At 35.9% G+C, this 72,089-nt stretch overlaps 1 long non-coding RNA gene across 5 annotated transcripts; it reads left to right on the top strand.

Moving 5' to 3' along the window:
- The first annotated feature begins 31,964 nt into the window (after positions 1-31,964).
- LOC107848620 lies at positions 31,965-66,815 on the top strand. Of its 5 annotated transcripts, XR_007046948.1 has the most exons (5): positions 31,965-32,247; positions 52,994-54,170; positions 64,006-64,104; positions 65,230-65,441; positions 66,338-66,815. It is a non-coding gene; the product is annotated as an uncharacterized LOC107848620 (long non-coding RNA). The 5 variants fall into 5 exon arrangements; XR_007046947.1 differs by lacking the exon at positions 52,994-54,170; XR_007046950.1 differs by lacking the exons at positions 31,965-32,247; positions 52,994-54,170 and adding an exon at positions 55,589-55,641.
- Positions 66,816-72,089: the final 5,274 nt, after the last annotated feature.

The raw sequence follows: 72,089 nt of genomic DNA, 5'->3' as shown, positions 1-72,089 counted from the left end.
GCAAAAGATGACTAACTTGTTGCAACTAAGTCATCTGTTAGAAAATAATTAAAATACTAGGAAACTCAAACATTTTTATGAGAACTTAAATGTTTGTCCCATTGTCTTAAAGATTTTTCTTTAATTTTAGTTAAATCAATTTAGTTTTTACTAATGCTTTCTTAATTTGAATCATTAGATGACTAACTTATTGCAAAAGATGATTCATTTGTTGGAAATTATCAAACAGAGAGAAAATCTTTTGCTACAGATATGTCATTTGTTAGAAAGCAGTTAAAATACTAAGGAACTTAGACATTTTTAGGAGCACTCAAATATTTTCCCCTTGATCATTTTGCATTTAATGTATGGTATATTATTTTTGTCTTCTTTACCTGTTTCATGAAATTTTTCATGTGTTTCACTTATTAGTTGTGCCCCTGTTGAAATTTTTGGAATTTTTAGGTCAACTTTTATTCGTATATCACTTGGACATTACTTTATAATTTATTTTGATAAGTAAAATTATGATTTTTGTTGAATTTCTTATTTTGTGTATTTGCGACTTCTACCATGGATAGAACCTGCAACATGAATCAAACATATGAGTCATCTATTGCAACAAGTGATTACTCTATTGCAATAGATGATTCACTTGTTGCAACAGATGACCTATATGTTGGATTCATGTTATAACACTATAATATGAATTAAACAAATGAATAATCTATTGCAACATGTGACCCATCTGTTGTAACAAATTATCCACATGTTATTGCAACATATGACTCATCTGTTGCAATAGATTACCTATGTGCTGCAACAGATGACTCATCCCTTGGATTCACATTACATGTTTTATCCATTGTTGAAAAAACAGTAGTAGAAGATATGCCCTGATGACAAATTCAACTAAAGATCATAATTTTACTTACTAAAATCACCTATGAAGTAATGCCCAAGTGATATAGAAATAAAAATCGACCTAAAGGTTTGACCTTAAATTTTACCCAACTGATAACTGTGGACTTGGGTATTGGTTTTTAGTACTTGTTTTTAGTTATTGGATTATTGAATTACCTTAGAGTGTTTTAAGCTCTTATATCCTATCTTGTTATATGTTCAGAATTCATCCACTGCTTGGTATATTTGGTTCTATTGGATTATGTAAAGGGGGTGGTCTTCGGTACATGAAGGACTTGAGATACTAGTCACAGCGAGGCCGTGGTTTGGGTCGTGACAAATGTGGTATGAGTACCAAAAGCATGGTACATATTGGGAAACTACCGACTGAGCTCCAAAGATAATGCAAATATAGATAGCACTACAGAAAGAGATACAGGAAGCTAACAAAATAAAACTAGGGAGGCAATAAGGATGTACTATCCTATTCTAGCCATACTCAAGCAGTAAGCCCTATATCGTATATCACTGGACAATATACTAGCAAAAGAGTAGAAAAGGGATATATAGCAGTATACATGGCCAAGTAATAGATATAAAACATGAACAAATGAAGGAAAAGAGGGATATACGGTAATAATATATATATATATATACATATATATATATATATACATACATATATATATATATATATATATATATATGACTAACTCAAAGGTAACAACCTAAGGTGGCAAACCTAACCCCTCAAGGGAATCCTAAACTAGTAGCAAAGCTAAAGCTAGAATGATCTGGGTCTATAGTCACAATATCTAACCATGAGATAACTACCTATAACATAAAACATCCTTAAAAGGAAAAGGATTAGAATCAGACCTCAAATATCTGTACCAGTCCATAACCAACCTTCCACGAACTAACCATAATAACAACAATACTTTAACCATCTAGGCTGAACCAAACATACCTAACCAGGACTTTTATAAACCCCCACAACCATTGTCCCATAAAATTCAATCAACACTCAGCAAACAACAATCATAGCCTATACTAATGCAACCCCTCATACGGATGATAGATACACACATCAAATAATATAGTACTGATGATAGGTAATGTCAATGCAAGAATGAATGCAAAGAAAATCCATAATACCATTATCGATATAAGATCCGTAACATAACCTAGTGTATATACCTCTTCTAGCACGATAGATCTTAAAGGCAGGACCTATGAGAACCTCTCTTATTTAGAATGATGGCTCACAAATAAAGGGGTCCCAAAGGGGTTTGAGAGAACCATCACACACTAACCTAGCTTCGTTCTAGGATTCCCAATCATCATTATTAACATCATTATCAACAGTCTATTTCATCCAGAACCAGAGAGATGTATTTATATAATAAATGCACAAACTCAAAAAGAGGCTAAAATAATGGAAGTATGTAAGTCTATTTCTCAAGATTAACTTTGAGAGTAAATCAGTATCAAAGAGTAGAAAGGGTCAGAATTTCTCCCGATCAAAGTACATAGTAGTAGTAAAATCACGGATGAGAATCTATCTCGATCAAATCTACAAAACATCATTTTTAGTTTCAAAAGCTCATAAATCATCCATTAAGGTGCTATGATTCCTATTATGGAAAAATCCATTTTAAAAGTGAAGAGTGGGAATAAATGTTTTTTTAGGAAACAGCAGTAAAACTAAGTTTTTAATGAGAATCATACCATTAAGTGAGAATTAATGTACGAATCTATACATGCAATCATTGGTATCAAAAAAATACAATCATAAGCATCTAAATGCCCACAGACAATAGCACAGTCCTTTACAAGGATAAATCACTCATCTAGATCCCGCTAATGTCCTAACCATGGCCTTAGGCCCAATATTATATAACCAGCATAACCATAATACCATAATTTGTCCAAGCATACAAATCCACCGAGTCAAGTAGTAAACCTTATACTAAAGTGTTCTTAGCCTCAACCATGTCTAACATGCTAGTAATCTAGGGTAATAGGATCATATAGTCATAACAAATATTTCATCTTAAGGGTTAATTCACCCTTCTATCAACCATGTCTAACATGCTAGTAATCTAGGGTAATAGGATCTTATATATATAACAAATATTATGGTAATATTTTTGCAATCATATCCTAACATCCCTAGCTAACATAAAATATATATTTATCATACACCATCTAGTGAAGAAGAGTAGATTGAAGCCTACCTTGATGCTGAACCGCAACTCCTTAAGTGGTCAAAAAATTATCCATCATTGCTCCATGATCTCAGGATGGTTCCACGCTATCAAAATAGTAACTTACACTTCATTAGGAGTTAAATGAGACCCATATTACTATATCAAGGATTGAGTCAAAATTTTGGTCAAGAATGGGCTCGAGGGCCTGCAAATAGAATGCAAAATTAAATTTGTCAATAGATCCCTCAAAAGACAATGAATGTGTTCTCCAAAGTTGAGCACAAATGGTGCATAAATTGATGACCAAATCATCTGCGAAGTTCTAAGTATTTTAAGACCTAATTTTTACAAATTTACCCTGAAGTAGGATGGAAATTAACATGAAAATTAATGATAAATGACCAAGGAGTATTAGGTTTGCTTATCTTAGCTTCAAAGGATGATTACCCAATTTTTCCTCTCTTCAACTTCTCAAATTGGAGTAAAAATGGTGAAGAAAATGATGGTAAATTATGTAAGGAAGGGTATTTATTAGTCCTCGAGTGTCGCATAAGTGGTCACCCAGTTGCTTAAGCGGCTTTTCAACCACTAAAATGGTCTTTCAGGGGAATGGTGACATGCCCCAAACTAGGGCCAAGTTATGTGGGGTGTCTTAACCCCAAATGGGATTAGAGACCACCCCTAATACCCAACTATAACCACCCTACACCGTTATCGGATGAATTTTTATTATATAACATAACAAAATGGAAAAATAATATATCAAATATAGTCAAACAATGTAATACCCAATATCAATACAAATACCAATACTGACATCGCCCATGCCAACCCAAAGTAGTCTCACAAAGACTCTAACTGAAATCAAGACAACATCCGATTGGGACATACCCCCGACCATAGCCAAAACCAAATTCTATGATAAAAAAAGTATGTAGAGAAGTCCATAACATGAAATAGAGTCTTCTGGAGTATGAAAGCTCACCATTTCAATCGAACACCAATCTGTCCTCGAGTCTAAGTCTTTGAGCAGGAATAGTATAGTTGATTCCTGCATCGCATGGGGATATAGCACCCGAAGATGGGTTAGCAAGTGAACGCTAGCATGTACACAGGAATAAGAATAAAATAATGTCATCATACAAAGCAAAAGTAAATAACCATATGAAACCATATACATATATGCCATGACGGAAAAGGGAATGTGGTTTAGTATGCATTTAAATCTTTAACCTGGGTTGTGTATCTTGACCATCCGAAAACCACCCACGGGCTATTTAGGTCCAGTGGTACCCCCTGAACGAGCTCCAGTGCATATAGCTACACAAACCATAGATATCATAAGGGTCGGTGATTCTCGTGTACCCTTCGTCCTCCATGATACATATATACAACTATAACTTAGGGGATTCCTGTGTATACTACAAGTATATGGTAACCATAACCAACCCTCATGTTGGAAAACATGAGTTTCCAATGTCAATCGATTCAACTCACATCTTCACAGTAAGCTATCGCAGCCTACCATTATTGCACAATTTGAAACTTTAGCACATAATAAAACCACCAATTCTGAAGTTAATTACCAAGGCATTATGAAGTGGTATCGTCATACCGACTATAGCTCGCAAGCAATGTCATTAACCAACACTTAGGGGATTCCCATGTACCCCATATGGTCTCCAATTTACCAAAACCATGGCCACTATGTCCTTAATAAATTATTTCAAACCATTTAAACCAATCTAGGTTCCATTACTGTATTATGCAAAGCAATAGTTTCAATAAAAGTCAAACTATGTGACATAACCATTCTTATAGGCATTTTAACAAACATGTTGAAGGCATACATATTCTTTCCAAAACCAAAACCAAGAACCTATGGAAAATTCCCATGATGACAGATGTTCAAACCACCATTATAATAAGAAAAACCATAAATAAAGCATGGGAAAACAATATCCAACCATTTACAACCAAAACCCCCAACATACAATTCAAAACCAAAAAATACCCAGAATTAAATCATGAAAACAATTCATTAAAACATGAATTTATTTGAACTACCAATGAGGGAGAAGTAACATGCCTTAGTTACCAAAGAGTACCAAAAAAACCAACTTTGTATGCACCAAATTGATTGTATTGGAGAAACCCTAGCCTTTCTTGAACCAAGAGCCTTGAGAGAGATTTGAGAGTGTTTTGAGAGATTTTGATTGAGAATAATAGGGTAAATAAAGTCCCAATAGTGTTTTAAGTTGTGGGATCAAAAAAAGTTAAGAGGGGAAATGTCTAGAATACCCTCAACTTGAACTGTAAAAATCACCGAGGATGGTACGACACTCCCCAACTCGTACACACAACATAAGAGTGGTACCCACTACTTTTACCCAAGACAGAATGTTTGACATCACATACTTTTGACCATATGACTCCCCTTGCCTAAGTCGTACTCACATTATATGACTAGTACCCTTCAATCATGTCCAAGACAGAATTAAATGGGATAGACACTGGACAACATACTAATTGGACTATACCAATCGTACCATCTCTATACGACCCTTATGATGTATTTTCATACCTTGGATTGTAAACAACAAAAACCACACTGAGTAATATATGACCAAGGACCCTAAACCATACCTACATCATAAGATAAGTAAGCTTAAGTTGTACGATGTCCAGAGAGTTCCAAACTTAGGAAATTTCTAAGGATCAAACACCAAAGTGTTTCAATTCTTCCCCACTTGGATCATTCATCCTCGAATGATGGAACAAGGTAGTACAAGCATGATTTATATCCCACCACTCCAACTCTCACCTTTAACTAAGTTAGAAAACAAAGATGCAGAGAAATCATTCTTTCCTTTAACTAAGTTAGAAAACAAAGTTGTGATGAAGATCATATACCTTGCGCACAAATTTCTAAAGCAGAAAACAGGAACAGATACTTAGACTTCATGTCCTCTTATGCTTCCCATGTAGCCTCTTTAACTTTGTGGTTTCACTATAGAACCTTATCGAGGCCACATCCTTGGTCCACAAACAACAAACCTGACTATCCAAGATCTAAACCGGAATCTCTTCATAAGATAGGGAATTTTAAATACAAATATCATTGATAGTCACAATTTACGACGAATCGCTAATACACTTTCTCAACATAGCATCATAGAACACTGGGTGAATGTACCTCAAACTAGAAGGCAACCCCAACTATTATGCAATATTACCAACCCTCCTCAAAACAAAGTATGAACCAATATACCGGGGACTGAGCTTCCCCTTCCTACTAAACTGTATCACCTCCTTCATAGGAGATACCTTTAATAACACCCTATCCACAACCTTAAACTCTAATTTTATTTGCCTTATATCCTTAAAGGACTTCTGGCGACTTTGGGAAGCCTTAAGTCTATACCAAATCACCTTAAAATTGTCTATATCTTGGTTAACTAAATCCATCCCAAACATATCTGCCTCACGAAGCTCGAACCACCCAATAGGAGACCTACACCTCCTACCATACAATACTTCAAATAAAGCCATCCCAATTCTAGAGTGGTAGCTATTGTTATAAGCAAACTCCAAAAGAGGTAAATGATCAACCCAAATATCACCATAATCTATCATGCAAGCACGAAGCATGTCTCCAGTGTCTAAATAGTATTTTCCATTTTCCAATCCGATTGTAGGTGAAAAGCAGTACTCAAACTGGCCTTAGTCTCCAGCCCTTTCTGAAACTACCACAATAAGTGAGATAAAAACTATGTACCACGATCTGAGATGATAGAAACAAGCACCCCGTGTAACTTCACAATCTCCTAATTATACAACCTTGCATAATTCTCCACCAAGAAGCTAGTCCTTACTTGAAAAAAGTAAAAAGACTTTGTCATCCTATCTATGGTGACCTAAATTAAATCAAATTGAATCTAAGACCGAGGAAGGCCTATAAGGAAATCTAGGTTGATCACTTCCCACATCAACTCTAGCAACTCATTTTCTTGATACAAACCTCCAAGCCTCATGTGCTTAACTTTCACTTATTGACACACCATACATATGGCCACAAAATTAGCCAGATCACTCTTCATATTGTTCTACCAATAAATCTGCTTGAGGTCATGATAAATTTTTGTCAAACCAAGATGAACAATATAGCGCTACTCATGTGCCTTAGCCAAGATCCTTTCTCTTAACCCATAGACTTCGTGAATAGATAATCTCCCTTGGTACCACAAAGTACCATTAACACTACTCTCAAAGGCCATTAATTTCTGCCCACCAATATCACTATTGAACCTTATCAAGATTGGATCAATCAGTTACTTCTCCTTGATTTTAGTACCCCAAAGACGACCACGCCACTTCCTAGACCAGCACACTACCATCCTCAGAGTCCAAGAGGAGAACTCCATGATTAGCCAAATAGTGAATGTTTTTCACCAACTGCAACTTCTCCTTATCCATATAAGTTATACTTTCTATAGATAACCTGCTAAAAGCAATAGAAACTATATTATCTTTATTTGGATGGTAGTGAAGACTCATGTCATAATCCTTGTGAAGCTCAAGCCATCTTTAATTCCTGAGGTTAAGCTCTTTCTAAGTAAATATATATTGAAGGCTTAAATAATCAAAAAAGTTATCCACATGCACTCCATACAAATAGTGATGCTAGATTTTCAACGTAAACACCACATCTAATAGTTTCAAGTCATCAGTCGGATAATTCCTTACATGCACCTTTAACCATCTAGAAGCATAAGCTATCACCTTGCCATGCTGCATCAAAACACAACCAAGTCCCACATAGGATGCATCACAGTAGAGACAAACCCATCAGTTCCTTTAGAAAAATTCAAAATTGAAGCTGAAGTTAGCTTATCCTTCAGCTTCTTAAAACTACCCCCATAAGCTTCAGACCACAAGAACTTTACCTTCTTATAAGTTAACTTCATCAAAGGGGTAGCCATAAAAGAAAAACTCTCTACAAACCTCGTGGAGTAGCCAATGAACCCCAAAAAGCTCAAATATCAATTGGAGTCGTAGGTCTAGGAGACTTTTTAACCATTGTAACCTTCTCCAGATCCACTGTAATCCCCTTACTAGAAATGATATGATGAAGAAAAGTGACAACATTCCACCAGAATCACAATTCAAGAACATAGCATACAACTGCTGCTCTTTCAGACTCTGCAACACTACACAAAGGTGATTTGAATGATCCACCTCGTTCTTAGAATACACTAGAATATTGTCTATGAAAATAATAATGAACAAGTCCAGAATTGATAAAAGACCCTATTCATAAAATCCATGAATTCCACTGGGCATAGATCAAATCAAATGACATCACCAAGAACTCAAAATGCCCATATCAAATTTTGAAGGCAGTCTTAGGGATATCCTCCTCCCTAATCTTTAAATGATGATACCTAGATCGAAGATCAATCATTGAGAAGACTTAGCACCCTGCAACTGATCAAACAAATCATCTATCCTTTGAAGAGGATTCTTTTTCTTCACAAACACCTTATTCAACTGTTGATAATCAATGCACATCCAAAGAGAACCATCCTTTTTATGCACGTATAACACCGGTGCACCCCATGGGAAAACACTAGGATGGATGAAACCCTTATCTAAGAGATCTTTTAATTGCTCCTTAAGCTCCTTCAGCTAAGCTAGCCATTTAATATGGAGGAATTAAAATTGGATGAACGGCCAGAACAAGATCAAACCTAAACTTAATCTCACTATCAGGAGGAACTCTAGGAAGGTCATCACGGAATACATCAGGAAATTCATTTACCACAGGGACAAAAAAATAGAAAAGGACCTTATGAGTTAGAATCTTTAACGCGGACTAGATGATAGAGACACCCCTTAGAGATCAACATATGATCTATAAGATATGATATAAATTGCCCCTTAGGAGCTCCCACTCAATAAATGGCTTATCATGGAATTTAAAGATAACCTTATGTATCCAACAGTCTAGAGAAGCATAGCACAAGTGCAACCAATCCATATCAAATATAACATCAAAATACATAATATATAATTTAAATAGATCTACCAAAGTTTCTTTACTATCAACAGATAATACACACACCCTATAGACTCTTCTAGCAACCACAGTCACCTATAGGTGTACAAATAGAAAAAGGGTCCAAAATACTATCCATACAAAAAATAAAATGCAAATCCATAAATAGGGTCACATAAGAGAGAGTGGACACTGGATTAATTAAACAGTACATGTCACAACAAAAGAGTTTCAGTAAACCAGACACCACATCAGGCAATTTCTCGCACTTTCATCAGGTAGTCAAAGTAAATAGATGGTTCCAACTAGTGCCAGAACTAGATAGTGCACCCTTTAGTGCTGAAGCTGAAGAAGAGGCAACAGGAACCTTTTTTCCTTCTGAAGCAACCTTACCAATAGGATAGTTCCTCATCATATGCCTGGCTGACCACTATTAAAGAACCTGTCCCTTTTTTCATAAAAAAAAACCCTAATACAATCTACCACAAAACTTGCAGGGAGGATATGATAAAACTGACTGTGACCCACTAGCCTAAGATTGGGCACCCCATGCCCTGAAGTTATCGCCACTATAGAAATGCCTATCACCCGATGGCTTTGGGTAGGGAGCACAAGCCATCAAGTACAACACAGAAATCCCTATTTTTTTCTTAGTCCAGTTTCCACCATCACTGCAACTCTACTATTTACCACCACCATGCTCAGAGAATATAAACTTTTTTACCTACTTATCACTTAATCAACCTGTTTCTTCTTCTCTTTCTCAACCTGCTGCATGTATACAACCAACCTAGAGATATCGATATCCTTGATCAACAAGGTTTCTTTACTTTCAAGGATTAACTCGAGACACAATCCCGAAGCAAACTTTCTCATCCTTGCCCTCATACCCGAAACCAACTCCAGATTATACCATGATAACTAGTAAAATTTCATCCACTCCCTGATGACGTCAAAGAAACACCTCCTATTAGATGATAGTATAGTCTTTGATAAGTTATAGTAACCCAACTGAGGTTAGGGTTAAATCCTAAAGGAACACGTGGTTTGTAGGTATCAGCAATTGTAGTCTATAAGAAGTACTGGAAAGTAAGTGGGGGGATTTATTTGTAGTAGTCTCGAGCAAGTGACAATATTAACTTTGGTTGAAATCATTTATGGGTGAACACTAGGATTGTGTTGCCCCTTGCATCTCAACTCCATAGGTTTATCGTGTGCTATTAATCCTACCCAATACCTTGCATGCAGAAGCAATAAGTTATGTACCTCCTACAGTATTTTGGATGAGTAGAAGGATTTCACCTTTTACCTATTATTTCTCAAGATGTCGCATTACTAACCCTTAGCTTGGTCCTATTTAACAAGCACGTTTTGAGTCTCAAGTTATTAGATGAAAACTAATAATCATTCAAATATACCATTATGCTGCTACAGATTCACTATTAACTCCCAAATTACTGTTGTCTTTATCTTTTCCTAGTAACTACCTCTTTTTTAGAGTAAGTAGCAATATCTAGGCGGGGTCCTAATGTTTGTAACCACTAAGACAACTATTATAATAAAGATAAAGCAATTAATAACATGGCTATTAGTTTCTATCAACAATCATACTTCCTCTACTTCATCTATTTACCAAGGTTTCCATAACCCTAGCTATGGGTTTTAGCCACTCATGATTATGAAGAAATCAATACTATTCATATTGGAAAGAAAATATAAAATCACAATGATAATATGAAAGAAACCCACAACCATAAACTGAATAATCAATCAAAGTCAATACAATGAAATCCGAATATCAAAGATGAATCTTGAAATCAAAATATGTTTCTAAGTGTTAAAAGTGTATTAACTTTACTAATATATACATAAAGGGTATTTATAGTACAAAAGAAAACCCTAAAAGCTAAGCTCAAATAAAATAAGAGAAAACAGGGTTAGTGGCTACTCGCTTCCTTCACCTGTGGTTTGGTCATGGCCGCAGGTTGTACCTGCGGTTTGCTCTGGGTACATATACAAACAACAGGTACCAGATTGGAACTGTTACCCATTTTTTGTACCTGCGGTCTGTGGGTCAACTTAGTAGGTGTTGGGAGTCAGTTTTTCAGCTCATCTTCAATTCTCTAACATGCTTTGATCACGATCAAGACCTAAAACATCCCAAATATCCATAATCGCTCCAAAAGTAGCCAAAACACCTTTTTTATCATTTTTATAAACTTATTATGCAAATCATGGTTTTATGTAAAACATACCTAAAATGGATCAAAACTAACAAAAAGGCCTCAGAAACTTGCATATTTTCCTCGTTTTAAGCATCAAAAGTGCTATATTTCTATAACACATCAATACCCTCAACTTAGAATATTTTAATGTTCTCAGGAAACAAAAATGATGCTTAACTAAGATAATCTAAGACATTCAAGACAGTCGGTCATCATATTTATTTTAAATCACAACATCCCCTCCTATATCTATTTCAACGCCAACTGTGCATGAACGTAAAGTACAATAATGTGACACAGTGGGATCAAGGTATGACAATTATATTAGCAATATACAACCACTTGTATGTACAAATTATACTATCTAAAATAGTCAAATAGTTAGCAACATAACTCATGTTCCCTCACAGCAAGGATGTCTCACTCACTCATATGAAATAACACATTTCAATGCAAGCATGGTGAAGACACTCACACTAAATAATTAAGTTTCAACCAATGCATGCCAGATAGCATAGGCTTGACCTTATTTTCTTTACATTAGCATTCAGATAGTCAAGTTAGGATCACTATCGGACTTTTCTTGGCTTATAATGTAGGCTTGGGGGTTGGTATGATATATATGGACATTTAAAGTGACTAAGCCTCCATGGCACTACACTAACCTTGGAATCATACTTACTAGCCAATTTTCTTCTTATTTCACCTTTATTTCTCCCTTTTTATTCTTTAATGCACATCCGGTTAGGTGTGGTCTTTTATAAATTCTTTTTCACTATTTTTTGTTCATGATTTTTCTTTTTTTCTTTTACTTTTATTTTTCGACCACACCTAGACCTACTAACTTTTTTTTTCTTTACCCTTCGTCATACCCATTTTACACTATGCACCCCAATGATAGCCACCCTCAACTTAGGCTTTTTGCCTGAGTTAAGGTGCATAATGTCCAAGGAAGACCAGGCCCAAAATAGGTTTATTATAATACAAATGGAAAGGTGAGTAGGTGAAATAAGAAAAATATTTCATAAGGCTCAAAATGAGGATCAAGGGATAAAATGCACACATGGAAGGGCATTTAGGCTAAAAGTGGACTAAAATAAAAAAGGGCCTATGATCCTTTCCTAACTCGACTATCCTTTAACCTAAGCAAGACTAACTAGGACAGTTCTGAATTTAACATACAAAAGGAACTAGGTAGTATCTCACACATACATGGCACAGAGTCAATATTACCGACTACTACTTATCCAATTCACGTAATTGTTAGAAAGTGATTATCATGTCCCTAATACTAATCCCTTAAAAATATTCATAATATTCACACATATATACATCCACACAGTTCTAAAACACAAAATTTTAGAGGGGTATCAAAAATTAATCAAAACATGACTACTTCCCTAAATGCTTAAAAATCTCCTAATTATAAAAAAATAACACAATATGACACAAAATTAACCTGGACATGTCAGTTTAACAACTATACCGCGGCCGATAAAAAAGAAGCACAACAATAAAAACCTGTGGTAGCATGGTATGCCCACCCCTAACTAAAAATTATGCATTATTCTCAATTCTCTAAAATAAAGTAAAATAGAGAAAAGTTAGAACATAGCTGGGATGCGCTAAGCATTTGTGTTATGATCTTCCCCAGATGAGGGTATATCAATAGGAGGAGGCCATGGTAGTGGTGGTGTACTATGATAAGATGCACCCACAGCTAGCTGGATAATCCTCCGCCTATCAATAAATATAGTCTTCATCAAATCATGGGTGGCCCTTTTTAGGGCTTGCTCAAATTGGCTGTCCGAATTCTGTAATTCCCCTACTTGGCCTCTCTTGGTCCCAACTATGAGGACCATCACATTATCCTTCGAGAATAAATAAAATTATTTGGGACCACACAAAGGTGATGGTTGAATACTTGGGTATAAAATGGGAGAGATGGCTAATATGTGTCTCTCCGTGAGAGAGAACATCTCTACTCATAAGATATCCACCTCCTCCTTCATATGTCCTAGATCCAGTGTCTTAATCTTTGTAAATTAATCTTACATATATCTCTCATAAAAATCCAGTGTATTTGGTACACTGGCCCCTATAACAACATCCTTATCAATAGTGTCTACTACAGACACCACTCGTATATCGTCTGGCTATTGTACAATCACACATCTATTAAACACTACTTGCTTATCATTAAATTTGAAGGTAATTTCCCCCAAGTCCATATCAATCAATACCCTACCAGTAGATAGGAAGGGTCCACCTAATATAATAGGGCTGAAGAATTCATCTCACAATCAAGAACCATAAAATCAATGAGGAACATAAAGGATGCAACCCTCACTTCCATGTCACACCAAAAACACATTGGTTTCTTCATAGATGAGTCAGCCATTAGAATCTTTATGGATGTAGGTTTGAGTTCCCCCATCCTCAATAGCTTTTACACAATAATTGGCATCATATTTACTCCTGATCCCCAGTCACATCAATTTTTCTTGACATTTAAAGGCCCAATAAAACACAGAATGGTGACTTCTTTAGGATCCTTCTTTCTTCTACTAACAGTAAGAAATGGGTTATACTACTAGGGTAAACATAATCATTGGGCTATACAACCCAATCCTCACCACTACCATACTCAAAGTCATCGCCACCCCATGTCGACTTCTTAGACTCTGCCTCAGGTGTCTCATCACTTTTAATGCTATCAATCTTCAACTCCTCAATAGTAGGTACAAGACGATCATCAGTAGTGGCACCATGATTAGTAGTGATACCTACATAATGACTTATAACAAGTGGACTCTAAACTTTTTCACTCGAAAGAGTAACAAGCTATTTCTATTTGATTGTGGTAGATATTTTCCTAAACTAGTGCTCCAACTGCTTGATAGTAGTAAAATAAGGCTCCACCTTCTGGGTCAACCCTAAAATTTTAGCCTTAATCTCCTTAAAGATGTTCTCCTAATTTTCTTGACCCTTCACTAGTTTGGTCAGCATTTCTTCCATTCTTGATATCGTATCTCATTTGCCAGGCGGAATGTACATGCCTTCCTTTTCCTTATAATCATCTCTCTATCTCCAGTCACCATCTCTATACCTATTGTAGTCTCTATATCTATCATAATAGTTCCAACATTGGTTCCCTTGTTGTTGGGCTCGAAAACATTCGAACTATTAATCTGAATACCAAGCCTCCTTTTATAATACAGACTCATAAGCTCTGGAAGTTACACCATATGCTTATATTGTATGAAATTTTTTGGAATTCACGGTCACAAACTACTTTGCGAATCCACCAATATCATTCTTCAGTATCACAATCTCTTGTGCTACTGAATCATCATCTTCTCTCTGGTCACTAATAGCTCTAATAGCATAAGTATCAGAACATCTCTCTTCCTTTTGAGTTTGGCACCCTTGGTTAGTGAGAGTGATATATACTAGAACTTTAGAAGCTACCTCTCAACGTAACCTAATAAAATCTCCTCCAGAGATAGTATCTACCATAGCTATAGAACTAATGGTCAAGGCTCTATAGAATAACTTTATGAAGTTCGTCTCTGAAAGTTGATGGTTAGGCACCATACTCATCTTCTTCCTAAACCTGAACCAAGCCTTATGCATGGGATCAAACTTTAGATGCCTAATATTATAGATCTCTTCCTTGAGATGCAACAGCCTAGATGGAGGAAATAACTTGTGCAAAAATAATCTATGCAACTCTTTCCACATAATAATAGATCTTCTTGGCAATTCCCCTAGCCATAAAGATATTTCTCTTATATGTGAGTAGGGGAACAACTTCAGTCTTAGTACCTCATGATCTACCCCTAGTAGGGTATATAAAGTGAATACTTTAATAAAATTTGCTAGGTGCATATTTGCGTCATCTGTCAATAATCCCGCAAACACTCCCTTCAAGTACAAGAGATGAATCATGGCACTAAAAATATTAAACTTGATATTAGGATATAAAGCAGGATAGATAATGGCTCATGTATCAGTCAGATTATTGTATCCCGAATCTTCTTTGTCATTAACATATGGTTGTACAAATTGATATACTGGGATCACTTAAGGTCAGCCTCTGTCCTACGTGGTGGTCTGATAGCTATCTCTCAACAGCATCCTGAACTCTGTCTTTAGGGAGATTGTCCCTCTTTGGCTCTCACATCCTGCTATGTAGTTGTAGGATATTCTCTATAGTTAATGGGAGTAAGGGATTTCCTCTACTCTATGAGCTAGGCATATCCCGGTGTATGCCCAACTAAGAACAAAAAACCCCAAAAATTGCAATAAATTCAATCCATAAATCAACACCATGCTCCCTAACAACAACACCAATTTCTTAATGACATCCAAGAAATACCTCCTTTTAGATTATGGTATAGTCACTATCAAGATATAGTAACACAACTAAGGTTGTGGGTCGAATCCCAAAGGAACACATGGTTTGTAGGTATCCGTAGTTGTAGTCAATAGAAAGTACTGTAAAGTAAATAGGGGATTTTCTTTTAGTAGTATTGAGCAAGTAAGAATATTAACTCTGGTTGAAATCGATTATGGGTGAAAACTAGGATTGTTTCCCCCTAGCATCACAACTTTGTTAGTTTATCGTATGTTGTTGAACCAACCCACTACCTTGCTTGCATAACTTCTAAGTTATGTACCTCTTATAGGATTTTTGATGTGTAGGAGGATTTTACCCTTTACCTATTAAGTCTCAGGATGTAACGTTACTTACCCATACCCTGGTCCTAGTTAACTATCACCTGTTGAGTCTCAAGTTATTACATGAAAACTAATATCATTCAAATTTACCATTGTGATAAAATGAATCAACTATTAACTCCCAAATTACTGTATTCTTTATCTTTTCCTAGTCACTGCCCTTTTTTTAGAGTAAGTGTAATGCCGCGCAAAATCCTCTTCCAGTCTAAGCCTTAGAGCGTATTTGGTAAAGCAAAAATCCGAGTCAAAATATTTTAGAAATATCCTCACAAGTATGAAATACTTTGAATCATGTGGGAATTTATTTGAGCTTTAATTAAGATCATAGAGGTCCCATAACTCATGGTCGAGTTGAAAGCTTTCCTATCGTTCAAGTTTTAGTGACCGTAAAAATTTGGGACAACTTCAATCGACCATAACTCATTATATATGAATAACTGGGTGGCTTTCTATATATCAAATGAAATATCTTTAAATTATCTTTCCAACGATACCAATTTCTCCTAAATTAGATATCGGAGCAAAGAGTTATCCCCATTTTATTCCAACATGTCAAGCTGGAAAATGGTGACGACGTTTCTGATGGGCTATCAAATTTCTGACGACCTTTTTGAGGACGTCGTAACATTCTAATGACATTTCTGATGATGTCGTCAGCCCTAGGCAGAAAATCAAGAATTCGGACCCCTTTTGTGACGACCATTCATGACGGCCTATCACGGACCAGATGGCCTGTCATGGATGGCGTCAAGTATATTTTTTTCAGCATTCAGGAGCATTTTTGTAAGGGTATTTTGGTCATTTCCCACTTTTTTTTATCCTCTATAAATATGAGAATCTACTTCTAAAACCCTAATTTCATTATTTTTCTCTTCCAATTCTCTCAAGAATATCTAATTAGGGTTTCATTCAAGAACCCTAATCTTTCAAAATTCATCCATAAATTCTTCAAGGTTTCTTCAAGAATCAAGTTCCTCATTGTGTGGGCTTCAAGAATTTATTTATTTCAAGTGTGGATAAAGTTTTAAGCACTAAAGTTCATCCAATTTCAAAGATTAAGGTATGTAGATGTTGATTCTTGGGTCCCTTTCATCCAAGAAGCTTAAGAACCCTTTTTAAAACTAAACGATTTTTATGTTTATGAGTTGTTAATGATTTGTATGAGTTGAAATGGATGTTTAAGGTGTTGTTGAGTTTTGATTTTTGTTTGCCTACAAAATTAAAGAGCTTTGACCCCAGTATGTGGAATTCATGTGATGTTTGTGATAGACCCTCTTGAAGTTGTTTTTCCATGTGATGTGTTTATGACTTTTGGGTGTAGAAATGGTTGAATGAGTGAAGAACGTTCCCTATAGGTTTGATAAAGATCTTAGGTGAAGCATAAGGTCCACTATAGTATGTTGAATAGGAAACCCCAAATTGTGAGCTAGTCCAAGCATGCCTAGTGTTTGATAAAATGCCTTAGTGAGTAAAATGTTCCAAGATAGCATGAGATTCCCAAGTAGGTGTAAAATCAGTCATGTCTAGTGGTTGTTGAAAGACCCTAGTGAACAAGTCGAGATATGATGGCTGTAAATTCCCCCAATTATGTGCTCTTGATATATGTTAAGCTTTTAATACATGCCAAGTGGTTAGCAAGTAAGTTATGATGTGGTAGTATGAAGTCTCCCCAAGCCATGGGATATCCAAACAAATGTCAAGATCGATATAGGTATGAAATAGCTGAGGTAAAACCTTGTTGAAGGGAGTACAATCTAGTAGCATGTTTTCCCTATGTTATTATATGATTATAATTCCAAAATACTTAAAGTGACCCCTTGGAGACTATGATGATGAATAGACGTTTGAGATCCCTAAATGCTTAAGGTGATGTTTAATGATTGTGGAAATGAACATATGGCATGATTCCAGAATTACTTATGATGATTCTTGAATGATTGTGATGATGCATGAATGTTTGTGATGGTGAATGAATGATGATGCTTAATTTTATGCTATCGAGTCCTGGGGGTATTTATACTAGAAAATAGAGCTATTGTCTAGAGCCCATGTCAGTTTCTCAATAATTCCAGTTGAGCCATGATTCTCAGAACTCAGTGAACTATAGAACTCTATATCCTTAGACAAGTGCGGAACATAAGAAAGCTCATTAATCTCAGAAATCTCTATAATCTTTGTATCGCTAGCAATCTAGCCTTAGTCCTGTAATCAGCTCAGATCTAATAGTATTTAAGTGATTCAATTCTAATCTCAGAAATGATTGGAGTAATCTATTCAAGCTCTGTATCATCAGTCAGATACTATGATTCGATGTCTTTTTCGTCAGATAGGGAATTAAGTAATCTCAACATAACTATATCTTTTAAGAAACATGATCAGTATCAGATTCATTTTAGTTGTGCTCAGTTAAGAATTCAGTCAGATTCTTTCCGTTGGGAGTAGAAACTAGCACCAAGCGAGCTCAAGGATGGAAACTTACCTACTAGTAGACGGTGTGATTATTAGATACAATCTTTATGCTATAAAACTATATAGCCAGTATAGGTTGACACATTCTACCTACTAGTTGAGGGTAGATAAGAGACATCATACTTGTTAGATGAGGGTAGATAAGGTGGCTTGACCTATTAGATGAAAGCTTCAACGTTCTCATTTAAGAGCCTGATAGATGAGGGTCACATAAAGATAATACATATAAAAATAATTTCTTTACCCTTGGCATGGTATTGCCACCCTCCCAACCGGGGGTAGAGGTTGGATCCCACCTGTGGTAGGTTGGGGCATGTCGGTTAAGTGACTGCTTCTCACAATTGAAGTTTCAGTATCTATCTTTAAAAATAAGGACTGTCAGATACAGTCATCTATCTCTATTAAGAACTCAAATAGTTCCATTGATTCATGGACCATCCCATCAAATAGGCTTGGTCTCATATACAGATGCTTATTATCATATCTAGAGATCTTCCGTCAGATAGGATTGCTCTCTATCTCAGAATCTATTGAGTATTCTTGTTGTCAGATTCGGAAATGTTTATACTTTTTAGCATTGATAATCGCTTACGGAATAATCTGTTAACAAGGTTGATCTCTAATTCTGTCAGTCAAAAGTAGTAAGCTCAGAGTTCAGTCCTTGATGTTAACATATCCAGATACTCAGTTATCAATATCAGATGAGTCAGTGATTCAGTATCTCAGTGTCAGTAGTGAGTTCAGTCCGCAGTAAAGTGGTATCCGAGTTTCAGTATCTAGAGTTGCGATGATTGTGTTTATGTTCTGTGTATTCATGTATATGTTCTCATGCGGCATTTTTCATGATTATTTAGTTTAGATATTATGCATGCATAAGCCCTTGCATTATCCTATCTCGTCTACATACTCAGTACATTCTTGTACTAACACATTTATGCTATAGTGTTTAATTTAACACCATAGGTTCAGAGGCACAAGATCCAAAGTATCCTCAGCAGTTTAGTCCCAGTCAGCAGCAGTAGCAGTGAGTCCTCTTCTTTCGAGGAAGAATCTTATTTTACTATTATTTCTTTATACTTTATTTATTTTTAGTTGATAGATTTAGTTGGGGACTTGTCCCATCAACTCCACAGTTTAGACAGTTTAGAGGCTTTTCAAAAGGATGTTGTTGATGTAGTAGTATTCAATTTTTTGTATTATGAGTATTCATAGATGTGTTGAACCTTATGGCTAGTTTTTGTATTTATTCCAGATATTATGCAGTACACAGGTACAGATATCAGTGTAGCGTACCACATTTATGTACAAGAGGCTACAGGATGTTCTTAGGAGCAGTTTCTCTTTTTTTAGTGATCATTTCAAGCGAGTGAGCGTGAACTCAAGTTGATCCTCAGTCTAATCCACTTCTTTCTTCCAATTATAGAGTATACCTCCTCGCAGAGACTTTGTTCATAGGGTTGATGATCAGCCCCCTCAGCCAATAGATCCTAAAAATGAGAGTGTCACATGCAGAGTTTCGGGCAGCTTTTCAAGCGCTAGCCCAGATGGTTACTAATGTTCATGGCAACCGTTAGGATGCAGTCCTACCTTTGCAAGATAAGAATTCTACTGTAGCCAAGACTAGAAGCTTCATGAAAATAAACCCGCCCAAATTCTTTGGGTCAGTAGTAGGTGAGGACCCACAATTATTTCTAGAGGAGGTAAAGAAGATCACCCAGATTATGCATGTTTTTTAGGAGGAGAGTGTTGACTTAGCATCTTATAGGTTGAAAGATATCGTTCATGATTGTGTAGTGATGTGGGAGAAGAGTAGAGGAGAAAATGCAGCTCCCATGAATTGGCTAGAGTTTCAGAGTCCCTTTCTAGATAAGTTTTTCCCTCTAGAGATGAGAAAAGTTAAGGTAGAAGAGTTCATGAATCTAAGGCAATGTTTTACGATAGTGAAAGAGTGTTGCCTTAATTTTAACCAATTAGCTAAGTATGCTCCTGATTTGATAGCTGACCCTAGAGCGAGTATGAGTAATTTTTTGACTGGGGTATCAAGTAATGTGTTGAAAGAGTGTAGAGCTTCCATGCTTAATAGAGATATAGATATTTCTAGGCTAATTATACATGCGCAACAAATTGAGGCAAATAAAAAAAAAAAAAAGAGTGAGCAAGAGAGCCAAGACAAGTAGTCGTGGTTTCTCGCAGTCAGGGTCTCAAGGTGGTAGTAGCTCTCAGTATAATCGGAGATTTTTAGTTCCAGCTCCATCTTCAGTTAGTGTACCCGCACCTGTGTTTGGGGGTGTCAGATCTGAGGGAGAGCCAAGATCCAAAGCCCAGAGTAGTGCTAGTGGTATTCGTACCTATCTGCTTTGTGGGGATTATGGTAGGCGCCACCAAGATGTGTGTAGAGCCATTAGTGATGTATGTTTTGGGTGTGGTGAACCTAGCCATAGAAGGCAAGAATGTAGAGTGCTGACTCAAAAGAGGTAGACTTCATACATTTCAGGCTCGCCTTGATCAGGAAGGATTCCTTAATATAGACTCGGGTATGTTATGATCCCTTTATCTTTGTGATATGCATTTTTAGATCCTTTGCTCCCATTTTGAGCTTATGTGTTAGCATGAGTCATGCATAAGTTCCAAATCTTGATCGGTCAATTATGATTCAATCTGTAGGTGCCCCGTGCACCGCTCCAGTATTTCAGCTAAGTGTGTTTAGAGGGACATAGAGTCCTAAGGGGGAGATACCCCAGAGTATTATGATGTTGCATTCTATTAGATTCATCCTGATGCATGTTCAGATTTTTTTTATGAAGTTAGCATCAGTCATTGCTGCATTATCAAGCCGTGCTTTCAAAAGCCAGCTTAGCTGGACATCCATGCATCATATATGCATGTGTATTATGAGAATTCAGCTATGAGTATCATCAGTTGAGTATTCCATGCATCAGATATGCATGCCCAGTGTGAGAACTCTATATGTCGGTTATTCCAGTTCTGTAGTCCTGATCTGAGATGTTTCCATCTCTTGAGTAAGTTTTGTTGCTCTGTAATCTCAGTCTATTAAGTGACATTCGAGGACGAATGTTCTCAAGGGGGAGATAATGTAATGCCCCGCAAAATCCTCTTCCAGTCTGAACCTTAGAGCATATTTGGTAAAAAAAAATTTGAGTCAAACTGTTTCAGAAATATCCTCCCAATGATGAAATACTTTGAATCGTGTGGGAATTGATTTGAGCTTGAATTAAGATCATAGAGGTTCCCTAACTCATGGTCGAGTTAAAAGCTTTCCTATCGTTCAAGTTTTAGTGACCGTAAAAATTTAGGACAAATTTAATCGACCATAACTTGTTGTATATGAAGAAATGGGTAGATTTCTATATATCAAATAAAATATCTTTGAATTAGCTTTCCAACGATACCAATTTTGCCTAAATCCGATATCAGAGCAAAGAGTTATCCCCATTTTATTCTAGCATGTCAAGCTGGAAAATGGTGACGACGTTTCTAATGGGCTATCACATTTCTGACGACCTTTATGACGACTTCGTCACATTCTAACGACATTTCTGATGATGTCATCATCCCTGGGAAGAAAATCAAGAATTTGGACCCATTTTGTGACGACCATTCGTGACGGCCTATCACGGACCTGACGGCCTGTCACGGATGGCGTCAAGTATATTTTTCCAGCAATTCAAGGGCATTTTTGCGAAGGTATTTTTGTTATTTCTCACCTTTTTTAAGCCTCTATAAATATGAGAATCCACTTCCAAAATCCTAATTTCATAATTTTTCTCCTCTAATTCTCTCAAGAATATCTAATCAGGGTTTCATTCAAGAACCCTAATCTTCCAAAATTCATCCATAACTTCTTCAAGGTTTCTTCAAGAATCAAGTTCCTCATAGTGTGGGCTTCAAGAATTTATTTATTTCAAGTGTGGATAAACTTTCAAGCACTAAAGTTCATCCAATTTCAAAGGTTAAGGTATGTAGATGTTGATTCTTGGGTCCCTTTCATCAAAGAAGATCAAGAACCCTTTTTAAAACTAAAAGATTTTTATGTTTATGAGTTGTTAATGATTTGTATGAGTTGAAATGGATGTTTAATGTGTTGTTGAGTTTTGATTTATGTTTGCCTACAAAATTTATGAGTTTTGACCCTAGTATGTGGAATTCATGTGATGTTTGTGATAGACCCTCTTGAAGTTATTTTTCCATGTGATGTGTTCATGACTTTTGGGTATAGAAATGGTTGAATAAGTGAAGAACATTCCCCATAAGTTTGATAAAGAGCTTAGGTGAAGCATAAGGTCCACTATAGTATGTTCAATAGGAAACCCAAATTGTGAGCTAGTCCAAGCATGCCTAGTGTTTGATAAAATGCCTCATGAGATTCCTAAGTAGGTGTAAAATTGGTCATGTCTAGTGGTTGTTGAAACACCCTACTGAACAAGTCGAGATATGATGGTTTTACATTCCCCCAATTATGTGTTCTTGATATATGTTAAGCTTTTAATACATGCCAAGTGGTTAGCAAGTAAGTTTTGACGTGATAGTATGAAGTCTCCCCTGGCCATGGGATATCCAAACATATGTCAAGATCGATTTAGGTATGAAATAGCTGAGGTAAAACCTTATTGAAGGGAGTACAATCTAGTAGCATGCTTTCCCTACGTTCTTATATAATTATGATTTTGAGATGCTTAAAATGACTCCTTAGCGATTGTGGTGATGAATAGACGTTTGAGATCCTTAAATGCTTGAGGTGATGTTTAATGACTGTGGAAATGAACATATGGCATGATTCCTGAATTACTTGTGAAGATGCTTGAATGATTGTGATGATGCATGAATGCTTGTGATGATGAATGAATGATGATGCTTACTTTTATGCTATCAAGTCCCGGGGGTATTTATACCTAAAAATAGAGTTGTTGTCTATAGCCCGTGTCAGTTTCTCAATACTTCCAGTTGACCCATGATTCTTAGAACTAAGTGAACTATAGAACTCTGTATCCTCAGACAAGTGCAAAACTTAAGAAAGCTCAGTAATCTCAGAAATCTCTGTAATCTCTGTATCGCTTGTAATCTTGCCTTAGTCCTGTAATCAGCTCAAATCTAAGAGTATTCAAGTGATTAAATTCTAATCTCATAAGTGATTTGAGTAATCTATTCAAGCTTTGTATCGTCAGTTAGAAACTATGATTCGATGTTTTTTTCGTCAGATACGAAACTAAGTAATCTCATCATAACTCCGTTAAATATTTTAAGAAACATGATCAGTATCAGATTCAGTTCAATTGTTCTCAGTTAAGAATTCAGTCAGAGTCTTTCAGTTGGGAGTAGAAACTAGCACCGAGCGAGCTCAAGGATAGGAACTCACCTATTAGTAGAAGGTATGATTCTTAGATGCAATCTTTGTGCTCTAGAACTACGTAGCTAGCATAGGTTGTGACATCATACCTACTAGTTGAGGGTAGATGATAGACATCATACCTTTTAGATGAGTGTAAATAAGGTGGCTTGACCTGTTAGATGAGGGCTCTACCATTCTCGTTTGAGCACCTGATAGATAAGGATCACATAAAGATAATGCACATAAAGATAATGTCGTTACCTGTGGCACAGTATTGGCACCCTCTCAACCGGGAGTAGAGGTTGGACCCCACCTGTCGTAGGTTGGGGCATGTCGGTTAAGTGACTACTTCACACAGTTGTAGTTTCAGTAGCTATCTTTAGAAATCAGGACTGTCAGATATAGTCATCCATCTCCATAAAGAACTCAAATAGTTCCATTGATTCATAGACCATCCCATCAGATAGGCTTGGTCTCATATACAGATGCTTATTATCATATCCAGAGATCTCCCGTCAGATAGGCTTGATCTTAGTCTCAAACTATGTTGTGTATTCCTATTATCATATCTACAGATCTCCCGTTAGATAGGATTGATCTCAGTCTCAAACCATGTTAAGTATTCCTATTATCATATCTAGAGATCTCCCATTAGATAAGCTTGATCTTCATCTCCGACTCTATTGAGTATTCTTGTTGTCAGATCCGAACATATTCATAATTTTTAGCATTGATAATCACTTCCAGAATAATCTATTAGCAAGGTTGATCTCTAATTCTGTCAGTCAAAAGTAGTAAGCTCAGAGTTCAGTACTTGATGTAAACACATCCAGATCCTCAGTTATATGTATCAAATAAGTCAGTAATTCAGTATCTCAGTATCAGTAGTGAGTTCAGTCCATAGTAAAGTGGTATCCGAGTTTCAGTATCTAGAGTTGCGATGATTTTTTTCATGTTCTTTGCATTCATATATGTTTTTGCATATGGCATTTTTCATGATTATTCAATTTAGATATTGTGCATGCATGAGCCCTTGCATTAGCCTACCTCGTCTACATACTCAGTACATTTCTGTACTGACGCATTTGCGCTATGGTGTTTTTTTGACACCATAGGTTCAGAGGCACGGGATCCAGAGTATCCTAAGCAGTTCAGTCGCAGTCAGCAGCAATAGCAGTGAGTCCTCTTCTTTAGAGGAAGAATCTCAAGTTACTATTATTTCTTTAGACTTTATTTATTTTGAGTTGATAGAGTTAGTTGGGAACTTGTCCCATCAACTCCGCAGTTTAGACAGTTTAGAGGCTTTTCAGATGGATGTTGTTGCTGTAGTAGTATTCAGTTTTCTGTATTATGAGTATTCATAGATGTGTTGAACCTTATGGCTAGTTTTTTCATTTATTTTAGATATTATGCAGTATACAGGTACAGATATCAGTAAAGGGTTAGCTTGTGGTCCTTTGGGGTCATAAGCACCGTGTGACATCTCGGGATGGGATTTCGAGGTGTTATAGTAAGTAGCAATATCTAGGCATGGTCCTAACATTTGGAACCGCTAAGACAACTATTATAATGAAGATAAAGCAATGTATGCCATGTGTATTGGTTCCTGTCAATAATCACACTTCCCCTACTTTGTTAATCTAACAAGGGTTCCCACAACCCTAGCTATGAGTTTTAGACTTTCATAATTGTGAAATTAATAACATTCATATTGGAAAGAAAAAATTAAATCACAATGATAAGAAGAAAGATACCCACATCCGTAAATTGAGTAATCAATCAAAGTCAATACAATAAAATCCAAAGATCAAAGATACCTCTAATAAAAAGTACATAAAGGGTATATATAGTACAAGAGAAACCCTAAAAGCTAAGCTCGAATAAAATAGGAAAAAATATTGTTAGTGGGTACCCACTTCCTATACCTTCGGTTTTGTCATGGCCGCAGGTTGTACTTACGATTTGCTTCGAGCGTAGGTACAAACCTCAAGTATCGGATGGGAAATTTCCTACAAGTCAGATCTCTAAATTTTAGAGTTTTTCCACCGTCTCTGTGTACTTGCGGTCTGTAAGTCCTACCTAAGGTCTGTGGGTCAACTTAGTAGGTGTCGGGAATTAGTTTTTCAGCTTTTCTTTAATTCTTGAACATGCTTTTATCATGATCAACTCGAAAAACATTCCAATCACTCCATAAGTGGCCAAAAATACCTTTTTCACCATTTTCACGAACTTATCATCCAAATCATGGTTTTTTGTGAAACATACCCAAAATAGCTCATAACGAACAAAAAGGCCTCTGAAACTTGCATATTTTCCTCATTTTAAGAATCAAAAGTACTATATTTCTATAGAACATCACTTCCCTCAACTACTGAGGAAAGAAGTGATCCAGGAAAGCACTAGAAAATTTCTCCCATATGGATGACTCAATACCATCACCTCTTGATTATTCCGATTCCTCATACCATTGGTACGCCATATCCTTCAGTTGGTAGGCGGCAATCTCCACACCATCTACATTCATGGCATGTATAACATAAAAGATCTTTTCTGTCTTATCCAGAAAACTTTAAGGATCCTCCTCCACCTTAACACTAGTAAAGGTTGGAGGGTTCAACCTTATGAAATAGCCAACCCTTGTGGCCTCAGAAGATAGAGTACCATGAACACCACGCTTAGACTGAGTAGCTACCAACTGTGCCAACATATGAATGGAATGACAAAATTTAACGTATGTTACTTCAGATTGAGGAGTTTAAGAAGGACTAAAGGGAACCAGTAATACTCTAGGATAATCAGGAACTGGATCCCTAGACTTGGTCTGGACTCTATAAGTAAGCATGTCCCATCGACATTGTCCCCAGTTGGTATAAAAGAGTTTTCATGTACTTTAGATCATTGAGGCATGATTTAAAAAGTAAAAAAACAAAAAATTAGAGAAGAATTTTGGACTTAGACTCTATTTCTTGAAAACAGAACACAAGAAAGAGAAATATTCCTAAATTCCTTATAGCTTCTCCTTTATGAGTGTGGAAAACTACACACCCTTAAAAATGACACTACTTGACACAACTTTGTGGACTCCTAAGTGACCATGAACCTAGGGCTCTGATACTAATCTGACATGACCCAAACTAGGGCATAGTTATGTCGGGTGCCTCAAGCCCAACCGAGACTAGATACATCCCCTAATACCCAACCATAACCACCCTACACCCGATGTCAGATGAATTTATATTTTGTAACATAACAAGATGAAACAATCATAAATCAAATATAGTCAAATGGTGTCAGCCCTAATACCGATACCAATGCCAAGGATGACACCAAACTGACACCACTCATGCCAATCCAACGTAGTCTTAGAAAGCCTCTAACTGAAATCAAGACAAAATCCAATTGGGACTTGCCCCCAACCATATCCAAAAACCAAATTCTAAGAAATAACAAAAGTATGTAGAGAAGTCCATCATATAAAATGGTGCCTTCTGGAGTATGGAAGCACGCTACTTTAATTCGACACCAATTTATCCCCGAATCCAAGTCACTAAGTAGGAGGAGTGGTATGATCAGTTCTTGCATCATGTGAGGATACAACACCCAAAGATGGGTTAGCATCTAAATATTAGCATGTTCTCAGGAATATGTATAAAATAATGCCATCATACAAAACCAAAGTAATAACCATATGCAACCACATACATATATACATATATACCATGACGGGAAAGGGGAGAAGGTTTATCATGCATTTAAATTTTTAACTTAGGTTGTGTAGCTTGACCATCCTAAAACAACCCATGGTCTATATGGGTCAAGTACTACCCCCTGAACGGGCCTAGTCTATGTAGCCCCATGAACCGGAGATATTATAGGGGCTAGGGATTCCCATTTACCCTTTCCCGTCCATGATACATATATACAAGTATAACTTAGGGGATTCCCGTGTACCCCACAAGTATATTGTCACCATGACCAACCCTTATGTCGGCAAACATGAGTTTCCAAAGTCCATCCATTGGACTCACACCTTCATAGTTAGCTATCTCAACCCGCCATTATTGCCCAATTAAAACCTTTAGTATATAATCAAACCACCAATTCCATAGTTAATTACAAAAGAATTATGAAGTGGTATCATCATACCCACTATAGCTTACAAGCAATGTCATTAGCCAACACTTAGGAGATTCCCATGTACCCCACATGATTTCCAATTTACTAAAACCATGACCACCAAGGCTTCACCAAATCATTTAAAACTATTTAAACCAATTTAGGTTCCATTACAATATTATGCAATGCAATAGTGTCAATAAAAGTCAAACTATGTGACAAAACTATTCTTATAGGCATTTTAACAAATATGTTAAGGGCATATAGTTTTCAAAACCAAAACAAAGAACCAATTGACCATTCCCATGAAGCCACATGTTCAAACCACTATTATAACGTGAAAAACCATAAATAAAGCATGGGGAAAAAATATCCAACCATTTACAACCAAAACCCCCAACATACAATTCAAAACCAAACAATAACCATAATTAAATCATGAAAACTATCATTAAAATATGAATTTACACTACAAGAAAAATAGCCTTTAGGGAAGGGAATTCACATCCATAAAAGTCCATTTCTGGTAGCAAATGATCTTTTAGGATGAGAAAATGCTGGTTGCGGCTCGTCTTTATAGCCTCATTCGCTAAAGGTTTATTGCAACAAAGTACTCTAGCTGGTCGTTGAATGTTATTAGAGACGGTAACATATTCGGTCTCAAAAACACTTTTAGAGACTATATATTTCATCCCTAATAGATGATTTTCATCTTTAAAAAGTAGTTATTTTGTGGTCACTAAATATTTTTTATGATGAACAACTACCTTTTCCTAAATTAATCTCTTATGATGAGTATCTAACTTATCCTAGATTAATCTTTAGAGAGGAGTGACTGCCTTATCCTAAATTAACCTTTAGAGACAAACAACTTACTCGTCCTCGATTAACCTATAGAGACAAACAACTAACTCATACTAGATTGCTACTAAAATCATAAAATTTATATAATTCATTGGTAAATATAAAATTTCTACTGAAAATGTCGAAAGATGGTAAATATAGTTTTAATATTTGATAAACAGAAAAAACCTAACCAATGAACATCCCAAGCTAGAATATGATGTTAATAGTTTCAATATTTGCTAAACAATAAAAACTTGCCTGATTAACATCCCGATCTATATGATGTCAATAGTTTCAATATTTGCTAAACCAAAAAAACTTAACCAATTAACATCTGAGATAGAATTTAATGTCAAGTTCACATAATGTTCTTAGCAAAATGATAATGAGCCTGTGCATTCTCCAAACTTTCATCTTCACTTGTAACTTCAATCTTCAGAATTCTTTCAGAACAAAATTTTGAAAAGACAATTAATAACTATTGATATATAATTTAATTTACATAAGAAGCAAAGAATTGGAATACAATATAGCAATAGATAACTAACTTAGCCAATAAATAAAACACGCACATAGAGTTAAAAACTAAGTCCACCTAGTAGGGGTAAAGTCTGCGCACACCTCACCCTCTTAGCTAATGTTGATGGAATGTAGAATAGGAAAGAAGGAGATGACAAAATAAAGATGCTTACTCATTCTTATTGCTTCCTGGACTGTGCATATGTTCCCATCCCAAATTCCTAATTTACCTACTTCAAGTAGATTTAATGAAGTATTCTGATACTTCTAGTCATAGTATCTCTATTCTTAACTGATAGACAAACAACCAAGATACACGAGAGAGTAAGTAATCTGTAGTAACTATACTTTTGCTTATTATGGTACTAGCAAAAGCATGATTGTTAAACATGCAAAACTTCTCATGCATCTTGGATATCATTGATATTTAACTATATTAATACTTCCATGACAGTTAAAGATTTGAGGGGCATTTCAAATTCTGCAGATATATGAGGTCATGAGGTACATATTGCACCAAATGAAAAAAATTTAAGAGATGAGATGGATAAAAAAACACAGTACAGGAATATATATATCCCATCTGGAAATATAGAAACTATGGAAATTTGGAATGGTTGTTGCAGTAAATAAGAAATGGAAATTTGAAACTAGTATGGAAATCTAGAAACTATGGAACTTCATCATTATCAATAATCAAACTGGTTTTGTTTCTCTAATTTCAACTTTTTCTTAAGTAATTCGGCTTTTCCTTTCCCTTGTTCTAATATAAATATAAGATCTTTGCCTGATATGTACTTGTGCAAAAAATTGTAAGCTACATAGAAGTCATAGTAAAATATCAACCAATTATGGTGCCTATGCTTTAAGCTTTATTAGAATTTGCCCTGAGGAAAACAAGTGAATATCTGAATCTCTTATTCTTATAAAACGTACTTTTTGAGTGACATTTCCTGATATGCACAGGCCAAGGGTTTTAATTTAATTTTATGTTTTCATTTTTCTCTATAGAGATCTTCAAGATGGATTTTAATCCCGGTGAATCTGATGTAGACATCAGTATCCCTATTGTGATGCTGCCACAAGGTACAGGTACAAGCCTGATAGCGTTTCTCAGGAACTGCTTTGTAGGTAGGCTTATTATATTTTACTTCTTGTTAGTCCATTTTGGAAGATGCAAGTTAGACATGCTACTTACTAGTTACTTGTGGTCTGCTAGTTGCCCTATCTTGCTCCATTAATTTTTAATGTGGAATCTACTTAGGTGTATTTCTTCCTAAAATTGTGACTTACAGATTTTTCTTCTGTTTAGTTTTAGTGCAGCTGTACACTCCGAAGCATCCATCAATTTATGTAGCTGAAGTGCTCTTATGGCTTATGGCAATAGTTACCATATTATGTGTTTCTTATTGGTCTACATGGAATGCTAGAGAAGCCACAATTGACCAGTACAAGTTCTTAAAAGTAAGTCACAATCAGCACTATGAGAGTACAATGAAAAGAAAACATTTAGCATCACCAACTCAAATTTATATTAGAAGAAAACATTCATGATGCAACCAAACTCAACTTTAAAAAAAATTCATGTAACCCAATGGCTTCTTCTCACTATAGACTACCAAATCTCCATTAAACCACCACCACCATCATAGACAAACTCTCATCTCCATTACCATAGATTTCACCATCCACAATCAAATGCACAATCGGAATCATCCCACAATATTGTCACCACCAATCCACCATTAAACTACAACTATTATAACTATTATTACTAAACCTATATCTCCGCTGTAGAAAAATCATATCAAAGCAGGTCAGGGGAAATACATAATGATGAGAATCCACAACAAAATACTAAAGACAACATGATAATGAAAAATAACTGAAGGTGAGTGTTGACATCCAATTTTGACCGCCCGATACTCTTTTAAGTTGCTATTTTATCAAAATTATTAATTTCAAATATTAATATCTTTTACACATTATTCTTATATCAAACAGATATTGACGTGTCATATTTGTGATTTTAAAATATACACATTATTTTATTACTCTTTATTGTCATTTTTATAATTTATTAATTTAAATATAATATTTTATATAATTTTTTTGATATTTATTAAGTTATTCATAACTATGTGCACTCACATTTTGCAAATATATTGTCTATTATTATTATTATTATTATTATTATTATTATCGATAATTTTATATAATAATTTTACATAACATTATTTTTTACATGCTTAGTTTATTTTAATATCAATGTCTTATTATTTTTCTCGTCATTATCGCATTTATTATAATAGCAGTCGGCCTCATTTAACTTTTCCTGCATATTTAATTTTTAGTCAATGTTATATCGAATTGATGACAATTATAGCCAAAATGATATCAATTTTGAGCTTAGATTGAAGGTCAATATTTTAACCCCTTTTACATAATTTTAATTTCGGTCATTGATCAAAACTGATCAAACGGATGAGATCAAGTTCACCATATCTTTCATTTTATAAACCAAAACAAAACCCTAATCTCGCATTTTCTTCTCTAATAGCCGCACAAATTCTCATTTCTTCTCTCTACCTTCTCTCTCTCTAAATGGAACTATCCCCCACTGAAATAGGCCTCCATTGCTGCCGTCGGTGGATGGCAGTAGCCACCATTTCTACCTCAGTCTCGAACCAACAACATCGTCTTACTTCTAATTCTCATAAATTCTGTCAACGTGCTCTTCCCTACCCACCATGTCATCCGCTGCCTCCTGGCTAAACCTTTGCTAAAAATCTTCATAATTTTTGACATATTCTTATGAATACGTCCCAGGTTTGACTCCTTGAATTAATTTCTTGCTCAATTTATTATAATTTTCTACCTCTTCTTTTTGATTCCTTTAGTTGAGTTTTGAAATTGTCTAATTTCTTACAATTTGAGTTTGTTAACTAGCTTGTATTATCATATATCAAAAGCCATAATTTATACAAACTGTGATTGGAACTAATTTTGCATGACGGTTGCTGATGTGCTCATGATTTGCCAAATATATTCATAGCTACCGTTTTGTCATAGTTTTGGATATGTTGGTGCTGGTTTTTTGTTATTGTTAATTAGTTGTCTAACGTGATAAGTCTATATGGTCCTTAGCTTATTTTTGGCAGTTATTTGCTTCGATTTTATTGCTACGTGAATGTGAACTTCTCTACTGCTAATTTGAATTTAATACAATGAATAAGATTTTCTATAACTGATCCTCATCTTTTGATGAAGAGAAATTTTTGTTGATTAGATATTCTTTTTCCTTTTTAGTTTTGACTGATTTTACATTTGACATAAAGATGATTGTAATTGATTTTCACATTTAAGGAAAGATTGTGTTAAATTGATAGTCTCCTCTTCCTTTTTATTCTGACCGAATTAACTTCTTGAGTGACATAATAGTTGTTGTAATTAGCTTTCATGTTGAAAAGAAATTTCGATTAATTGATATCTTCTTTTCCTTTTATCTTCTTTGACTGAATTTTATATATATGTGATTTTTATATTTATGGGAAAATTTATATTGATTGAGTATGACAAATATTTATCTTCCTTTTTTTCTATGATTCATTTATTATATAAACACCATCTGTCTCCTATATTAAGACATCTCTTAGCATGCTCTCCTGCTCCCTATACCGAAAACTTACAACTAACAACTTGCACTCTCACACGAAAGCTTTAAGCAAAGAAACAATTTTACTTTAGTACTTTTTTGTGCTTACTTTCGGAGCATTGGTATTGACTTTTCTGCTGCCATTCGTACTTGGATCCCGGGCTTATTAGTTTTCTTTTTATTATTGCTTGATATCATCAGCCGTTAAGTCAAAATAATTATTATATGCTTGTCTACTATGTCTTGGTTTCTTTATTTAAGACAATGTGTTGGTATATTTGAGTATCCCTTCTGCGCTTGCCCCGCTCTTTTGCTAATATTTAACAGGTATTAAGTGGTTTTTTGAGATTGGAAGAGTCGCTGGGAACTTTGGAGGGGTTGTTTGTTTCATTCTTAGTTTAAGTTTCATAGCTTTGATTGTTCGTTGGTCGGTATTGTATAAACTCTGATGTAAATAACAAAATTAGGAGACTGCTCAGGAGGCGGTGATTTATGTGCTCTATGAATCACGTAGGCAAACATAACTTAGGTTTATGTGACTTATGTGCTACATGAATCACTTAGGTAAATCCTTAATTAAGATTAATAACAAAATTATTGTGTCACCTAGAAATCTTACTTTAGGAGTCTAATTAACATTCCGACGTACTAAGTTAAATGCAATCATGTTAATAACATAAAAAAATACTTTTCAACATTTGTGTACTTTCCTAAACATTTCACTAATTTCTAGCATATTAAAACAATTTCCGGCAATTAAACCTTATTTTTAATCTACTTAAACAAACTCCAGCAATTAAATCCTGTTTTCCAATCTATTTAAATAATTTTTAGTAATTAAATTCTTTTTTTAAATAATTTTTAGTAATTAAATTCTGTTTTGAACGAATTCCACTAATTAAATTCTGTTTTCCAGTCTATTTAAATAATTTTCAGCAATTAAATCCTACTTTTTCAGTTTATTTAAATAATTACAAGCAATTCAACTATTCAAATAATTTCCAGCAATGTAAAATTGAATCTTTCACATTAATAATAATATTTCACACTTTTACTAATTTATAACACACTTTGCATGATTAATTAACAAGGATCACTATCCAACATATTTATTTTGACATACTTTGTTTTAAAGACTTCACAACATTATTTTAAAATGGTTTGACAATTACTTTTCATCGATAATCAATTACTTTCCACTTAGACATCATGCTATAAGTTAACTACATCAAAATAAATAATTGCTTGTCTTGCATGCTAATCACATTAACCATTCTTTAATAACCAAGAGGCTAACTTGGGACTCTCATATGCTACGTGATGTCCTATTTGTTTTGCTCTTTAAGTCCTACTAGGAAACATAGTTTTGTTTGTCTAGACCACAAATTCAAATTAGCAAAGACCAATGCATCTTGGGCGATCGGTGGGACGATAGGCATTTCTAGAGGCGTTAGTTTTATCCTTTTTTAGTGCACCTTTAGGTTAACAACTAGCCTAGATAGGGTGGCTCGGGTAGTCATTCGGAAGTGATGATCAGCAACATATATTACATGACTTATGACATTGTCACTTGTCTAAGAATCTAGCCAATGGATCGGATAATGATTAAACAAGTTGGGGTTCTGATCCAAATGAGACCAAAATCGTTCTTTGTTTGATTTGGCAAATTCTTTCATTTTTTTATATTTACTTTACATGCTTATTTGCTTAGGGTATTTTATGTTTTTAAATTAATAAATATTACTGTTATAAATTACTTTACCTTCTCTTTCCTTGGTTCTCTACTTTACCTTATTTATCTTATTTTTATCTCCACCTAGTTAAATAATTAGAAATATATAAATGACGTTTGTTTATCTATTACTTATCACTTAGTTAATATTGAGTTAATAATAAATAAGTGAGCTTTATTTAATCACATAGAATTCCCATGTAAAATATGAATTCGGACGAGAACCACCTTTGTGGACCTTGAAAGGTGCCAACACCTTTTTTTTGAGGTAATTTTAGCCCTTACCCAAATTTCTGGTGAACTAAGACAAAACAACAAAATAGGTTCATAGTTAGCCTAGACCGGTGCCCTAACACCCCTTAATACATTAGGTGGTGACTCTTCACATTTTCTCAAACAACCTCAAAAAGAGTAGTCACATCGAATCCCGCTTTTCCTGACAAAAAATGGGGTGCGACAGAATGGCGACTCCACTGGAGATCTTGAGTTCTAATCATTATGAGTTTGTATTTTATGTGGGATTCTATTGCTTGTCTGAATTTTTTTTTATTGTGATTTTTCATGATTATTGTTTGTTTTGACATCTTGATTTATTTTTCCACATGTAAGCCCTTCTTCTTTCCCTTTTATGTGTTTTTCATATTTCTCCATGCCTATCTCGTTCCTCTCTCTCCCCTTTTGTTGCCTATATGTTATCATGTCTATCTACTTGTATATTGTCAAGCATGTTATTTTTGCTATGTACTATGTGTTATTGCTTTATATAACTGGCATTCTGTTCATAGTTTCCTCTACTTGAAACTTTCTTTAATTTTATTTTTATGAATGGTTGCATGGATATATGGACGTTCTTTCCTAAAACAGCCTTAAAGAAATGCCTTGTGGATCGATTGATCAGTGGTGCGTCAACAGTCATAAGTTTTCCCACTCTCGATTTGTCCACTTGAGGGAACCATGTCATAAACCCACTCTTGTCTGTTAGGTCTTGGCTACATATTTATTTTACTAAGGAATGTGCATCCCATTCAACCTAGGATGCCTTGGCACCCTTGATGCGTCGAATGTTAGTCTCATTCAAAGTTCAAAGGGGTTCTCGACCCCGAAAGGATGCTTAATACTATTTGCTACGTCTTGCATTTTTATGCATGTTTTGATTTTACCTATCTTATTATTTTCGTTCTTGTCTTAGCTACTCGTTACTTTTGGTGTTCCTCACTTTAGAACTCATTACGCTTAAAATTCTTGTCATGTTAGAACCCTACAATACATTCTTAGTGCCTATTCAAAACTTCCCATCAATTCATCCTCCTAACTCATCCATCAGTATATTAATCATCCTTAGGCTCAACTCTTGCTTTGATAAAGGGTTTTAGTCTCATTCATAATCTTTTAGTACAACTTAACATTTTAGGATATCCTTTTCCTAATGGTTCCAACATTTACATAGTTTGTTCCCGTCATAATCCTTTTGATGTTGTATACTCATGTCGTACTCTAACTTTCACAGCTACGAAGTTACATAGATCTCTCATAACTTATATGCACTCTAAATGAGCATAACTTATTAAAATATTCATTCTAGACTCCCATGCGTACTCTTTGTTCCTAATTATAAATCATTTCTTCTAAGGTTGACTAGAGTTGAACATCAGAAATAGTCAGTCAAGCAATGCTTATCAATCTTGTCAATAGCAACGCTGAGAATAAAAGCTTGGGGTTGCATAAAAAAAAAGTTATTTCGAGCATCAGAAGGATGGAAAGAAAAATTGAGAGAATTAGTGGAACAAAGAGATGAGATGGAAAAGATATTTTGAGTGATGCATGTTTCTGACTCTGAGGGTGTGGATTTCACCACATATCAACTGGAGGATGTGGGTATCAGTGGTATGACAAGTGGGAGAAGTCGAGAAATGAATATACTGAGATAACTATATGGGATGAATTCTTCTGTGCTTTCTTGATCGGTTCTTTACTTAGGAGTTAAGGGAGGAAAAAACTGAGGAGTTTGTGAATTTGAAGCAAGGCAAAATAATTGTGAAAGAGTATGCCTTGAATTTTCATCAAATGTCTCGCTATGCTCAGAAGGTTGTGTCTTCTATGAGGTCTAAGATGAGAAAGTTTGCTTTGGGTTTGTCTTGGGACTTGGTGTTGGAGTGCAAGGCCGACTTGATGAATAATGTCATAGATATCTCTAGGCTTATGGTTTATATTCAGTAGGTTGAAGATGAAAAGAAGAAACAAGCTGATAACGCCCAAGATACACCTTCTATCTAAAGATAATATGATCGTTGTCAAATATAGTAATCCAACAAATGTTGGGGTCTAATCCCAAGGGAATACGTGGAATTGTGGCTCTTAAATGATATAATCATCGGCAAAAGTGGAAAAGTAAATAGAGGGATTGTAGTGGCAATATCAAACAAGTAACAAATATGAACTCTAGTTGTATTCAGTCGTAGATGAACACTAGGATTGTGTTCCCTGTGGCTTCTCAACCTAGTAGACTTATCTTTTTTATTGAACCAATTTGATACCTTGCATGCAGAATCTGATAAGTTAAGTACCATCAACTATCTTTTGGACTAGTTGATAGATTTCACCCTTTACCTTTTGAGTCTTAAGATGTCGCGTTACTAACCTTTATCCTGGATCCCCGTTAACAATTACCTATTGGGTCTCTAGTTATTAGATGATAGTTAATGATCTTACTTATATAATATGTATTAGCAAGGATCGACCATCAATCTTCAAATTACTGTTGTAATTATCTTTTCCTAATCACTACTCCACTTTTGGAGTAAGTAGCAATAATCTAGGCGGGATCCTAACATTTGCAACGGCAAGACATATATTAAACTAAAGGTAATACAATACATGCCTGGGTATTGGTTCAAAACAACATAGCAGTTTACCTACTTCATCAATCCGCCTGAGTTTCCACAATACAAGCTAAGGATTTTAGCCACTCATGCTTGTGAAATAATCAACAATATTCATAATTGAAAGTATTAGATGAAATCACAATAATCACAAATAAAAACCAAAAACTTCAACTGAATTAACAACCAAAATTAATTCAAAATAATTTAAAGATCAAATTTGGATCTTAGACCCATGAGTTGGTACCTGCTGTGAGCACTGAACAATGTAACAATAGTACACGTGTTCAGAAAATAGTCTACTGAATGTAATATTAATCTCAATACTGAAAAAGTGGTTCAACCATAAGTCTAAAATATCTAATGAAGTACTAAAATCTAACTATCAATTTAAAGCAACTGATAATACTGAAAAGACTGATAAACTAAATAAGTGTCTAACTAACTTTCTCCTTGTCTGATTGTCTAAAAAGCCTCTAACTGACTGACTGAGAAGTTGATGGAACAAGCCCCCAACTAACTCCGACTGACTGAAAATATGGAACTACTGAAATAACTAAAATAATAATTCCTACCCTCAATGGATGAGAACTCACCACCATTGTTGCTGGGTACGCTGAACTATCTAAGTACGGTCAGGAAACTGAGCGGCCAAACCTATGATATAAGACATCATAATGCAAAGAAGAGTATGCGGTAAATAATTTTAATGTACTAGTATATGAAATGAGGTCTGGCTGAAATGCATGGGGTAATGTGCACATGAGATAAGGACTAACTGAACAATATAAAATAACTAAGCATGAATGCATAAAAACTGTAATACCTAAGAATGCAAGACCAAGCATATACATATTTTTGAAATAATCTATTATCTGAAAGACTAAAATCTGTATAATTGAATAACTATAAATTTGTATGCTAGGGTCAAGTAAAAATGAACTGAATATACATTGAATACTATACTGAGACTGTGGAAGGTATGATGAAACCGACATGCCCCAATCTGATCTAATTGGGGTCCAACCTGTATCCCCAATTGGAAGGGTGTTAGTACTGTGCCACAGGTACTAACAATGGCAGTGTGGATCCACTAATCTGAAGTCCCGAAGGACTAGGTAGTTATTCCAAAAATGGCAGGTGACCCCTAAGAGAGTGTCATTCCTAAATTGGAGGGTAACATCTCATAGTCCTACGTTGACTACATAGTTCTGGAACTTAGGGACTGCTACTAGGGACCCAATTTTAACTTGTGGGTGAGCCCCCATCCCTAGGTTCACTCAGTGCTAAATCCTACTCCCAACAGATCTGACACTGGTACTGAACTAAACTAAGTTTAACTGAGTATCATTTTTATAATGCTCATTATGATCATAATAACTAAGTAAATAGGAATATTCATGGTTTATCTGCATCATGCTTGAAAATCTTAAAATAATGTAAAACACGTAGGTATTAGGTATTAATAACCCACCAGCACTAAATGATCGTTAATACATGACATTTAAACTTAAACTGTGATATTAAATAATGGTTCAACTAAAACACATGGGCATTTCATCAAACATGTAAAAAACATGGACTTGTACATGGGAGTATTTTAAACTTGAGAATTCAACAACTTGAAGTTCACTTGACTAAAACATGGAAACTGAAATTCATTGCATGATGAATTCAAAATATTGCATGGGATAATACATGGACTGAATTACATTTAAATTACCATGGAAACATGAATTAAACCCATCTAAAGAAATACAAAATACAATAATGATAGAAAAATTCAATATTTAATCGAAAAGAGGATTTTCGGGCTCCATGGGTTAAAGGAACCCATGGATGAACACCCCACATACCTTAAACCTTTAACTTAAAAGAGGAACACCAATCTTGATGCTTTCTTAAAGGTTCTTGAACTTATGAAACTTGAATTCTTGGGGAGAAAAGAATTAAATTTGTGTTCTTGGGGAAAGGGAATGGCTTTCTTGGGAGGAAAATTGGAGAAGAAGGGTAAAATTTTGCCCTAACTCATGCCCAAGTCATGTTATGAACGACTGGGTTGAGCGGTAAAGACCCAATTATCCCTCAGGCATTTAAATTCAAAATTGGATGTTACAGGCTTACCGTGATGTAATCTAACCCCGGTAGTGCATTCCCTCACCGCGAGATGGTCTTCCTTTCATCGGGACTAATGCTGCATCATGGTCTTATCGCAGTAATCTTCTGGTTTCGTAATCTAAACATGACCCAAACCCCATTCGAAAAATTTGAAACTTCTCTGAGATATGCTCGTTATATCCCTGAACATTAATGAACTTAAAAACCAATATCTCGGGGTCAGGAAGGCAAAAATAAAAATCCTCAAAGTTTAGAGGCCTTAAGAATGACTAAGTCCCCAACATTTAGTGAAATTTTTAGGCCTTAATCCCTTATTTCATGCAACTTAAAGATGAACTGAGCTAAGAATAGTATGGGGTATTACAATATTTCCCTCTTGGAAACATTCGTCCTCGAATGAGACTAGTTAAACTAAGAGTACTGTACTAAGAAAACTGAGATCACATACTGAACATGCATGACTGGGAATATGAATACATAACTGAGTTTGAAACATGATACATGAACTAAACTGATTTCGTGAATGCATGAAATAGCATGAGAATGATTATATAGCTTTAAATGAGAATGGGAAAGAGTCAATCTAAGAAAAACGGTTACCTCAAACTGAGTCTGAGTTTGCAGAGAAAGATGACGGTACTTGGTATGTATATCTACTTCTGTTTCCCAAGTAGCTCCCTTAACAGACTTATTCTGCCATAGAACTTTAACAAAGGGAAATTCTTTGTTCCTCAACCTACTAATCTGATGGCCAAGGATCTCAACTGAGACTTCTTTAAAAGAAAGGCTATCCTAAACACTTATACTTTCTAAAGGAGTAACAACAGCTAAATCACCAAAACATTTCTTTAACAAAGAAACATAAAACACCGGATGGACTGATGCCAAATCTGCAGCAACTCTAGCTCATAAGCTACCTTCCCAAAACGGTTCAAGATTCTATAAGGGCCACATAAAGGGAACTGAGCTTTCCCTTCTTGCTAAATCTCTTCACTTCCTTCACAGGTGAGATTTTCAAATACACTAAGTCACCAACATAAAACTCAAGGTCTCTCCTCCTCATATCTACATAAGACTTCTGGCGACTTTGGGCTATTTTCATCCTCTCTCGAATCAACTGAACTTTCTCCATCACCTTAAATACTGAATTCGGCCCTATCAAAGTAGTCTCACCTTCTTTAAACCAACCAATAGGAGACCTACATCTCCTCCTATAGAGAGCCTCAAATAGAGCCATCTAAATACTGGAGTGGTAGCTGTTATTGTAGGCAAACTCAATCAAAGGTAAGTGGTCATCCCATCTTCCTTTAAAATCAATAATACATGATCTCACCATTTCCTCTAAAGCCTGAATAGTTCTTTTTGCCTGACCATCTGTCTGAGGATGAAAAGTTGTATTAAGATGAACTTGGGTACCAAGACCATTCTAAAAATCCTTTCGAAAGTGAGAGGTAAACTGAGTACCTCTATCCGAAATGATACACAACGGAATTCCATGCAATTTAACCAACTCTAAATATAAAGCTTGGCATAATCCTCAGCTGAGTATGAAGTATTAACTAGTAAAAAATGATCTGATTTGGTCATTTTATCTACAATGACCCATATTGAATCATGTTGACAATGCATATGAGGTAATCCTATCGCAGAGTCCATGTTCACCACTTCCTACTTCCAAGTGGGGATACTAAACTCCTGCAATGTACCACTAGGGCTCTGGTTCTTAATTTTAACCTGCAGAAAATTTGAACACTTAGCCAAAAACTCTGATATACCCTTCTTCATACCATTCCACCAATAGATATCTTACAAGTCACGGTACATCTTAGTGGCTCCTGGATGAATGGAATATAGCACACTATACACTTCAGCCAAAATCTGCTGCCTCAAACCATAAACACATGGAACATATGACCTACCCTGACAATGAAGCACACCATCTCCCCCTTATAAGAAAACCTCTACTTTCTAATCTGTAACTATTTCCTTCAACCTAACCAACTGGGATCCTTATCTTGCTTTTCTTTTACTTCGGTAACCAATGAAGATTTTGAACTATTCTGAACCCATATACTTCCCTCTGCTGAATCAACCAACCAAATACCTAATCTAGAAAGCTAGTGAACCTCCCTTGCTAACTTCTTCTTATCATTCTCAACATGAGCAAAACTACCCACAGACAATCTACTAAGGGCATCTGCCACTACATTGGCCTTGTTCGAATGATACCAAACACTCGTGTCATAATCTTTTAAGAACCCTAACTACCTTCTCTGACAAAGATTCAAGTCTTTCTTCGAGACCACATACTTTAAACTTTTGTGATCCATGAACACATCAATATGAACTCCATAAAGATAATGCCTCCAAATTTTCAAGGAAAAAACAATAGTTGCCAACTCAAGATCATGGGTTGGGTAATTCCTTTCATGGGGCTTAATCTATCTAGAGGAATATGCTATGACCTTACCTCTTTACATCAATACACAATAAAGAACAACCCTGGAAGCATCACAGTAAACTACAAACAAATTTTAACCATTTAGCAAAGTCAATACTAGGGATGAAGTGAGTTGAGTCTTTAACTCCTAAAAACTCTTCTTGTAAGAATATGACCACTAGAATTTGACTTTCTTCTGAGTCAATCGAAACATGAAGGATGAAATAAAAGAGAACCCTTCAACAAACTATCTGTAATAGCCAACCAAACCTAAGAAACACTTGATATTTGATGGAGATATGGGTCTGGGTCAGTTTCTCACCACTTTGGTCTTTGAGGGTCAACTCAAATAACATCACTGGAGACACTATGACCAAGGAAAGCTACTGCTCCTAGCCAAAACTCGCACTTACTAAACTTGGGGAATAATTGATGGGCTATAAGGGTCTGTAATACAATTCTTAGATGGTCTGCATGGTCATTTTTATGATGGGAATACATAAAAATACCATCAATAAGGACTGTGGCGAACATGTCCAAGTATTACTTGAACACTCTATTCATCAAGTCCATGAAAGCTGCAGGGGCATTCGTTAGTCCAAAAGGCAAAACTAGGAATTTGAAATGGCCATATCGAGTTCTGAAAGATATCTTCAAAATGTCATATTCCCTGACTCCAAGCTGATGATAGCCAGATCTGAGGTCTATCTTACAGAAATAATTGGCAACCTAAAATTGGTCGAACAAGTCATCAATTATGGGGAGTGGATACTTACTCTTGATTGTTACTTTATTCAACTGACGGTAATCAATACATATTCTGATAGAACTATCTTTCATACACACAAATAAGACTGAAGTACCCTATGGGGAAATACTGGGCATGATTAATCCCTTATCTAAGAGATCTTTCAACTATTCTTTCACTTCTCTAAGCTCATCAAGAGCCATTATATAAGGAATAATAGAGATAGGTTGGGTATCTAGAAGGAGATCTATTCCAAAGTTAATTTCCCTTTTGGGATAAACTCCGAGAAGGTCTTCAAGGAACACATCGATAAATCTCCCTACTACTAAAACTGACTCAAGACTTGGAGTCTCAGAACTAGAGTCATTGAATTGGACAAGATGGTACATGAAACCTTTAGATATAATTTTTTTTGCCCTTGGGTAAGAAACAATCTGACCGCTAAGCACTGAAGTACTACCCCTCTATTCAATGATTGGTTCATTGGGAAACCAAAACTGAAAGACTCTATTTCTATGATCAACTGAGGCATAACATAAGTGGAGCTAATACATTTCGAGAATGACATCAAAATCAGTCATCTCTAACTCCACAAGATCAATTGAGGTAAATTTTCGAGATACTGTAGTCAGGCAATTTCTATATACCCATCTGGCTATGATAGATTTACCCACTGGGGTAGATACTAAGATAAGTTTTGCTAAAGATTTGGGACTGACACCAAAATCCACTAATATATAGGGGGTTACAAAAAAAGTGAAGCTCCGGGGAATAAGAAAACATAAACATGAATATAAAAGACCTGTAACATACCCATAACTACATTGGGAGAACTTTCCTGATTATAACGGGTCTGAAGTGCATATAACCTATTCTGGTGTGGCCCACTCATTTCATTGGATATGGCACCTACTGATTCGAGCGACCTACTGGAGCTAATGACAGATAAGACTGGCCCTGTTGGGGCAAATTCTTTCCCCTCTGAGAAACTACTGGACACTCCCTGACCTTGTGGCCTGGCTTGACATATCTAAAACACACATCGCTACCATCCTTGCACACACCCTAGTGATTTCTACTATATTTTCAGCAAAGCAGATTAGTGCGACCACTGTTCACACTACCCTAGGACTTAGAGCTTGGCGCCTTATCTTGACTGTCTTGCCTGAACTTAGGCACTAGAGCACTACTGAATATGGAGCTGGGGCTAAGAACTTATGATAGAACTAAGAACGGTTACCACTTTTCGACTTTGGCTGAGAAAAGTTTAAACTACCTATTCTAGCCCTCTTATTCTCTCTATCTTTCTCCTTAAGCTTCTCTTACTCAATCTACTTGATAAGTCTATCTCCTTAGTTAACATGGCAGTCCTGCACTTCTTAACCTTACTATCAGCTACACCAGACATGAACTTACTCATTCTAGACCTATTGTCTATAACCACATTAAGAGCATACCTTGCCAACTGAATATAAGTGAGTACTCCTTCAGGATCATATTACCTTGTTTCAAATTGATGAAATCCTGCACCTTAGCTTCACTCAAATCTAATGGAAAGAATTTGAATAAGAAAGTTGTGGAAAACTCCTCCCACTCAACAGGCCCTGTATCAAGACCACCGTCTTCCTTCCACTGCTTAAACCTAGTCTGGGATACATCCTACAATTGATATACTGCCAACTCTGTACTCTCACTTAAGGTGATACCCATGATATTAGACACCTTCTGAACCATATCAAAAAATTCCTGCAGATCCTTTACAGACTTAGATCCTAAAAATGAAGGTGGATTTATTCAGATGAAATCTCAAATCCTAGATGCAGCTATATTTTCCACTGGGTTGGCTGAGGCAACGGCTTGCTGGTTGTTTTAAGTTGCTACTGAATGAGATAAGGTAGTGAGATCATCTCTAAACTCGGCGTGAGATACATGCTTATTCAGGGGATCTTCCTGAACAGGCAGAGGTACGGGCTCATCCCCATCCCTTCTTCAGTTCTTTCTTTTAGGAGGCATATTCTCTAAATGGAATGAAGGATGAGTTGAAAAGAGAGTTTAAATAGAGATCATTCTCAACTACACAACATGAATAAGAAGGGAAACTTTTCCTAAAATATTGCGTAGCCTCTTGTCCATAAGTGTGGCGCGCTTCACACCCATGCACAAAACTCTACCTAACGCGGCTTTCAAACACTCTAGGACACTATAAAACCTTAGGATCTGATACCAAGTTTTGTCACGACCTGATGCTACCCCTAGTCATGACAATGATTCTTACGGTCATAAGTGACCACTAGCTAACCCATGAGCTGGTACCTACTGTGAGCACTAAGCAATGTAATAATAGTACATATGTCCAAAAAATAGTTTGTTGAATGTAATACTAATCTGAATACTGAAAATATTGTTCAACCACAAGTCTATAACATCTGATGAAGTACTAAATGTAACTATCAATTTAAAATAACTAATAATACAGAAAAGATTAATAAACTACACAAGTGTCTAACTGGCTGTCTGTTTGTCTGATTATCTAAAAAGCCTCTAACTGACTGATTGAGGAGTTGATGGGATAATCCCCTAACTAACTCTGACTGAATGAAAATATGAAACTACTGAAATAACTGAAATGATAATTCTTTCCCTTGATGGATAAGGACTCAGCACTACTGCTGCTGCATACGCTGTACTGTCTAAGTGCAGTTAGGAAATTGAGCATCTGAATAAATGATATAAGACATCATAGTATAAAGAAGAGTATGCAATCAATACTTTGAATATACTAGTATATGAGATAAGGTCTTGTTGAAATGCTTTGGATGCTGTGCACATGAGATAAGGACTAACTGAACAACATGAAATAACTAAGCATGAATGCATGAAAACTATAATATCTGAGAATGCAAAACCAAGAATATACATATTTCTGAAATAATCTATAATCTGAAAGACTGAAATCTATATAATTGAATAACTATAAATTTGTATACTTTGGTCTAACAAACTTGAACTGAATATACACTGAATAGTCTACTAAGACTATGAAAGGTATTATATACCTGACATGCCCTAATCTGAGCTAATTGGGGTCCAACCTATAACCCCAATTTGACGGGTGTTAGTACCATGCCATGAGTACTAACACTAATAGTTTGGATCCACTAATTTGAAGTCCTAAAGGACTAGAGAGTCAGTCCTAAACTGGCAGTGACTCTTAAGAGAGTGTCTGTCCTAAACTGGCAGGTAACATCTTATAGTCCTATGCTGGCTACGTAGTTCTAGAACTTAGGGACTACTACTAGAGACCAAATTTTAACTGATGGGTGAGCCCCCATCCCTAAGTCCGTTAAGTGCTAAATCCTACTCCCAACAGATCTGACACTGGTACTGAACTAAACTAAGTTTAACTGAGTATTATTTTTATAATGCTTATTCTGATCATAATAACTAAGTAAATAGGAATATTCATGGTTTATCTATATCATACTTGAAAATCTTAAAATAATGTAAAACACGTAGGTATTAGGTATTAATAACCCACCAGCACAGAATGATCTTTAATATATGACATTTAAAGTTAAATTGTGATATTAAATAATGGTTTAACTAAAAAACATGGGCATTTCATCAAACATGTAAAAAGCATGGACTTGTACATAGGATTATTTTAAACATGAGAATTCAACAACTTAAAGTTCACTTGGCTAAAACATGGAAACTAAAATTCATTGCATGATGAATTCAAAATATTGCATGGGATCATACATGGAATGAATTGCATTTAAATTACCATGAAAACATGAATTAAACCCATATTAAGTAATACAAAATACAATAAAGATAGAAAAATTCAATCTTTAATTGAAAAGAGGGTTTTTGGGCTCCATGGGTTAAAAAAACCCATGAATAAACACCCCACATACCTTAAACCTTTAACTTAAAAGAGAAACACCAATCTTGATGCTTTCTTGAAGGTTCTTAAACTTGGGGAACTTGAATTCTTAATTTCTTGGGGAGAAAAGAATTGAATTTGTGTTATTGGGGAAAGAGAGTAGTTTTCTTGGGAGGAAAATTGGGGAAGAATGGCAAAATTATGCCCTAACCGATGCCCAAGTCGTGTTATGAATGATTGGGTTGAGGGGAAAAGACTCGATTGCCCCTTAAAGTTAGAGTATTAAAAATGAATAAGTCCTCATCACTTAGTGAAATTTTTAGGCCTTAGGCCCCTTATGCATGCAATTGAAAGCTAAAATGAGCTAAGAATAGTACGAAGTATTACACAGAATTAGAATATTTGTTTGTGAGTATAAAAAGTGTCCCACCTCTATTAAAAAATATATAAAGGGTGTTTATAGTACATGAGGAAACCCTAAAAATCAAAAGCCAAGTGAAAAAAAGAAAAATGGAGTCGGTAGCCACTTACTTTGGCCACATACGGCCTGTATGTACTTCATATGATCCATAAGAAGACCCAAGTAACTACCAAAAAGTTTTCCTGCAACTTTTCACTCTCTAGATCTTGACGTCTAGTACTTACTTTAGCCACATACGGTTCACAAGTACAATATACGGTTTACAAATGGACCCAGGTAAGTGACAGAGTCTTCAAATTCCTGCAATCAAGTCTATGGACTTCAATTTCTGGTACATGCTTTTTTCACATACGCCTGATAAGTGCTACATATGCCAAAAATTGCTCAAGTAAGTAGCCAAAACTCCATTTTTTATGTTTTTCTTAAACTTCACATACAAAACCTAATTTCCTTCAAAACATACCCAAAACACATCATATCTAACAAAACACCCTAAGAATCATGCATATTTTCATAGTTTTAAGAGTCAAAAGTGCTATGAATTCATAGCACATCAACACCCTTAACTTAGAATACTGCATGCCCTCAGACAACAAAACAAAAATAAGGACAAAACACAATGCTTAACTAGGAGAATCTACATATACAAGGAAGTCAATAATCATCTTACGTTTAAATTCATTATCCCCTCCTATACAACAAGTGAAAACCAACTGCGTGTATATATGAAGAACAAGAGTATGACAGAAAGGAATCAAGTTATGGAAAATAAATTAGTAACAGAAAACCATACATATATATAAGTCATACTTACCCAAACAAGTATGAAACTTAGCAATACAGTCCATATTAAAAGAAGTCCCACTCACTGTTATATGAAATCAAGCATGTCAATTCCGAGACAATCAAGAGACTCACACTCAGAATGAAGGTCCAATAAATTCATGTCAAATACCATAGGCTTGCCCTTATTTCTATGTCTAAGCTTTCAAACAGCCAAGTCAGGATCACTGTAGGAATTTTCTCGGCTTGTAATATAGTCTAGAGGGGCTTATATAGTACATATGGATGTCAAGTGACTAAGCCTCCTTAGCACTACACTAAATTTGGGGTCTCACTTATTAACCATTTTTCACTTTATTTTTTTGCCCTTATTTCTCCCTTGTTAATTTTAAGAACATCAAGTTGGGTGTGGTTTCTTTATTCTTTCTTTTTCAACGTTTTCACATTTTTCATATTTGTTTCTTTGTCTTTTGCTACCACAACCATCCCTACTTTCTTTTTCTCTTATTTTACCCTTCTTCATACCTACTTTACATCACATACTCCTATAATAGCCATTTTCAATGTAGGTGATTTACCTGAGTTGAGGTGCATAATGTACGAGGAGGACCAAGGTGAAAATAAGTTCATTATAACCCAAATGGGAAGGTGAAAGGTGAAAATAAAAATATAGGCTATAAGGCTCGAAATAGGAATCAAAGGGTACTATTTAACAATAGGAAGGTCATTTAGGATAAAAGTGGACTAAAATAAAAAATGGCTTCTAACTAACTATCCTACAACCTAGGCAAGACTAACCGGGCAAGTTCTAGATTTAACACATAAAGGGGAACTAAGTAGAATCTCACCGTCACACGGCCTAGGACTATATCACAAAGTTACAACACCTATCCGATTCATGTAATTATTATCTATGGTTATCATGTCCCTAATTCTAATGTCATAACAACAACCATAAAGGTTACATATATATACATCACACAGTTCAAAAACAAATTTTTTAAGGGGTCTCATTTGTCTCAAAAATACATCAAAACATAACAATTGCCCTAAATACTTAAAAATATCCTAATTATGCAAAAAGACTCACCACAAAACGAAATAAAACACATCATGAAATAAATTTAAACTGAGACATGCCAGTTCTACAACCAAACTACGGCTGACAAGAAAAGAAGCACAGCACTAAAAACCCACGATAGCTATTGTTTGCCCTACCCCTAACTAAATGACTGTGCACTGTCCCCAATGCACAAATATAAAGTAAAATAGAGGGATATGAGAACATACTTAGGATGCACTAAGCATTCTTGTACCTACTTAGGATGCACTAAGCATTTGTGTACCTTGGTTTGCCTCCCAAGTAGTCCCTAATCTACCATCGCGATATGACTCAATTTCCTTGGCTACTCAAATGAAGCAACCTGGGTTTGGAGCCTTAGAAAATTTCCTGAATTTATGGATTATGTACATCATACGACTTGTGGATACCAGTATTACAATGGGGTACGGTTGGTAAGCTCTTGGTCGTATACTAAACAGTGTTGGTTTGTGGGTTGGATTGGTTTTTGGAATAGGTATAACTTGGTGGGTACGAATTGTATGGTTGGTGATAAGTCGTACTGTAATACCCTAAACTTCCTTAAAGCCTATTTCTATCTCTATAAGATTAATGAATGAATTCCAAAGTGAGTAGTGGTTAAACCATATTGAATTTTCCTAATTTTGACTTTTTATTATGAGGGAAATTGAAATCTCTTTCCAACGATACCCATTTCATCAAAATTCGATGTCAGGATAGAAAGTTATGGCCGAATTATAAAAGGCAGTCAAAACCGCACAAGTGCCACGGAAAGAGGTCGACAGACCATCGAGCTACTGATGGACCATCTCCCAAACTATCGTAGAGGAGACAGTGAGACCTCGTTCTGGTTAAGCATGATGGTAAGGTTGACGGACCATCGAGCTAGCGATGGACCATTGCCCAATCCATTGCAGATGAGGCAGTGAACCCAGTTCTAGCCCAGATGTGACAGTAAGGACCGACGAACCATTGGGCCCTCGACGGACTATCGCACCCACCGTCGCATATCTCATTTAGTGATTTTTAGTCATTTTAGAAAGGGCTTTTTGGTCCTTTTCCGCCCTTTTTAACACCTATTTATATCAGATCAAGGCTTATAACATCATTATTTATCAATAACATCAAATTAGGGTTTTTCTCAAAATCAATTCCTAAGAACAAGATCAAAACCCTTCTTCAAAAAAACTCAAGAAACCAAGAATCTCTCCAAGAACCTTCAATAAAGAGTCTCCTAAGGTATGTTAGATGTTGATTCTTGGGTTTTTTTCACCCAAGAAGTCCAAGAATCATTTTCAAAATTACAAAGTTTATGTATTTATGAGATTTCATGATATATATGTATTGAAGTTCATGATTATATGTTGTTGAGTTTTAATTCATGATTTAGACTACAGGTATTGAGAATTGATTCTAGCATATGATTAATTATGTGGTGTTCATGATAAACCCTATTCAAGTTGCACGTTGGTTGATGAAATCATGATACTTAGGTGTAGTATTTGTTGTATAACCAAAGCATGCTCCCATATATTTGATAAAAAGCTCGTGTGACAAGAAATTTCCAAATTATGTATAAATTCATGTATGCCAAGTGTTTATTGAATTGCCTTAGTGAGTGAATTATGATATGTTGCATGCATTCTTATTCTTGTGCATTACTTATTGAATGAATTATGAGAAATTAATATGCATCCCTATACGTTTACACATTTTAAGATTCCCAAGTGCTTGAAGAAATGCTTTAGTGATTGTAATGGTGAATGAAAGTCCATTGTCATGGTTATTCAAGAATAGTTATGTTTAACTTTTATGTTATCAAGTCCTTGGGGTGTTTATACTCGACAAATTAGTTGTAAGTCTAGAGCTAGTGTCAGTTTCAAGATACTCTCAATCAAACCATGATTAGTAGAATTCAGACAGTTACAGAACGTAAAGAAATTCAGTAATCTTATTATTAGTGCAATTCAGTCTCAGTATCAGTCTAATCCAACTAAGTATTCAGATCTGGTTCAATAGTATTCAGTAGTATTTAGTATTCAGTTCAGGCTTTAGTGAAACTCAGTAAGCTAACAAGAACTTAGTAGCATTCAGTTATATAGTAGAATTCGGGCAACATTCTATCAGATAATGAAACCAAGCAAACTTAGTCAGATTAGTCAAGTAATATAGTCAATAATAGATTTAGCTTCATCTAAGTTCAGTTAAGAATTAGTTCAGAGTATTTTAGTTCGGAGTATGAACTAGCACCGAATGAGTACAAGGATGACGGCTTCCTCGTTAGAGAGGTAGAGTCGTCAACAATAATCTCTATACTACAGAACTGCGTAGCCAGCACAGGATCAGGAGTCACCCACTAGATTAAGGCTTGACTACCTTCTAGGAGTCACCCGTTACCTTAGGCTTGACTTCCTAATTAGGAGTCACCCGCTAGATTAAGGCTTAATTACCTTTTAGGAGTCATACATTTCCTTAGGATTAACTTTCTATTTAGGGTCACCCATTAGAGAGGCTTGACCATAGTAGTGTCTATACTCATGGCACAATACTGACATCCTTCCAGCTGGGTTACAAGTTTAACCCCACTAGTTTAGATTTGGGGCATGTCAGTTTAGTGAGAACTCCAATAATTACAGTTCAGTCTTAGTCATCACAGTAGCACTTAGAAATCAGGACTATCAAATACAGTCATTCAGCTTGGTGAGGAACTTAGATAGTTTCATATATTCATAGACCACCCACTAGAAAGGACTGGCCTCATATGAAGTTAACCAGTATCAGTATTAATTGATTCAGAGATCGCCCACTAGATAGGCCTGATCTAAAACTCAGATTCAATCATTCCTTATCATTATTACTAGATTTGAAGATCATCCGCTAGATAGGTTTGATCTCAGTTTCAGTTGATACTAGTAAGCTCATAGTTCAGTTATCAGTAGACTCAGTTATTTAGACTCTTAGTGTTAGTAAATGCAGATATCAGTATTAGTAAACTTAGTAATTCAGTATTCAGAGTTTGTATTCTGTGTTACTACAATTCCAGTTTTAGTTTGTTCGTTCATGCATATATCCTCATTTAGTATTCCCATGTTATTCAGTTAAGTAATATTCATGCATAAGCCCTTGCATTCAGCCTTACCTCATCTAGCATACCAGTACATTTAAAGTACTGACGCATACTTTCCTGCATTATGGTGTCTTATACCAGAGTTTCAGACGTATGGGACTTAGAGCACCCATAGCAATCCAGACTCAGTCAGCAGCAGTAGACGTAGCAGTGAGTCCTTTTCATTTGAGAATGATCCGTATTTTACTATGGCATTGATTCGGTTTATTTTTAGCAGATGGAGTTAGTTCGGGACATGTCCCATCAACTCTATAGTTTAGACAGTTTAGAGGCTTTTCAGACAGATGTATTAGTATTCAATTTTCAATTTTGAGTATTTTTGATGTTTTAAACCTTATGGCAAGTTTTCGCCAGTTTTTCTCATTTGTTTCAGTATATTATGCAGTTCTCTAGTACAGGTACCAGCAGAGGGTTAGCTTGTGGTCCTTTGTGATCATGAGTACCATGTGGCATTTTGGTTCAAGAAAATCAGGGCGTTACAAACTTGGTATCAGAGCCTAAGGTTCAATAGTATCCTAGGAAGTCTAAAAAACTGCATCTAGTAGAGTGGTGTGCATGGGTGTGTTGCGCACCACACTTATGTACAAGACGCTATAAGATGTTTTAGGAATAGTTTCCCTTCGTTTAGTATTCACATCGTGCAAGTAAGCATGAGCTTGAGTTGAACTCTCATTCTAATCAATTTTCTCTTTTCGTTTACAGAATATGCCTCTTCGCAGAGATAATGCCCGTAGGAATGACAACCAGCCACCTCAGCCGGTAGATCCTTCAAATGAAAATGTGTCATACGCAGAGTTCCAAGTAGTTTTTGAGGAGCTAGCCCAAGCGGTGATAACTAATATTCAGGTTAATCATCAGGCTGCAGCCCTACCTCAGCAAGATGGGGATTCATCCACAGCTAGGATAAAAAATTTCATAAGAATGAACCTGCCAGAATTCTTTAGGTCAGTGGCAGGTGGGGACCCACAGTTTTATCTTGAGGAGGTAAAGAAGATCACCTAGATTATGTATGTGTCTGAGGAGGAGAGTGTAGAATTAGCATCCTATAGGCTGGAGGATATTGCTAATGATTGGGTAGTGATGTGGAAGAAGAGTAGTGAGGAGGATATAGCTTCCATGACTTGGCAAGTATTTCAGGATGCCTTCTTAGATAAGTTTTTCCCATTAGATATAAGGAAAGGTAAGCTGGAAGAGTTCATGAACCTGAGGCAAGTCTCCATAATAGTAAAGGAGTATTATCTTAAGATCAATCAGTTGGCTAAGTATACTTCTGACTTGATAGCTGACCCTAGAGCTAGCATGAGTAAGTTTGTGACTGGTGTATCTGGGTTGGTGTTGAAGAAGTATAGAACTGCTATGCTCAATAGAGACATGGATCTTGCTAGGTTAATGATACATGCTCAATAGATAGAGGCAGATAAATCTAAAAAGAGAGAGAGATCTAATAAGAGATCCAGAGTAGGTAGTTTTAACTTTTCTTAGGCTGGATCACAGGGTGGTACTTGTTCTCAGCATAGCCAGAAATTTTTAGTCCCAGCTCTATCCTCAGCCAGTGTACTCACACCAAAGTTTGGGGATGTCAGCTAGGATGGGGCGCCAGGATCCAAAACCCAGGGTAGTGCAAGCAGTGTTCATACCTATCCATTTTGTGGAGAGTATGGCAAGAATCACCTAGATATGTGTAAAGCAAACAATCAGGAATGCTTTGGATGTGGTAAGCTAGGCTACAGAATTCGTAAGTGTAGAGTGCTAGCTCAGTAGGGTAGAGATTCGCATCAGCAAAGCACCACTCCTAGTACCACTAGTGGTCAGTATCTGAACCGACTCTATGCACTTCAGACTCGCCATGACCAGGAAAGTTTCCCTGACATAGATTTGGGTACGTTACGAGTCTTTTATCTTCATGATATGCATTGTTAGATCCTTTACTCCCACATAAGCTTAAGTTTTCAGTATGAGTTAGTTTGATCAGCCAGTAATTCAGTATAGTAGTCAGATGCTTGTATTCCTATCTCTTTATCTAATCATACTATCAGAAATCTCCGAAATGTAACTATTCCAAGATAGAGTATCCTAGTAGTTGTGAGTATAGCTCAGTTCACATATTATGCATCAGTTTCAGATCTTAGACGATCAATTATGACCCAATTTGTAGGTGCCCTGTGCTTCACCCTAATATTTCAGCGAAATATTCTTAAAGGGACATAGAGTCCCAAGGGGGAGATACCCCATAATATTCTGATGCTTTCATGTCCTTAAACTTATTTAGTTGCATGTTTAGACTTTCCTTACGAAGTTAATACCAGTTATCATAGCATATTCAGTCATGCATTCAAGAATCAGTTATATTCATGCATTAGATATGTATGTTCAGTAGAAAAAGTTCAGTTTTTCAGTGTACACAGTCATGCATTACTGAGAGAAACTCAGTCATGCATCCATGCATCAGATATGCATGTCCATTATGAGAATTTAACCTATGATTTGCTTTAGTCGAGTAGTCCATGCATCAGATATGCATGTCCAGTATAAGAACTCAAAATATCAGTAGTTTTATGTCACATAGTCAGGTTTCAAATGTTCACGTCCCTTAAGTAAGTTCAGTCGATCAGTACTCTTAGCCTAACAAGTGACATTTGATGATACATGTTCCCAAGGGGGAGATATTGTAAAACCCCGAACTTCCTTAAAGCTTATTTCTATCTCTATAAGATTAAGAGATGACTTCTAAAGTGAGTAGTGCTTAAACCATATTGAATTTTCATAATTTTAACTTTTTATCATTTAGGAAATTGAATTCTCTTTCCAAAGATACCCATTTAGTCAAAATTCTATGTCAGAATAGAAAGTTATGGCCAAATTATAGAAGGCAGTCAGAACCGCCCAGGTGTGATGAAAAGGGGTCGACGGGTCATTGAGTAAGCGATGGACCATCGCCCAAACCATCGCAGAGGAGACAGTGAGATCTCATTTTGGTTAAGCGTGATGGTAAGGTCGACGGACCGTTGGGCCAGCGATAAACCATCGCCGATGAGGCAGTGAACCCAGTTCTCACCACGTACGATGGTCAGGACCGATGGACCATCGGTCCCTCGACGGACTGTTGCACCCACCATCGCATATCTCGTTCAGTGATTTTTAGTCATTTTAGTAAGGGTTTTTTGATTTTTTCCACCCTTTTTAACACCTATTTATATCAGATTAAGGCTCATAACTTCATTATTAATCTATAACATCAAATTAGGGTTTCTCTCAAAGATCAATTACTAAGAACAAGATCAAAACCCTTCTTCAAGAAAATACAAGAAACCAAGAATCTCTCCAAGAACCTTCAAGAAATAGTCTCTAAGGTATGTTAGATGTTTATTCTTGGATTCCTTCCACCTAAGAAGTCCAAGAATCCTTTTCAAAATTACAAAGTTTATATATTTATGAGATTTCATGATTTATATGTATTGAAGTTTATGATTATGTGTTGTTGAGTTTTAATTCATGATTTAGACTACAGGTATTAACAACTGATTCTAGCATGTGATTAATTATGTGATGTTCATGATAATCCCTCATTAAGTTGCATGTTGGTTGATGAAATCATGATACTTAGGTATAGTATTTGTTGTATAACCAAAGCATGCTCCCATATGTTTGATAAAATGATCATGTGAAGGAAATAGGGTCATTATAGCATGATGACAAGAAATCCCCAAATTGTGTATAAATTCATGTATGCCAAGTGTTTGTTGAAATGTCTTAGTAAGTGAATTATGATATGTTGCATGCATTCTTATGTTTGTGCATTCCTTATTGAATGAGTTATGATAAATTAGTATGCATCCCTATATCTTTACACGTTTTAAGATTCCCAAGTGCTTGAAGAAATGCTTTAGTGATTGTAATGGTAAATGAAAGTCCATTGTCATGGTTATTCAAGAATGGTTATGTTTAACTTTGATGTTATCGAGTCCTAGGGATATTTATACCCAACAAATTAGCTGCAATTCTACAGCCATTGTCAGGTTCAAGATACTCTAAATCAAGCCATGATTAGTAGAATTCAGACAGTTACAGAATGTAAGAAAATTCAGTAATCTTAGTATTAGTGCAATTCATTCTTAGTATCAGTCTAATCAAACTAAGTATTTAGTACTGGTACAATAGTATTTGGTAGTATTCAGTATTCAGTTTAGGCTTCAGTGAAACTCAGTAAGCTAACAAGAATTTAGTAGCATTCAGTCATATTGTAGAATCCGAGCAGCATTTCATCAGATAATGGAACTAAGCAAACTCAGACAGATCAGTCAAGTAATATAGTCAATAATAGATTCAGCTCCATCTAAGTTCAATTAAGAATCAGTTCAAAGTCTTTCAGTTAGGAGTAGGAACTAGCATCGAGCGAGTACAAGGATGATGGTTTTCCCATTAGAGAGGTAGAGTCGTTAGCAGCAATCTCTGTACTTCAGAAATGCGTAGCCAACGTGGGATTAGGAGTCACCCTCTAGATTAAGGCTTGACTACCTTCTAGGAGTCACCCATTTCCTTAAGCCTGACTTCCTGATCAGGAGCCACTCACTAGATTAAGGCTTGACTACCTTCTAGGAGTTACCCATTGCTTTAGGCTTGACTTTCTGTTCAGGGTCACCCGTTAAAGAGGCTAGACCATAGTAGTATCTATAGACGTGGCATGGTACTAACACCCTTCCAGTTGGGGTTACAGATTGTACCCCATTAGTTCAGATTGGGGCATGTTGGTTAAGTGAGAACTTCCACAGTTACAGTTCAGTCTCAGTCATCACAGTAGCACTCGAAAATCAGGACTGTTAGATATGGTCATTCAGCTCAGTGAGAATCTAAGATGGTTCCATAGATTTATAGACCACCCGTTAGAAAGGCTTGGTCTCACATAAAGTTAACCAGTATCAGTATTAATCGATTCAGAGATCGCCCGCTAGATAGGCCTGATCTCAAACTCCGATTCAATCCTTCCTTATAATTATTACTAGATTTAAAGATTATCCGCTAGATAGGTTTGATCTCAATTTAAATCAGCCAATATTAGTAAGCTTAGAGTTCAGTTATCAGTAAACTCAGTTATTCAGACTCTCAGTGTTAGTAAATACAGATATCAGTATTAGTAAACTCAGTAAGTTATTATTTAAAAACCAGTACTCAGAGTTCGTATTCAGTGTTACTACAATTCCAGTTTTGGTTTATACGTTCATGCATATATCCCCCTTCAGTATTCTCATGTTATTCAGTTAAGCAATGTTCATGCATAAGCCCTTGTATTCAACCTTAACTCATCTGGCATATTAGTACATTCAAATTACTAACGCATACTTTCCTACGCTATGGTGTCTTACACCATAGGTTCAAACGTACGGGACCCAGGACACCCATAGCAGTCCTGACTCAGTCATGACGTAGCAATGAGTCCTCTTCATTCGAGAATGATTCATATTTTATTATGGTATTACATTCAATTTATTTTTAGCAGATGGAGTTAGTTAGGGACATGTCCCATCAAATCCATAGTTCAGATAGTTTAGAGGCTTTTCAAACAAATGTATCAGTATTCAGTTTTCAGTTTTGAGTATTTTAGAAGTTTTGAATCTTATGGTAAGTTTTTGCCAGTTTTCCGCATTTATTTTAGTATATTATTCAATGCTCAGTTATAGGTACTAGCAGAGGGTTAACTTGTGGTCCTTTGGGATCATGAGCACTGTGTGTCATTCTGGTTTCAAAAAATTGGGGTGTTACACGTATGGTTTGGGTTTTTCCTTCACTTAATCAGAGACTTAGTAACTTAACTTTGATCTGAATATGAATGGATCGCCATGAGTCGTAAGTTAGGGTAAAACTTATACCATTGACTCGTATGGTAGACAATTCTCAAACTTCTGTTGATTTTATTCTGTAAGGGGTACGATTTAGGGGTACTAATCATATGGTTTGGGTATGACATGGTTTGGGCAATTCATATGGTGGACAGTGTTAGGTCTAATAGGGAGGCCTAGGGTACAAGTGGTGGATACCACTCGTATCGAAGGGTACGAGTAGTATGGGGTAGTCGTACCATCTAACGAAAATTTTAAGCGGGTTAAGTTGGGGTAGTCTGGACATTTCCCCACTTAACCACTTAAGGCCCACAACTATAACTCTTTTGGGACATTATTTACCCGATTATTCTAATCTAAAACACTTAGAAACTCTCTCAAATTCTCTCTAAGGGTCTTTGCTAAAGGAAGGCTACCGTTTCATCATGAGGATTAATCGGGGGCTTTTATAAGTGATTTCTCTATGTCATCTTCGTAATCGAAGGTATATACTCCTCCCTTGTTGCTAGTTCCAACTAAATGCATGTTTTATATAATGCTTTCATAGCATGATTATTGTATAGTTTTGGGGTTTTCAAATATATGTTGGGGTTTTAGTATTTAATGTTTAGTTATGGTTTTCCCATGTTTTAATTATATTTTTATATGCTTTAATGGTGGTTTGGATAATCGGTTGTATGGGAATGGTTAATTGGTAATTGGAATTGGTTTTAGAAACACTATGCCCCCAACATGTTTGATAAAATGCCTTTGATAATGCTTTTACTATATTATTGGACTTTCAATGGAACTATTGTATGTTATGGTTTGGTAATGGAACCCAAAATGGCATAAATGGTTTAAATAGTTTGGATAGGTAAAATGGTAAGGTTTAGTGGTCATGGTTATGGTTAATTAAACTTCCTTGAGGGATACAAGGGAACCCCCCAAGTAGACATGGAAATGAACACCTTATGGGGTATATGGGATTCCCCCAAGCAAATAAAATAATGGAACACTTATGGGGTATACGGGATTCCCCCAAGTTAAATTGATAATGTAATTTATGGGAACATGGGAATCACTTTACAAAAAAATATTGGCGAAGAAAATTGCTTGCAAGCTACAGTCGGTATGATGATACCCCTACTCATAGCCTTGGTTAATAATAATGGAATAATGGTTTTGTTGGATGGTAATGGTTTTAATTGGATAATAATGTTGGGGTGTAATAGCTAACCATAAAGGTATGAGTCCAATGGAGAGACACTGGAAACTCATGTTTGCCGATACGAGGGTTGGTCATAGCGACCATATATGATACTATGAGGTACATGGAATTCCTATAAGTATAATGTACATACGTATCATGGAGAGCAAAGGGTAATTGGGAATTCCCTACACTTATGGTATTTCTTGTTCGTGCAGCTACATGCATCAAGGTGCATTCAGGGGTTATACTGGACCTATATAGCCCATGGGTAGTTCTAGAAAGGTTAAGATACATGTACCCAGGTTAATGGTTTTAAAGGCATGCTAAACCTGGCTCCCTTTCCCGACATGGATATATTTATATATGTATGGTTTGTATGCATAGGGTTGGTTTACTTGTTTTTACTGGATAGCATTATTTTATCCTTCTTGATTTCATGTGCATTCACCTGCTACCCCTTTTTCGGGTGGCTAATCCCCATGTAATGCAGGAATCGACTATTTTACTCCTCCTTTTTAGTGATCGAATTCATGATTAGATATTAGATTAAAGTGGTGAGCTTCCATATTTTAGAAGGCATTATTTCATATCATGGATGACTTTACATAATTTAGTTATTTTATGGATATTGGTTATAGCTATGGTTGGGGCATATCCCAAATGGATATTATTTTTCTTTTGGTTAGAGGCTTTGTGGAACTACTATGGGTTGAAATGAGTGGTGTCGGTATTGATGTCAGCCTTAGTATTGGCATTGGTATTAGGGCTAATACTATTGGATTAAATTTATGATTGTTCCATCCTTTTATGTTAAGTTATGGACAGGAACTTAGTTTTTATATTGGGTTGGTTATAGTTGTTGGTTGGTAATGGATGGTTGGACTTGTTTGGGTTCGTCATGGTTATAGACCTATTCCAGAGTTTGGAATGGTAATAAACTCTATCTTGTTATATGTTCTAGTTCATCCGCCTTAGGGTATGTGTATTTGGAGGTTAAGTTGGGTAGCGGGGGTGGTCCTCAGTCCTGGTTGGACTTGGGATTGCCATTACGACAAGGCCCTAGTTTGGGTCGTGTCAAGTTGGTATCAAAGGCTTAGGTTCATGGTCAATTGGGAGTCCACAAATTCGTGTTGAGTATAGTCTCTTTTAATAATGTGTAGTGTGACACACTCATAAAAGAGAGGCTACAAGGCATTTAGAAATGTCTCACTTTCTTGGTATTCTATTGTCAATCTCGAAGTCTAAGTATTGGAATCTTCTCTAATCTTGGTTTGCTCATATTTTACAGTATGCCTCAATGATCTGAGATTTAAGGTAACTCTTTTTTTCCATCTAGGGATAATTTTAAAGGGACACGGTTTAATCAATGGATCCATACTCGATCTAGAGGTCTAGTCCCTAATTGTTCTGGAGTACCACCAGTTGCTACTAGTCTTCCTCAGGGTGAGGTAATGAATATGAAATTTCTTTAAGAAATTCATGTTATTGTTCAGTTGGTTACTGTTCAGACTGAGTGGGATGCATCTTTCATCTGCTGAGGCCACAAGGATTGGCCTTTTTATGAAGATGAATCCTCTTACTTTTTCTGGTGTGAAGGTAGAGGAGGATCCTCAAGGTTTCTTGGATGAAATAGAGAAAATCTTCAGGGTGATACAAGCCACGAATGTGGAAGGGGTAAATTTTGCTGCTTACCAACTTAAGGATATGGCATACCAATGGTACGAGGAGTGGGATAGGGAAAGAGGTGATATTGAGGAGTCAACTTTATGGGAGACTTTTTCTAATGCTTTTCTGGATTGCTTTTTTCCTCAGGAGTTGAGGGAAGCAAAGTTGGAGGATTTTTTTTATCTGAGCCAAGGGAAAATATCGGTCAAAGAATATGCCTTGAAATTTCATCAACTATCTAGGTATGCTCCGAAATTGGTATCCAATATGAGGGCAAAGATGAGAAAGTTCACTTCTGGTCTATCTTGAGATTTAATCCTAGAAAATCCAAAGATTGCATTGCTGATCAAAGATATGGATATCTTTAGGTTGGTTGTTATATGCAATAGCTAGAGGAAGAAAAGAGCAAACAGGCTAAGTTAGGGGAAAGGCAGGGTAAGAGGTTCAGTTATTTGAACAGGGTGGTGATTAACAGGAAGGTGGTTGAGACGACGATAAGTGGCTAAAGAAGAAGTGGGAGAGTTTTGGTTCTTTCTTTTCAGCTAGTGGTCCTTACTCGAAATAGTCGGGTGATAGGTGTCAGCAAGGTGGCAATAACTTTTGGGCACAAAGTGCCCAATCTCAAGAAAGTGGGGCTCAGTCAGCCTCATGATGCCCTCTTTACGTGTTTCGTGGTAGGCTACATAGGGGTTTCTATGATTGGGGGGGGGGGGGATAGGTGTTTCAAATATGGAAATCCATGCCATATACTTAGAAACTATCTGGTTGGTAAGAGTGTTTCGAGGGTGAGTAAGGCTCCAATAGCTTCATCTTCTGCTCTCGCACCTACGGGTGTTACTTCTACATCTGTTTTTTCTTCTAGTGCCGATGCAAGTCAGAATAGGTAATATGCTCTTGCTAGTTGGCAAGAATCCGAGGCATCACCAGATGTCGTTATTAGTACATTACAACCCTGTTCTTGGGACGTGTATTGTTTGCTAGATTAGAGGTCCACTCTCTCTTATGTGACCCCATTTGTGGCTGAGTATTTTGGTTTTGATCTCGAGGTTATTTTAGATCCTTTTTTAGTTTCTACCCTGGTAGGTGACTCTGTGATTGCTAAAAGGGTCTATAGGGGGTGTGGTATCTGTTGGTAGTAGCCAGACTTTGGTGGATATGTTTGAATTGGATATGGTGGATTTTGATGTTATTCTAGGAATGGATTAGTTACTCTTGTTATGCGTACATAGATTGTCGAACCCGTAAAGTTATCTTTAAGTTTCCTTGTGAGCTGGTTATAGAGTGGGAGGATGGTTCCCTTGCTCTTAAGGGGAGATTTATTTCTTATCTTACAGTTTGGAGATTAATCTTTAACCAAAAAGAATTCGGTTCAGATGTAGGATACCTATCCAGAAGTTTTTGCAACTTAATCAAAGATGATGGATCATCAAAGATTTGACCTTTTCTAACTCTTTCTGTAACTCACTAGAGGCCCGGGAAACAAAGAAAAGATGTGTACGAAAGAGATATCCAGCAACAAGAAGGAAAAAGATTGAATAGAGGAACTCCCGAGCATTTGGCAATCTTAGATTTATCGATATCAATGGTGACTGATTATTTTGATGAATCATTTCTTCTATATAAACAGTCTTTTGCCCAAATAAATCGCCGGGATATGTATAATACAACAATAAATTCGGTATAATTTCACAAGTAGAGTCTAAGGAGCGTGGTGTGTGTGCAATTACAGTGTAATTCATGACACTGTTCTATTAGCAATGCATATTGCAGCAAGTCATTAGATCTTCTCTCATCTTAAAATTTATCTCCAAAATAAGCTAAAATGAGCATGAAATTTGTCAAAAAGTGAAAAAAATTGAGCTTTATACCTTCAAATATATCTTACTGCATTGTTTTTGCATGTCAACGTTGTAAAATAGATGGTACTGATCGATAGCAGTGTCATCAGTGTTGAGTTTAAAGAAGTTTTGATCTGGTGGCTTCCATTTGTTGTATTTGATAGTGTGTGTTGGCTTCAGTTAGCTGAAGCTTAACTTCTATATCAATCAAGCTTGACAGTGGAACCAAACTCATTTTTTCTTTAAATAAATAACCTGAGTTCAAAGAAATAAACACCTAGCTAGTTAGTACTTTGTGGAAAACAAAATTATTTTTCCAACATCTGCTTTTGATCATGAGCCAAATTTAATTAGCCAGTGAGTTCTTGCTCTTTGTGAGTCTCAATGGTAACATCAGACTATGGATAAGCAACACAAATTAGCACATATCCAGTACTTATTTGTTCACTTTATATGTATCCATGCAAGTGACTCTGCCACCATTTGCAGATTTAAGCCCAAAATTTTGAATGGCCTTGAGGCTTGTCATTACTGGTTTAGTTTGTATTGAGGTCATTATTCCCAAAAAAATATTTTTCTTCTCAAATTTTAACATGAAGCAATAATCAATCAAGTATAAGCAACAAATGGATTGGAGAAAAACCATCAAGATGACATACTTGAAGTAGGAGAATGAACCCCTCGAAATCGTATATTCTTGAGTTCAAGTTTTCTTTTTATTGTGAGACAAGAAAAGTTTCTGCAAGTATAATTTTAAAGAGGGGAGTACATCAGGAGTCATCCAATATGGACTTTCTTTTAAATTGAGATTAGCTGAGATTTTCCTAGTTTCAGAGTTATTTTACCAAGTAAACAACTGTATTTAATAGTACGTCAATGAACTGGAATCTCTTTGATCGTCTCTGTACTTAGATCAACATTGAAATTGAAAGTTTTTGTCATTGATTCGGTCAGTATCCTCCCAAACTTTCTTTTTTATTCTGAAATAGCATGGTCTATTGCCAAAATTGGGAGAGATGGTAGATGCTTGTGAAATTTCATAACAACCTTCCTAGCTTAATTCATGCGTAATTCATTTTTGAAAAAATGGTTTCCTTTTATTTTGGAAATGTTATGATTGTTATCAAACTAAGCATGCATTGCACATTTGTAACTTTAAATATAATTTTTTCTTGGTCTTTGAAGGTAATCAACATGGAATGGGGTAATTTTCGTTCAACACATCTTCCAGTAACAGAATACGACCAAAATCTTGATACTTCGAGTTTAAACCCCGAGGAACAGGTAATAAAGACAATAATTCTATTCCTTTCAGTACTTTATCTTATATTTGATGTTGAACTTTTGGAAACTACACAAATTTATGGGAAAATGATTTCTGGCATGTATCTCGATGAAATTTTGTGTAGAGTATTGTGTAGAATGGCTGAAGAAGCTTCATTATTTGGTGATTATGTCCTACAAAAAATGAAAATTCCATTCATTATTTGGTGATTATGTCCCGCAAAAATTGAAAATTCCATTTATATTGAGGTAGCGTATTGCTTTGACCGACACATATGTTATGGTAGTGATTTACTTTTTGGCAGCCATGAACCCTACTCATCCCTTATAAAATTATTTCAAAAAATAAACACAGCCGATTGGAGACATGACGAGAAAGGGGAAAACTGAAAAAGATCCCAATTAGTGTGGCATCCACTGCAGAGAGTAGTTTCTTTGTCTAAGTTTACTTGCAATGCCATAGTGAATAGTTAGAGACTGTATAAATATAAAATTACTTCAGAAGGAATAAGTCATCATTCTGCCACAAGTGAGAAGCTAGATTCTATATAATGAGTTTAAGCTATATCTTGCATACATTATACCCTTGTGGTTGGTACCTTCCTTGGTCTCCGCGCATAGTGGGAGCTTTAATAATCCTGACTGCCCTTTAGTTTAAGTCATTATCTTGCTTGGATTCCTATTACATGCAATTCTGTCGCGCATTTATCAAATTCTGCTCTATGAAAGTTACTTTATTTGCAACTTAAGGTTTATGTAGTTGCACTAATATCTTACAATTTAAGTAAGTTATGCTTCTTATTGGCTAGGTATGCATACATTTATTCAGCATATATCAACTTTGAAGCATTAAATATTGAAAAAAAGTTATTTAGTGCCACACATGCAGAACTCCAAATATGGTTGCAATGCATCAGGATGAGTCTGTCGATCTCAAGGTGGTTGACAATGAGTTGTAGGATATCTTAGTGGTATTAAGATCAAACTTTTGACTGAAAATGGAACATTATTAATCTTATAAGCTTTTAGTCTTTTTTGTCCTTTATCGGAGCATCACTAAGTTGTCTTGATTTTAGTGGTGAATAACATATTTCTCATCCTATTTGCTAATATTTTTGGTCACAGGTTCCTAATTCTACCTTGAAAATGAGTAAAATATTTGTGGACTTATGTGACATTATCAACTCTCGTGAAACTCATCTTTCTGCAGCGTGGATTATGGGAATACTCAAGATATTAGGAAAAGACATTTGAAAGAATGAAGAGAAATAGAGATCTTTAGATTGATGAACGGACCATCGGTTATTGATAGCGGTGTTGGCATTGGGTTCATGAAGGTATTTTATCACATTCACAAGAATCTTAAATTCTAAACTTTCCTGAACTTTTGAAGAGAAGTATTGATACGTTTCTTCTCTTTGTGGTGCTAATGAATTATATATCAGTACTTGGATCTCTCTTCTATGATAAATGCTTGAATGTGAATAATTTATCTAAGTTATTCAACATCTTCTATTTTTTTCTCTGTATATAGTTTATCTGTTGCACAACAAAAATTATCTCTACTCCAACAAACTGGGTCCTTTCCATTAGTTTTCCTGATTTAGCCTCAGCTAATTCGTATGTTTCTTTGTATTCGCCTTCCATTAGAATCCTCATTAAAGTTAAAATGTATTTTATCATGAAATCTTGTGAAACAATGTTGGAAGAGTTTTTCATGAATCAATACAATAGTGATGTAATAAGATATGAAAAAGGTAATCTCCAGTATTTTATCCACCCGTACCTATGATGTACACGTGGCCTAGATATCAAATGTTGTGCTTTTGCCACTAGACCAAAGCCCTGTAACCTAGGATTTTCCTACATAGACTATACAAATGGTTTATTGAGATATCTATCACACATCAGATGGTTTACAACTTTACAATATGCTTGATATATTCCTCAACCCCTTGTAGTTTGTCTTATCTAATATACGAGGTGGATCAAGATCATATCGCTAAGTATATTAGATAGGATATTTGGGAAACTACTATTTTAATGTATGGAATATGGTCTTTTGTGCATATTGCAATGGGAGTTGGTTTTCGCCTAAACGTGCTACAAGTTTTCGAAAACTACTGTCTTTTATGCATATTGTAATGGGAATCGATTTTGGTATACACATGCTATGACATTTGGAAAGTGATGATTTTTTTCCTCTCAGTTGTCTGATTTGTCTTTATAACAGGGACGGTCAGTTCACATTCGACAATCTGCTGGTTGCTATTGAAAAATAACCTGCTAGCGGCATTGCAAAGCATGCCTTCAACTAACCAGCAATATAGAAAATCAGAGTTGCTACCTTCTATAGGAGCAACAGCGAGACACATTAGGTCTACAACATGTACCATTATTAGTGTTTTTGTATAGATAGACAAAATTGTTGGATGGCCAAAGTTGTTACAGGCACTTGTTAGTAGCTTGGACATTAGTGACATAAATCATGTGGAAGGAGCCATGGATGCTTTATCAAAGGTGCCATTTCTCGGTTATTTAACATGAATTTCATTTGATAGTCCCATAGTATACAGTGTGAAACTTGGCGTCAATGCCAATATAGCAAATTGTTGTATAAATACAATGAGAAACAACTATTGTGTTCATCAAATGAGACCATTAAGATTGATAAATTATATGTGCAACGTATGTTGTAAGGGTTAATGATATTTGTCTCTCCTTACATTGTCAGTGAACGTGAAAGTAAAGTGGTAAAATGGATAAAGTGGACTTGTCTAATATGTGTTTTTCACAACTAATACTTAACTGACATGCTGACGATCTTCAGCAATGCAGATATGCGAGGATGTCCCATAACTTCTTAATTCTGATATTTTTGGATTATCTGAATGACCCTTTACTATTTTCCTTCCAAGGTTTCTCTAGGTTAGCAAATTCTTTCCTTATTGTAATTCATTTATTGGCTCAACTTTTTATTTGGTTGCTTATTTTGTCATGTAGTTTACTATTAATCAATTCTAGCTTTATAGTTTCGTTCTAACTCGATCATTCAATGGACAGCTTTTCCAGTCATTCTCTTATAAACCTATCATTGAGTTCTGTTAATCAATATATATTATGATGCCTAAAGTGAGTACCCCTTCTATTAACTTATCCAGTTATCTCCTTCAACTCCTTTAACTGTTGTCGTGGCCCATTTTCACCTTTTTGCTCATCTGGTTGCTGTTCTTATTTTAGATTTTGCATCTGTCCATGGATAAATACCTTCAAAGTTTGTTTTTTCTTGCCAATGAACCTACTCCTGAAATGCGAAAGTTGGTAAGGAATAGTACTGGAATGTCTAATCTTCATGGTTTCTCTGTCCTCATCAGTGTAGGGTTTATTTTTGGTGTAATTTTTTTGTAGTTGTTTGTTCATTTTGAATGGGTAGGAAAAATGCAATGATCAAATTTGAATGGTGGCTTTCACAAGTCAACACGATCTAGATTGAAGTGAATGATGAATTTTTTAACTATTCTAATATATGCTTAAATACATTTAATTATGTGCGGAACTTATAAGTGGAAACTTTAAAATATTGTTTTGTAATTAGTATGTGTAGTGAAAGACATTTTTATTATGTTGTTTTCTAATTAGTATGTAAAAGACATGTTTTTTTGAAATCAAATCTATGTACTTCAATTATTTATTAGCTAATTGGTGCATGAGATTTTATATATATATATATATGTATGTATATATGTATGTTTATGTAATGTGCTTAGTGATGTATACATTTCAATCAAAATAATTGTTTTTCAATTAGAAATTACGTACTAACATTTATCTGCCTAATGTCATTTCTGTAAAATGTGGCTTGAACTAACAAATTTTAGTCAATATTTCTACACTTCAAAAGTGTGGCTAAAACATGCTTATACTTTATAAGTGTTGTCATAGAGGATATATAAAAGTCTACGATTTTGAAGTATGGCTAGTAATAAAGAAAAGGCCACATTTTTTAAGTATTGTTATAGAGGTGCTACAAAAGGCTACGCTTGTGAAGCGTGCCCAATAGTAAAACAAAGGTAACGGTTTTTAAGTGTTGTTATAGAGGTGCAACAAAAGGCTACGCTTGCGAAACGTGCCCAATAGAAAAATAAAGGCAAACACTTGTAAGTGTAGCTTTATCAAATAAAAGTGTTGCCAATGACAAGCTGCAAACCGTGGCCTTTATACCTTAATGGCCACACTTTTTAAATGTAGCTGATATGATAACACTTGAAAAGCATGGCCTTTGATCAAAGGATACACCTCTTTAGGCCACCCCTAAAAAAATGTTGCCTAAAGTCCGAAAGTGTAGCCTTTGATCAAAGGCCACACTTTACAAGAGTGACAATAGGACTAAAATGTTGTAGTGACTTTTTATACTCGGTATGTGCACTTTGAGCTCCTGTTTATGTCATTTGGTTTGACTAATGCCCCAGCGGTATTTATGAATTTGATGAACAAGATTTTCAGGCAGTTTTTGAATCTTCTTATCATTGTGTTTATTGATGATATTCTGATTTATTCTAAAAGTGAGGTGGATCATGCTAATCACCTCTATGTGGTGTTGCAGACCGTAAAGAAGCAGAAGTTGTATGTCAAATTCTCCAAGTATAAGGTTTGGTTGAATGCTATAACTTTTTTTGGTCATATTATTTCTAGTAAGGGGATCATGGTGGATCCACAAAAGATTGAGGTGGTTAAAAGGTGGACTAGACCCCCAACTCCAACCGACATTCGAAGCTTCTTAGGTTTGGATGGGTATTATAGGCGGTTCATGGAAATTTTCTCGATGATAGCTGCTCCATTAACTAAGTTGACTCAGAAGAGGGTACAGTTTTCTTAGTCGGATTCTTATAAGGGGAGTTTTGAGAAGATGAAGGATAAGCTAACTTCATCTCTAGTTTTGACTTTTCCTAAAGGTAATGAGCGGTTTTTGGTTTATTGTTATGCATTTCGGGTAGGACTTGATTGTGTTTTGATGCAACATGGGAAGTTGATTGCCTATGCTTCCAGACAATTGAAGGTGCATGAGAGAAATTATCTTACTCATGATTTGAAGCTTTTAGCAGTGGTTTTTTCTTTGAAAATTTGGCGACATTATTTATATGGAGTGCACATAGACATCTTTTTTTTTCATAAGAGTTTGCAGTATGTGTTCACTCAGAAGGAGCTAAATCTCAGGCAGAAGAGATGGTTGGAGCTTCTCAAGGACTATGATATGAGTCTTCACTACCACATAGGGAAAGATAACGTAGTTGTTGATGCTCTTAGCAGGTTGTCCATGGGGAGTTTACCTTTTGTGGATAAGGAAAAATGAGAATTAACAGAGGATATTCACCGCTTGGCTAATCTTGGAGTTTGCCTTTTGGACTCCAAGGATGGTAGTGTGATGGTACATGAAGTGGTCCAGTCGTATGTTGGTGCAAAGATCAAGGAAGAGAAAATTCTAGATCTTATCTTAGTAAAAATTAAGGGTGATGTAGGTGGGAAAAAGTTGATGGTATTTAAGATTAATGGTGATGGAAATTTTGTGGTACCAAAAGAGGTTATGTCTTCCTAATACTGATGGTTTGCGACAAAGGATTTTGGCTAAGGTGCATGAATTGTGCTATGTTTTTCATCCCGATTTGACAAAAATATATCATGGTCTCAAGGAGATGTATTGGTGGAATGGAATGAAGAGGGATGTGGTTGATTTTATAGCCAAGTGTATGGTGTGCCGATAAGTTTAAGTTGAGCACATGAGGCCTGTGGGCTTATATCAGGAAATTGATTTGCCGGAATGGAAATAGAAGGTAATCCATATAGATTTTCTTACCAGTCTTCCTCGATCTCGAAACCAATTTGATTTGGTTTGGGTCATCGTGGATAGGATAACAATGTTCACTCACTTCTTGCTAGAGAGGACTAACTTTTCAATAGAGGATTATGCGAGGTTGTATTTTCATGAGATTGTGAAGCTGTATAGGGTGCCTATTTTGATTATCTTTGAGCGTGGTACGTAGTTTTCATCTAACCTCTGGTGGTCTTTTTAGAAAAGGTTAGGGAGTAAAGTTAGTCTGAGTACTGCGTTTCATCCGTAAATGGATGGGCAAATAGAGAGGGCTATTCAGATATTAGAGGACATGCTTCATGCGTGTATGATTGATTATAGTGGCAACTAGGTTGAGCATCAACCTTTGGTAGAGTTTGCTTACAACAATAACTATCATTCTACCATTGGGATGGCCCCTTTTGAGGCTTTGTATAGTTGGTGGTGTAGATCTTCTATTGGGTGGTTCAAGTTTGGTGAGGAAGATATATATAGTTTGGATTTAGTTTATCAGGATATAGAGATGGCAATGGTGATTCGAGATAGGCTTAGGGCTGCCCAAAGTCGCCAACAGTCTTATGCGGATGTAAGGCGTAGAGACTTGGAGTTAGAGGTTAGGGATATGGTGTTCCTAAAGGTATCTCCCTTGAAGAGAGTGATGCGGTTTCGTAAATAAGGGAAGCTCAGACCCTGGTATGTTGGTCCTTATGTGGTTTTGCGAAGGGGTTGTAATGTGGAGTATGAATTGGAGTTACCTTCTAGTTTGAGCTCTATTCATCCGGTATTCTGTCCCTATGATGAGAAAGTGTCTTGGTGATCCTTCTTCAGTGGTTCCTTTGGATGGATTGGGTATCTTGGATTCTCTATCTTATGAAGAGGTCTTAGTTGAGATATTGGATTGGCAGGTTCGTCGGTTACAAACCAAGGATGTGGCCTCGATTAAGGTTTTATGGTAGAACCACAAGGTGGAAGAGACTACATAGCAAGAAAAATGGATATGAAATCAATATATCCGCATTTCTTTTCTGCTCCAGATATTCATGCGAAAGGTATGTGTTCTTAATCACATCATTGTTTTCTAACTTTGTTAAAGGTTGGATTAATGTTTAATAATGCAAATGAATCGTGCTTGTGTTTGACCTACCTTTGCCGTCTTTCGGGGATGAATGATCCTAGTGAGGGAGATTGAAACACCTTGTGTTTGAACCCTTAGAAAATTTCCTAGATTTCTAGATTCTGGCCATCATATGACTTGTGGGTACTACTCGTATGATGGGGTACGATTGGTATGCTCTTGGTCGTATGCTAACCAGTATTAGTTTATGGGTTAGATTGGTTTTTGGAATGGGTACGACTTAGTGGGTACGAGTCGTATGGTTGGTGAAGGGTCTTAATGTTTGTGTTTTTCCTTTACTCAATCTGAGATAGTAACTTAACTTGGATCTTAGTATGAGTGGATCACCATGAGTCGTAAGTTTGGGTATCAGTCATACCATTGACTTGTATAGTAGACAGTGCTCAAACTTACTTTTATTCTATGCTTGCCGACATAAGGGTTGGTCATAGCAACCATATATGATACTATGAGGTACATGGGAATCCTTTAAGTATACTGCACATAAGTATCATGGAGAGCAAAAGGTACTCGAGAATCCCCTACTCCTATAGTATCTTTGATTTGTATGGCTACACATATCGGGGATCGTTCAGGGTGTTACACTGGATTGATATAGCCTGTGGGTGGTTCTAGGATGATTAAGCTATACATACCTAGGTTAATAGTTTTAAAGGCATGCTAAACTCGACTCCCTTTCTCGGCATGGTTTGTATACATATGGTTGGTTTTCTTGGATTTACTAAATGGCCTTATTTTATCATTCTTGAGTTCATGCTAGCGTTCACCCGCTAACCCATCTTCGGGCAGTTGATCCCCACGTAATGTAGGAATCAACCATTCTATTCCTCCTGCTTAGTCATTGGATTTATGATCAATTATTGGATTGAAGTGGAGAGTTACATATTCTAGAAGGATCTATTTCATATCATTGATGTCTTTACATAATTTAGTTATTTTATGGATATTGGTTTTTGATATGGTTGGGGACATGTCCAAATTAGTTATTATTTTTCTTTTGGTTAG

Source organism: Capsicum annuum, chromosome 11, assembly GCF_002878395.1.
Source record: "Capsicum annuum cultivar UCD-10X-F1 chromosome 11, UCD10Xv1.1, whole genome shotgun sequence".
Taxonomy (NCBI): Eukaryota; Viridiplantae; Streptophyta; class Magnoliopsida; order Solanales; family Solanaceae; genus Capsicum; species Capsicum annuum.
The sequence above is the reverse complement of the archived record's forward strand: the minus strand, read 5'-3'. Positions and strand labels throughout refer to the sequence as shown.